At 35.9% G+C, this 58,929-nt stretch overlaps 1 protein-coding gene across 3 annotated transcripts; it reads right to left on the bottom strand.

Moving 5' to 3' along the window:
- Window positions 1–15,420: 15,420 nt before the first annotated feature.
- rnf157 (ring finger protein 157) lies at window positions 15,421–58,229 on the bottom strand. Of its 3 annotated transcripts, XM_022686568.2 has the most exons (20): window positions 57,532–58,229; window positions 54,802–54,920; window positions 48,997–49,085; window positions 47,987–48,133; window positions 45,097–45,214; window positions 41,807–41,873; window positions 41,665–41,708; window positions 40,217–40,264; window positions 40,035–40,106; window positions 38,031–38,190; window positions 36,589–36,701; window positions 34,335–34,570; window positions 34,015–34,123; window positions 32,377–32,485; window positions 31,091–31,272; window positions 29,488–29,556; window positions 29,331–29,379; window positions 25,538–25,657; window positions 23,207–23,241; window positions 21,587–21,674 (listed from the first exon to the last, which is right to left on the bottom strand). In XM_022686568.2, the coding sequence occupies exons 1-19, from the start codon at window positions 57,617–57,619 to the stop codon at window positions 23,207–23,209; spliced, it is 1,974 nt and encodes a 657-aa protein (XP_022542289.1). In that variant the 5' UTR covers window positions 57,620–58,229; the 3' UTR covers window positions 21,587–21,674. The 3 variants fall into 3 exon arrangements, with proteins under 3 accessions (XP_022542288.1, XP_022542287.1, XP_022542289.1); XM_022686567.2 differs by lacking the exon at window positions 23,207–23,241 and having other exon boundaries at window positions 15,421–21,674; window positions 29,488–29,553; window positions 57,532–58,228; XM_022686566.2 differs by lacking the exon at window positions 23,207–23,241 and having other exon boundaries at window positions 15,421–21,674; window positions 57,532–58,227.
- Between the last annotated feature and the right edge of the window lie 700 nt (window positions 58,230–58,929).

The following is a 58,929-nucleotide window of genomic DNA, read 5'->3' as shown; positions in this document are numbered from 1 at the left end:
GGAATATACACTGATCAACCATAACATTATGACCAGTTATGATCCTTGTTTCAACATACATTAACACCTCATACACCACCACCATGCTAATCAATGCTAATCACTGCAGTGCTAATAATAATAATAATAATAATAATAATAATAATCTTCTCTGTGGCGGATTTCTATCCTGTTCTAAGTAAAGTTGAAGAACAGTTGGAGCAGCACAGACCACCAAATAAACTGTATTTTCCTTGCTATAAATGATGATGAAAACCACTATATTACTATAGTTTATTGTTAAGTTTTAATGGTGTATGACCATTTTCTTCAAAACAAGCATTTAAAAAATTGCTATTAGTTCATCTCAGTAGCTAACTAGCTACCAAACTTTTCTGTTCCACCTTAAACAACAGTGCAAGAGACCGCAGAGGCTGCAACAGTTAAGGTGGAACCTAAAAATTAAATAAAAGCTATTCAAAAGGTTTTATTTTTTTATTCAGCTTCCTATCAAAGATGAATTAAGAAATGGACAATAACAATTATAATTAAATTCTGCTCCAATTGCCCCCTTTCTAAAGACGTATGAGATCAAATACACCCTAAACATTATTTTTTTATTTATTTCAATTCTTCCCATTTTATCCTAATTTTAGCTAGGCTAGGTTAACTAGGCTAACTTTTCCAATTCTTTTATAAGAGGGAGGAGTTAGACTCAAAAACAAGGGGTAGGGAACACGAGATAAATGAGATTTGGCCTAAGTTTATATACATATTTATATATATATGTATATGTATATACATATATATATATATATATATATATCCTATATAGGAGGATCAGAGGATGCAACACCACCAGCGAAGTACAATTGAGATAGGTAGGTGTTTAGATGTTTACAGTTCTGTTTACACTAGTTAAAAGAAAAAATCTAACCCGGGGTGGATTTTTCATTTCTGGACCCGGACTCTACCCACCTCTGTGTGTAAATATAGGTTTAAATAGGATCTCCGGTGGATTTGGTGTTTTACAGAGACTCTAAGACTAGGTCAGTGGCTGAACTGCACTTAGCAGGTTTAGCATTATTACACATGTTATAAAGTAGTAACATATATCATTAAAAAGATTATTGTTATAAGTGTAAAAATGTCATTATTTTAGAACGTTTCTAACTGTTGGTCGTCTCGCTGCATCCTGGTGTCGCAGTGCTGTTAGCCAATCAGAGACGATATGTTTGCATGTATTAATATTTATGAGCAAGAGCCGAAATCTAATTCCTCACTAGAAATACATCTAGTGAGGAATTAGTTAACGTTACTCAGAGTAGTTTTACAGTTATTACAGTTTTTTAAGGTAATACTTATTTTCTTATTAACTTTTTATTAGGCTACTTTGGAAAATTAAGAATATATATTTTAAAGGCATCAGTCAAGCTATATAAATGCATTCCTACATCTCCCCTTATATATTTAATATTGTAGTTTATCCCAGTGTCAAAATATGTGGATGAGATGAGGGACAAAATCCTTATTTTTATTTACAGGGATTTTTAAGTTACATTGTTATTTTCTATTTATTTAGAATTAAATAATAAATGATTCCTGTGGGAGAGATCCTGTAGAATATAAATAAAAAAAATATGCATTTTGCTGTGTGTGTACATATATATATATATATTCATGTATTATAAATATATATGTTTTGAGTGGTATATACAGTGGCGTGAAAAAGTATTTGTCCCCTTACAGATTATTTTTTATTTTGCATTTTTGTCATACTTACATTTTTCAGATGAAACAAACTTAAAAAAGTATTACCTGAGCAAATATAAAAAACACTTTTTACATGATGATTTCTTCACGACTTTTTGGAAAGCTGAGTTTATTTAAATACTAATTCTGATCCGTTCTGATCTGTTCATGACCTCAAGCTCAGGAGTACTTGGGTTCTGCAGCAGGACAATGACCCAAAACACACAAACAAATCCAAATCCACAAAATCCACAAAAAATGAAACAAAGGTTTTGGAGGGTGTAGTTAAAGTCTGATTGATTGAGATGCTGTGGATGATCTTAAACAGTTTTAGACGTCTATGCTGGAAAATCCTCCAATGTGTCTGAATTAAAACTGTAATTCCGTAAAGAAGAGTGGAACTAAATTCCTCCACAGAGATGAAAAAGACTCACTGCTAGTTTTCAGTTATCAGTAAAGCTTGACTGCAGTTGTTGCTGCTAAGGGTGACAAAACCAAGTTTTTAGTTTTAGGGGGCAATCACTTTTTCACACAGGGCTAGATTGGATTGAATTGTTTTTTTTCCTTTAATACGTAAAATTATCATTTAAAAAGTGCTTTTTATAATTACTTAGGTTATATTTGTCTTGCTATCACAAAAAAAGCAAAAACGAAATAAATATGTAGGGGCAAATACTTTTTCACACCACGGTATGTGCTACTTTAGCTGATGTAATGGATTTCTCTTTTACAGTAAAGAAGTGAGACACTGTAAGGATTGTAGGCTTCAGTTTAGTGCAGTGTCTTTGCTGTAATTATCACTGTATAATTTGCACCCTGGATAATGGGTGTAGAAATAAGGAAGGAGATGGTTTTAATGTTAGTTTTAATGTTTTATCTGCGTATACTGAAATGAGAAGGTCAGCAGTAATAGCTATATTAGCGTATCAGGTTTCTAATGGATTGTAGATAAGTGAATACAGCCACAGCTCTTCAGTAATTATATATAATGTTTTATAATGATGCTGTGATAAAGGCTAATGGCTAATGGCTAATCCATCCACTCCACACTGATCACAATGAGAAACAGAGAGGAAGAACAGAAATAGAAGAGTATGAAAGCAGTATTGATGCGTTTGGCCACTCTGCTGTAGTATCTCTGAGCTCTGGGAGCGAGGGATGGAGGATTCTCTCTGAGATCCTGTACCTGCTGAACCACCATCTGCAGAAAATGCAGATCAACCATCTCTCCAGCTCCACCCAACCCCATCCCAGCCAGAGACTCCGAGGTGGAGTTCACTCCTGAGGAGGTGCGGCTGTTACTGCCCCGCCTCCTCTTCTCATCTGAAACAAACGGAAATTTAACTTTTTTAAAGGTGTTCTTCTGCTAAAATCCTCTTTTTCTTGATGCTTCACATTAAAAAACTCTTCCTCAAACTCTTCCTCATTGTCTGCAGCAGCTAGTAAAAAAGAAACTATTCAGAAAAAAAAACAAGTCAATCAGGAAAAGCACCTTGTCTACATCATCCCATGAATCATTAGTATTCATGGCCCCACCCACCTCGGCTCGGGACCGCCCACAGGCAGAGCTGAACCGGGCAACAACGCCGTCTCGTCAGATAGGAGCTAACTAACAGTGCTAGGAACAGCATGCAGTTCATTCCTGTGTTATTTGTGCGAATAACACATCAGTGTTTATATACTTTACCCAGTAATTCAGAGCTAAGAAACAAATGGTTAGAATTAGTCTATGGAGGAATAACACCACCAGCCAAGTACAATTGAGATAGGTAGGTGTATAGATGTTTAGAACTGTTCTAGTTAAAACACTAGTTAAAAATAAAAATCCAATCAGGGTGGATTTTTACCTTCTGGAACTGGACTACCCACCGCTGTGTGTGTGTGTAACTATAGGTTTAAATAGGATCTCCGGTGGATTTGGTGTTTTACAGAGACTCTAAAACTAGATCAGTGGCTGAACTGCACTTAGCAGGGCATTATTACACATGTTGTAAAGTAACCCATAACATTGTAAAGACTCTTATTAGTGTAAAAAATTCTTTATTTTAAAATGTTGTAGTTAAAAAGTGCTGTTAGCCAATCAGAGGCGACATGTTTGCAAGTATGAATATTCATGAGCAAGAGCCGAAATCCTATCTCCACCATGTTTTACTGTAAGTATGTGGAGGAGTGAAGTCATAAATGTTGACTTTAACTAAGGCAATGGAGGCCTGCAGTTCTTTGGATGTTATTGTGGGGTCTTTTGTGACCTCTTGGATGAGTCGTCGCTGCGCTCTTGGGGTAATTTTGGTTGAACGGTCACTCCTGGGAAGGTTCACCACTGTTCCATATTTTCACCATTTGTGGACAACGATTGTGAATCAAACAAATGATTTAATTGTATATATTAAAAATTGTTAATCACACAAATCTGATTTTTTAAAACTGTTTATCACTCAAACACGTATGAATAATATGATAAAATACCATCAGATATATTTTATGAATTTTGTTTTAATTTACAGAAATGTCTAAACTCTAAAATTAAATCACTGAAATGTATGTATTGTATTATGTACAATTGTAATGTAATTGTATATAGTAATTTATTTAAATGAAATTGTATAAAATGTAAAAAGAAAATAAAATTACTAAATTACTAATTAATTAAAAATGTACTAATAGAAACTTTTTAAAATAGTGCACGCTGTAAACTATATATATATTATATATATATATTATATATATATATATATATATCAGGAAATTAGAGCTCTTATCTGAGGAGCTGTTTGTTAACTCTGATGATCTTATCCTGTACAACAGAGGAAACTCTCACTCTTCCTTTCCTGGAATGGTCCTGATGAGTGCCAGTTCCATCATAATTCCATATTGTTTTTTCTTTATATTTAGGCTTAATTTAGTATTAATATACAATGCAGAATATTTATAGTTTTGTATAATAATACAAAAAAATGTATACGTTACAATTCAGTAATGTGTAAATTGTGTAAATTGTGACAATTGCAACCTCCCCCTTTTCCTATTTAGCACAAAAATAGTTATCTTTATTCTTGTTACACTGTTATAAATATATATCTACATACCCTTTTCAGAAGTACTGGTTCCCTTCTGTGTAGTAATTGAGTTTTTCTCTCGTTCTTCTCCAGCCGAGTCCATCTCAGTCAAATACGCCACCAGGATGGTCTCCAGAAGACTCACCATCATGAAGGCGAATATGAAGATGATGTAAGTTGCTGCGAAAGTATATTTAAATGTTTTAGGTACAGTGGCATATTTATTAATATTTTTTTATTTTTTGGCTGTCACTATGACCGGGAGATCGCTGGTTCGAATCCCAGTCATGCAGCTTGCCATCAGCTGCCGGAGCCCTGAGAGAGCACAGTTGTTCTTGCTCTCTCTGGGTGGGTACAGTACAGTAGATGGCGCTCTCTCTTTCCCCTCATCACTCCTAGGGTGATGTGGATCAGCACAAGGCTGCGTCTGTGAGCTGATGTATCAGAACCGAGTTGCTGAGCTTTCCTCCGAGCGTTAGCGCTGTGATGCTACTCAAAGAGGCAAAGAGGTTCAAAAAGAGGCGGAGTCTGTTTTGGAGCATCACTAGTGATAGGGGGGATATACAGCTGAGTAGCAGCTGAATTAGCAGCACTGTGGTTGCTCAGGTATCCAGCAAAAGCTGGTATAGCCAGAACATGCTCTGAGAACAAAGCAGACCAGCCTGTTTTAGGAATTAGTATAAATATGACTTTGTAGGAATGTTAGCAGAAAGACATTAATGCAATTTTTATTTTATCTGCTTTTCAATCTAAAATAAAATTTCTTAAGCACTGTTTAAAAATAATATATATATTATTTACAGATTATACTCATCTACAGGTGCATCTCAAAAAATTAGATATCATTGAAAAGTTACTTTATTTCAGTAATTTAGTTCAAAATTGTAAAACTCATATATTATATAGATGTATTAAACACAGAGTGATCTATTTTAATCGTTTATTTCTTTTATGTTTGATTATGATTATAAAGCTTACAGCCAATGAAAAAAAAAAAAAGTGTGTCAGAAAATTAGGATATTATATAATTATATATGTTAGATAAGATGCTGATTTCATTTTCCAGCAGGCATTGGCACACTGCCCACACTGTGTAACAAAAGTACCAATTGATCTTATAATACAATATAACATTTTTCTGAGACACTGATTTTTGGGTTTTTATTGGCTGTAAGCTTCATAATCATCAACAATAAAAGAAATAAACTCTTAAAATAGATCACTCTGTGTTTAATACATCTATATAGTATATGAGTTTCACATTTTTTAACAAAATTACTGAAATAAAGTGACTTTTCAATAATATTCTCATTTTTTGAGATGCACTTGTATACTATGTGAGTTTTAATCTGGTTTTCTATCTATTATCAGGGTTGAGAAGTGTATTTATTACCTATCAGAGGACATTTGAAGGATTTAGATGGTAAAATTTCGTTCAGTATGAGCAGCAGAACAGAGATAGCCAGTAAAATGGTCACTTTAAAGCTTATTTTATCTCCTTTATTGTCAGGAATGAAGAACGAGGCGAGATCCAGCACGAGGAAGAACAGCACAGGTACGTGGAAGTTGAGGATGTGCAGCAGAGGCTTCCTTCTTATTGTTATCTGAAGAGTGAAGAGAGAGAAAACACAGGAAATGCAAAATTACATATAAAATAAATTAAGGAAATAAATTATAAATCATGCAGATAGAACCATGAAACAAAAATGATTTATTTAGAGTTGAAAACCATCTTTACAAAGTTTGGATAAACTGTTCCTGTGCACCGTGCAGATTGATTTAGGGCGTGTCAGTCAGTGTGTCTTTGCTATCGTAACATCGGGAAAAGTACACCTTGTGCTGCTCGAAACGCAAAGCAAACATCATGTACTAATTCTCTTAATTATAATCATGGGTGTGTTTAATTTTGGGCGTAATGTGAAATAAACCAATCAGAGTGTCTCTTTTTCATCATTCTCTTTAAGAGTAGATCAGGTGAGCTCTGTCTTTGGTGGATTGCTATTGTAACGGTGCAGCTACCTGGACGTGTTCAACAAACTCTTCTCAGCAGAGGAAACTGAGCTGCTGGTTGACGCTGTGAAGGAGCTCCAGCAGCTCATTTATGGGAACAGCAATGTTATTTTATTTACTATTCTGTTTATTGTTGATGTAAAAGTTGGGTTTGTGCTGCTGTGTGTTTATGTGTGTGTAATAAGTGGGGGTGTACGCACGGCTCGGCACAGCGCCTGTGTTACCGAGATAGCGATGAACGAACTTCTTTTACGTAGCAAGAACTACTCAACTAAGTAAAGAAAAAATGACTTTAGGGAAAAATGAAGGTCAGTCAATCTTCGAAAGTATCATCAAGTGCAGTCACTCCAAAAACCATCAAAAACATTATAAAGATGGAACTGGCACCCATCAGAGTTCTATAGCCTCTAAAAGCTTCTTCACAGAGTATTTTTTTGGTTGGTTTAACACTGTTTTTAAGTTACTACATGATTCACTATGTGTTCCTTCGTAATCTGATAGATCACTTCACTATTCATTTACTATGTAGTAAATTAATAATACATTATAGACTTTTGTTTGTTGCTGTACTTTATCTTAAACCGAAACCCTGAGTTTAATTCTCACCGTGTATTTAATTATATCCCAGGTTCCCGGCTCAAAAGTCATGTTCTCTCCTGTAACAGTCATGTTGAGCAGATCCCACTCGCCCTGAGTCTTCAGGATCTTTCTGGATTGCTGTGTTATTCTTGTGGAATTGGAGGAAGCAATAAGCTTAATTTCACTGTCTGTGAAAAAAGAGAAACATTACAGTGAAGTATGCTGTTATGTGACGTCTGTACTGTATTTTTTGGACTATAAGGCGCATTAAGCGACACTATTAAGTTTAGATTTCCAATATTCAGGACAGGATTAGTATCTCAGGGGGTTTTGGGTACATTTTTTAAATCTCTTTAATGGGGTTTTTTATCCTCTGTGATTTTAATCCCGTCCAGAACGATCATGTAGGTGTTTTTCTCAGACGTCCTTAGAAAATTACAGGCTGAATTATCTACTGTTTTTCTCTGAACTCCGTGCTCCTCCGGTAATTTTAGTCCCGTCCGGACGCACATCTCTGAGTTTCGTCTCCTCGCCTTTAATAAAATAGATATTTGTCCACTGCCGCGCACCGTAGTTACTGAACACTTTTGGCGCACCACGGTTTCCACGAAGAAAAAAAAAACACAACAGCGAGTGGAAATGGAGGAGCTACTGAACACCGTGATGATGTCTGGATGCAGGAGTTTTATCACTAAAGAGTAGAATTGTGAAATATATTACAAAGACCCCTGAGAAACGAACCCCGTCTGGATAGGGATTAAGGGTGAGAAATCAGATCAGAGCACTCACTCGAATGAACCATAGAGCTGATGGTCATGTGACAGTTCTGGGTGTCGAAGGGAAACTTGTAGACGTCCATACTGCAGCTGGTGATCACCGTCAGGACGTCCTCCATGATCACGTCACCATAATGAGTTATATATAAATAAGAACTGGGAGGACCGTTCTCCTTTTCTGCTCTGAAAGAGTTAAACAAGATATTCTCTTTCAGTATCAATACAAATATATATATACACAAAATATATACAGGAAATGATCATACGAATGAAATGTGCTGGCATGCATTTATAATACGATTAACAAAATTGGGGAAACAGTAAGCAGATTAGCATAATTCTGATCATATTTCGCTCATTCAAACAGCCCAAAAACAGCCAGTTTTTGGGGCGGGTCAGGCTCAGGCTCATAATGACAGTTTATGGTTAATAATCTACATGTTATAGTTTTTGATCAGGAGAATTCAACCAGAATGTTTATAAAGTGGTGCTCAAATTGACCTTTTCAAAATAAGATGAAGTTTTTGACCAAACAAGTTTATATTAACACCAAGAAATGAATGTTCTTACATGACATGTAATTATAAAGTTATTCTAAATCTAGTTCTGAATTAAATGGCAACTCAACTCTACAGTAACTGCTCAATTAAATGAATAGTGTAAACATGCAGTGAAAAATATTGGTATTTAAATTGTGTGAAACTGACACCAATAAATTCATAATTCCTGCTTTTAGAAGTATTTTCTTTTCTCAGTAGTATAGTCACTGTGAAGTGTGGAGAATAGTTTTGTATATTGTGATATACATTATATTATATATTGTGATATATTGATTATCACTGAATCACAGTTTTGAGAAATCACCATTATTATTATTGTAACGGAGAGGAGGAGGCCGGATGCAAATGCAAGTTAGTTTTATTTTCCATTTAAACAAGAAAATAAACAAAAGAGCAAAACCCTATGAAATAGTATAAAGAAAAGGTAACTAAAACAAAACACTATGAACTATGAGGATATGAGAAAAAGACCTAAACAAACAAACAAAATAACCAAACAAATAAACAAACCAAAGAAAACAAACCAGAACACTGCAGACAAAAAGGCTCAAAGGCGCAAAAACACAACTAAACAAGATTCTGACAGAGAAACAGGACTAGATCAAACAAAGCACGACCCAGAACAAGGAGCACATGGGGTATTATATACAGGCAAACATAAGGGACACCTGTGGGAGCTAACAAGGGGGCGGGGTTACAAATGAGACAAGAGGTTACAGCACTAATGGCTAGGGCAGGGCTAGGGCGGAGACAAGGACAAAAACACAACAAAAGCACATGGCTGGGACACATGACAGGAAAACAGAGGGGCAGGAGCACAATAGACCAGGAGAGGGAGACACAACGACACGGGCTAAACTGTGACAATTATTAATTCACCACAGCTGAAAGGTGTTGGAAAAATGTGAAAATGGGCCTTAAAAGTGCTTAAATTTGACCTTGTAAAAGGTGTACGAACTCTGATGTAAGAACCTGATTGTAGAATATAGCAAGTGTATTATTTTAATAACTTTTCGCACTCACAGCTCGTAGATAGAAATATCAGGTTTCCACAGCATCTCCCTCGGCAGAGAGACTTTAGTGATTCCACAAAAATCCTCTGGATTCCAGGAGATCAGTTCATTGTGCCATGTCTGAAAATCAGATATAGATCAGACATGATCAATCTAATGTTATAATCTGTTCTTATCTAAAAAAAAATGCTGAACGTAATTTATAGAAATAAGATTCTTTGGTTTATTTCCTCAGATTCTCCTAAATTTCTCTATTCTAAAACATAAAGGTGCTTTAAATTGTTTCTCATCAATCAGAAAGTGATGTTAAAGATAAGAGAAGGTCTGGATCAGAGTCTGTAGTTCTCTGTGCAGGACAGTCAGGTTCTTTCACACCAAACTCATTCAAAGCTTATTTAGGATGTCTTTGTTCACTAGTGCACTATAGTCCTGTTGAAACAGGAAGGGGCTGTACCTAAACCAAAAGAGCATGAAATTGTCCAAAATCTCTTGGTATGATGACGCATTAAGAGTTCTTCTCCCTGAAACTAAAAGGAGCAGAGCCCACAGCCTAATGATCCCCCCTCAGCCAAACTTTACTAAAAGCACCTTTATGGTAAATTGATAAAAATAAGCTAATTAGCAAGTGTCCCAATACTTCTAATATATATATATATGCATATATATACTGATTTTACTATTTATAAATCAATTTGTTTTTAAATAAAGATTCCTGTTTTATTCTATAAACTACAGACAACATTTCTCCCAAATTCCAAATAAAAATATTCTCATTTAGAGCATTTATTTACAGAAAATGGTCAAACCTTTTCAGAAGTTCATATTCATTTAGAAACTTCAATACTAACATTTTAAATGAGTTCTAAAATCAATATTTGGTGGAATAACCCTAAATATTTTGTCTTGGCATCATGTTCTCCTTCACCAGTCTTACACACTGCTTTTGGGTGACCTTATGCTTATTACACTCCTGGAGCAATTAAAAAAAAAAAAGTTCAGCTTCTTTTTGATTACATTCCATAGTTTCTTAATGGGGTTCAGGTCTGGAGATTGACCCTCAACCTATTTAAATGTCAGTTTATTATTAGTTAAGTGTTTTAATAATGGTGATAATATTTTAAACATATTTTCTATATTATAATATACACTGTTAACAGCATCTGTATAAATATATATATATATATATATATATATATTGGTGTATATATTATTTATATATATATTATATATATATAAAGTACCAGTCAAAAGTTTGAACACACCTTCTAATTCATTAGTAACTTAAAAGTGTTAAACAAACCGAAATACTCTTAGCTGTTAACTTGTACAACAGAGGAAACTCTCGCCCTTATTTTCTTGGGGCGTTCCTGATGAATGCCAGTTTCATCTATATAACATTTATAACAATCAGGCTTCCTTAGTTTAGCATTGTCGGGCAGCATTTATCTATCGATAAGCACCGCTAGCGAGGTTAGCCGCTAATCCTAATGCTGCTGCACCCAGCCTTAGTGGAAATTTGGGAATCTAAGCTTACTGTAAATAAATGGAAGTTTTGAGTAGAGAAATCTGTGTAGATTAACATCCAGGATTCGTCTAACTTTAAAAGAAAATGTTCTTTTTGTTTTTTTTTAAGAATTTAGTTTGCTTAGCCACCACTCAGCAGCGAGACCTGCTGCTAGAAATTGGAGAGTATGGTAACTCTTGATGAGGCACAGCTGATAACTTTTGAAGAATATAGAATATAAAACACATTTCATATGTTTTATTCATAGTTTGGAGAACATTTTAAAATAATTAAAAACACTGAATTAAAGGTGTGTCCAAACTTTTGACTGGTATTGTTTATTTAAACACGTAAAACACACTTACTGTTGACAGCCACAGACAAGAAACAAAGATCTGCGACTTTTCAACCTGTAAATATAGATTTAAAAAATCTATAATTAGGGAATTACTATTCATGTTTTGTTAATTTTTATTGGTAGAACAGGTCAAATTCTCACCACAGATAAGATAGCACTGAGATACACGTCCAGGTACACCTCAGTGGGCCGCGTCCAATCACGTACAGGACGAGAGTTTATGAATTTCTCACTGTTTCTGGTCAGATTTAGATAATCCAGAACATCATGTGGAGCACAGAGACTTTGAGGAAAAGCTTCATGAACTGGAAAAATCCACAATTACAACCATTACATATCTTATTATATCATACTATATTAAATGCTCATTACTATCTTACACCCCATCAACAGTTTATTTTTATGCCTTGTGCCCGCGCTGTTAAAATAGCAGCAGAGCTTCTGAATATATCTACACTGATGGGCGTGGTGTTCTGGAAATTAGGTGTGTTCAGGTACATTTCTGGCTTTAGTTTATTTCGCAACTGACTGATTAAAACCCTGACAACAGTCGACTGTCAGACGTTCATTCCCTATCTTAGACATGCAGCACAAACCCAACTTTTACATCAACAATAAACAGAATAGTAAATAAAATAACATTGCTGTTCCCGTAAATGAGCTGCTGGAGCTCCTTCACAGCGTCAACCAGCAGCTCAGTTTCCTCTGCTGAGAAGAGTTTGTTGAACACGTCCAGGTAGCTGCACCGTTACAATAGCAATCCGCCAAAGTCAGAGCTCACCTGATCTACTCTTAAAGAGAATGATGAACAAGAGACACTCTGATTGGTTTATTATTTTTAAGTTTCTCCAAAAATTAAAAACACCCATGATTAATTTAGAAAATTAGTATGAGCGTTTTGAGCTGCACAAGATGTACTTTTCCTGTTGTTACGATAGCGAAGTTACACCGACGCCCTAAATCATGCTGCGTAATGCGTAATTAACTCTGATGCACTATAAATCGCTAAAATAGTGCCCTTTTTTATTGAAAGCAGGGCTATTTCTTCTTCAGTTGAGAGGGAACAAAATGTTGTAATTGTTAGTATGAACAAGAAGTAAAAATCATACTTAAAAACACAACATTTCTGTCCTGATGAGTGCCAGTTTCATCATTATAATGTTTTTGATGCTCTTTTTTGTGACTGCACTTGAAAATGTTCTTTTTCCGATTGACTGACCTTCATTTTTCCTCAACCCCTTCCGACCCTTTGTCTTTTGCAATGGACATTATGTGTTTAAGATCTGTTTGTCCATCAGAACAGACATTTTTCAGCCAATCAAACAGCAGATTAGCTCTGCCCACTGCATTGGAAAAAAGCATTTTATACACTGAAGTAAAGCATAGCAGCATCTCAGCCAAGAAGGCAAAGTAAACATCTCAAACTCATTATGTTATGAGTTATGAGATTTTTTTTTCGACTTATATTTGTGAATAAAAAAAGTTATGAAAAAAAATTAAAAAAATTAAATACAAATTGGTTTAAATTGCTGAACAAATGATTACACTGCATTGGACATAAATATACAATTAATTACAAATATACATTATTTTTTTATTATATATAATTACAAATTTATATTATTTTACTGAATATAGTTTTTTTTGTGCATTACAGGCATAAAACAGCATTCTAATATATTTTTAATCACTGGAACAGTATTCAGGTCTGACAGGGTTAAAGTATTTCTTTTATCTTTATTTAGTTGAGTAGTTGTTTCTTCTCATAACCTGGATTCGAACATTACTGAAATATTCACTATTCACTGTATACCTGTAACTCTACCTCTTCACTACTTTACTTTAACTGATGCTCTCAAACACTTTATTAAGAGACAAGAAATTCAAGTAATTAACTCTTGATGAGTTCAGCACAGCTGTTAACTGAAAGCCTGAATTCCAGGAGACTCTACCTCATAAAACTGACTGATATAAAACATATTCTGGTTTGTTTACTAAATAATTCCATATATTATTCTTCATAGTTTGGATGAGTTTAGTACTGGACTAAAACCTTTCACTGATACTGTACATTACTGTCATAATAAACATCTGTATCATATGACCTAATATAGAAATCATAGAATAGGATTCAAGGGGTTAATTACATTTAATTCCAGAACGAGCACTAAATTAAATACTTAATTTTTTAGAGGTATTATTATATTAATCAAACACCCAGGGAAAAAACATCATCTATATCTTCTCATATTTAAAAAAAATCATTCTCCAGATCATACAAAACATTCATAAATTATAAATATAATCTCTAAAACTCACCCGGAGCTTCACTCACCTGTTAGAATCAGACAGAAACTGTAGATATGGAGCAAAACAGGCATTTCTGCAGCTTCTGATGAGCAGCTGGATCTGTGCTCTGCATCCGGATGGGAAAGAGGGATAGAGATGAAGGGAGGCGGACTGATAGAAAGAGATGACACTAATACATTTCCCCCCCCTTTGTGAAATGTACGTATGGCTTTCTAATTGGTAGATAAAACCCATTTATCCTCCACAGTGTCAAATTACGCCTACTGTTATTAGTTTATAACAGATGAGGGAAGAGGGTTCATGTTTCTGACCACCGATCACATTTATTTTCCCTTTATTTGATGAATATTTGTTATAAATGCAGAAAAAACTAAGAGATTTTTACCCTGGGTGTTAACCACAGACTTTCATATACAGATACAGCTCTGTAAAAATGAAGAGAGCACTTCAGTTTCTGAATCAGTTTCTCTGATTTTGCTATTTATAGGTTTATGTTTGAGTAAAATGAACATTGTTATTTTATTCTATAAACGATAATAATCCTGGTTTTTAATGACAGTTTTTTTAATTAATATTGGCATCATGTTCTCCTCCACCAGTCTTACACACTGCTTTTGGATAACTTTATGCTGCTTTACTCCTGGTGTAAAAATTCAAGCAGTTCAGTTTGGTGGTTTGATGGTTTGTGATCATCCATCTTCCTCTTGATTATATTCCAGAGGTTTTTAATTTAGTAAAAATATAAAACTAGTGATGCTCCAACACCAGGAGAGTTAAGAAGACTAGCACACGCCTCCTCTGATACATGTGAAGTTAGACTCCGCCTCTTTTCGAACATTTGTGCCGATTAGCATCACAGCGCTAACGCTCAGAGGAAAGCGCAGCGACTCGGTTCTGATACATCAGCTCACAGACGCAGCCTTGTGCTGATCCACATCACCCTAGGAGTGATGAGGGAGAGAGAGAGAGCGCCATCTACTGTACTGTACCCACCCAGAGAGAGAGCAAGGACAACTGTGCCTCTCAGGGCTCCGGCAGCTGATGGCAAGCTGCATGAAAAGGATTCGAACCAGCGATCTCTTGGCTCCTGTTAAATCTTTTTTTTTTGGTTATTTGCATTTTCTGTACGGTCTCAAAATGTTCTGATTTGAGGATTTATAATCTTATAATACTTGAATGTGTTTCAATGGTTAACACTAACAGTCTGAAATATCTATGTAATATACTGTACACAAATTATAAAAAATAGATATATAGTTTAGTAATCTATAGACAAGCTGTCAATCATGCACCATACACCTTAATTTAGGGAGTGTCAGTGTGTCTTTGCTATCATAACGACAGGAAAAGTACACCCTGCACAGCTCGAAATGCACAAAAGGCATGTACTAATTCTCTTTATTATAGGTGTTTAACCAGTAAAACCAAAAAAACGAATAAATGAACTCAAGACCTGCAGCTTTAAAGTAATTTAAAGTAGAGAAAAAGAACAGGAAAGGTTAAAAAATAAAGCAACAACTGCATTTTCAATTTTTTAAATAAAGAATGTTTATTGAGTTTTTTTGACATTTGTATTTTTCATCCTATAAAAGTGAAATAATGTATTGAGACTCAGTTCATGTCCTATATTGGAGCAGATCACAGTACTTCTTTCTATTGGTGCAGAATGAGTTAAACAGTGAAACAGAACAACAGAAAATCCTATAATAGTGCCTTTCAGAGCAGATCACCATTATCAGCACATGCTCCTTCTGCATTTACACGCTTTCACAGATTAACCAATGAGAGACTGATCTAAAGCATTAGATTAATAATTATAATTATTATTATCACTCTAGCTCCTCCATACAGTTTACACTCTAAATCAGCATCTCTACATCAACTGTAACTTTTGTAGAAGTGTGTATAAGTGTGTGTAAGTGTGCACCGTATTTTTTGCACTATAAGGTGCACTTAAAATCCTTTAATTTTCCCCAAAATCATCAGAGCTCCTTATAATCCGGTGCTCCTTATGTATAAATTCTACCAGTCAGGTATTAAGGAGCAGTAAAAGTTAAGTTTCTCCAGCACCAAGGCTGGAGCAGCATTAGCATTAGCCGCTAACCACGCTAAGCGCTAGCTCTTTCACTGTTCAGAGGTGAGTATTATCAACCTGTAGCCTGCTGCTAACCCCAGCTAGCACTGCAGGAGTAGCATTAGCATTATTCGTTAGCCACTAACCGCAATAAGCGCTAGCTCTTTCACTATTCAGAGGTGAGTATTTTGGACTGTAGTCTGCTGCTAACCCCAGCTAGCACTGCTGGAGCAGTATTAGCCACTAATCACGCTAAGTGCTGTTCAGACATGAGTATTATCAGCCTATAGCCTGCTGGTGACACAAGTTAGCACTGCTGGAGCAGCATTAGCATTAGCAGCTAACTGTGCCAAGCCCTAGCTCTTTCACTGTTCAGAGGTGAGTATTATCGGCCTTTAGCCTGCCGCTAACCTCGGCTAGCACTGCTGGAGCAGCATTAGCTTTAGCAGCTAACCTCGCTAAGTGCTAGCTCTTTCGATGTTCGGACATGAGTATTTTGGACTGTAGTCTCCTGCTAACTCCTCTAGCACTGCTGGAGCAGCATTAGCATTAACCATTAGCCACTAACCATACTAAGCGCTAACTCTTTCACTGTTCAGAAGTATGTGTATCGGACTAAAGTCTGCATGTTTTCCGTGTTTAAAACAAGCTACATTGGACGAACCGCTAGCTGATATCACCCTGGCTTACCGGACGACTCAGGGTTCCTCAGTGTAGTGCTGTCAGGCGGATAGCACTAGCGGTTAGCAGCTAATGCTAAAGCTGCTGCGCCAAGCCTTAGTAAAAATCTGGAAATCTAAGCTTACTGTAAATAAACAGAAGCGCTTTCTTTACTCACCCAAATAAACAGTTTTCAGGAGAAGGAAGTAAAACATGGCGATACCCCTGTTCCTTACTAGTGTCTCTTAAAATGGGTCTTATAATCTGGTTCAGCTTATAGTGCGAAAAATACGGTATAAGTGTGTATATAAGTGTGTGTATAAAAGTGTGTCTGGGCACATCAGGAGGGAGGGGGCTATTGTAAACATCTACTGTAAATGTACACAGGTTTTCTGTCTCCTGATTGGACGTCTACTGACCAGCTGGAACTATCATGCTCGTGTTACACACTTGCCACATGCACCACGTACTCGTGAACTAGGGGAAAAAAAAATTAACCAACAAACAAACAAAGAAAACTAAATTGTGCACTTGTGAAAGGTGACATTTCTTGTATAGAAACATTTATAATAATAATAATAATAATAATAATAATAATTTCACATCGTTATTCATATTTCATCGAACAAACACACGCGACAGACTAAAGTAGAGCGACGAGAACGAGAGCTACGCTAACATAAAACACAAAAATTAAAGAAACAACATTTCTTTACGAAGAAAAATGCCCACAGGCACGCCGTTTTAACCAGAGAAAATAAATAAATAGGACGGAAATAAGAATATTCCCCAGATCAGTTCAGAACAGAGATCTGGAGGAACCATGACATCACTTAGTCTATAATAATAACGTACGCAGAAAAGCGCTAACGTAAAATTAAGCGAACTAAGAAAAAAAAATCATTTCGAGATTTCTGTTAAACAGTAACGTATTAACGATAATTAATACGATAAATAATAAATAAATAACGTGGAATTTTATTTCTATACCGTCTCTATATAACCTCTGAAAACACCACAGTAAAATTCAGTGTAATCAACAGGCTGCCCACCACTTCCAGTCCAGTCAGAGAGTGGCACGTCTTAATAATCAATACTGATCAATATCTAATCAATATCCAATACGCTGCAATCAAAACCAGGCCAGATTAGTTGGCCGAGATGCCGAGTAAACACGATTGATAAGGACAGTGCAGCTTCGCCTCATGGAATGCATGAAATCTTATATATTAATGACCCGATATACCAAAAACACACGCGAGGCTCAGCCTCAGTATACCTACAGTATCCTGTACTCCTATCCCTCATTTACCACTTTTTATAAGAGCTTTTACCCCCCATGCCTTTACTAACACATCAACACATTAACTCATCAACTCATTAACTCATCAACACTGCAGAAAACTCGCAGCATTTCAGCATTTACAGAGCTGTAGGGATGCACCGAATACCTGGCAACCGAAATTATTCAACAGCCGAAATGAAACAGAAAAAGCACTTTGTGTTTGGCTGAATGAAACTAAATAATTTATACTGAATTTATACCAAACAAAAGAGCTTTTAATGATCAACAATCAAATTGTTGGTTTCTCTGATTGCATATTAAAATTGTTTTCCTTTTTTCCTTATCTTTTATAAGGGCTATATGTTACATGCAATTGTAAAAAAAGGAGCACAATTTATAAAGAAATTGCAAAATAGTTTTTTCAGTTGATAAAACCTTAAAAACAAAAAAGACGTGTTTCATTTTGTTTGATTTCATTTTGTGTGAAAAGTGTCAAAACGTACAAAAAAAAAACATTTTGGGCATTTTGCATTCTGACTTCGGACATATATTTCATTTTGTTAGGTTCAGATTAATTTATTCAATAGAGATAAAATAGAAAAAAATAAATAAAACATGTTTTAAAAAACGTGTTTACTATTTGGCTTTTGGCTAAAAGTTTAATTTTTTCAGTTTATTTATTGGACGGTGTAACGAGGGACAAAATTAACAAAAATCTGCTGTTTGGTTTCAGGCGAATGTTTCATTTTGTTTAAAGAAAAAGTGTCAAAAATGACGAATGTGGCGAAATTGATTAAAAAAACAGCAAAAAGCATGTTCAGTATTTGGTATCTGGCCTTCAAAGAAATTGTTTGTTTTGTTTGGTTTCATTTATTTTATGTAATGGTGAAAAAAGTAGTAATTTAGTTTTGAAAAACCTGTAAGAAAACATAATTTTGTAAAACGGAAAATAACGGTAAAATTAATGAAAACCTGCAATGTGAGCATTTGGTGTTCAGACTTCGGACAAATATTTAATTTTGTGTGAGGTGTCGATTAATTTATTTAATAGAGAATAAATGGCTAAATTAATTTTAAAAAAGTGTTTATAAAAATGTGATCTTTGGCGAAACAAAAAAGTGGCAAAATTGCCGGAAGTGGCAAAATTTATTAAAAAAAAAAATGCAAACAATGTGTTCAGTGTATGGGATTTTGCCTTTAAAGAAATTGTTCGTTTTGTTTGGTAAACAGTGAAAAAAGACATAATTTGTTTCATTGAGAAAAAAATTGCCAAATCTGCAATGTGGAAAAAAACGTGTTTGGTATTTGGTATTCGGCCTTTAAACAAATGTTTTATTTTCTTTAATTTGTATAATAAATTTTTTTTTTTGAATTTTTTAAAACTTTGTGAGAAAACAGTATTTGGCTTTCAAATTAATAAATGTTAATTTAGTTCGGTTTCAGCCCAAAATGTAATTTCGCTGCATCCCTACGAGTTTTTCTGTACTGTTCCTCCACCCCTCTAAACGCTGTATTTTCCTCCGGTTGTAAACGTAACACATGATTGTAATAGTTTGTGATATCGTATGGATTTGTTCGGACCTCCTTGGCAGATTGAGTTATTTTAGAGTTTTTCTGGGTCTCCACAGCCGCAGCAGGTCTGATGAGGACGTGGGTGAGGCAGGTTCGTAGCTTCAGGCTGTTGCGTGTGGTTGGTGACGTGCAGCAGGACTGATGATGGAGATACGAGGATGTGTTATTGCTCTAAAATTCATCCTGTGTGAAGTCTCACATCCTGCTTTACACAGTTTATCTTCTAGGATCTTCTTCGTTTGCAGGTTTTAAGTCTTAACATGAGAAGTGCAACATTTTTCTATTGACATTCAAACACGGAATATTCTGAATATTCTTGAGCTTCTGCAGAAATAAAAGTGAAAGTTTCGGATTCTGAGATTCTGTGCATGCAAACGTCTACTAGATTTCTATCGGAGCTCCTGAAGGATCAGTGGAATTAGAGGATTTATTGAATACTCTGAGAGTCTATAACACTAGAGAGAGTGCTATAACACTAACGGCTAACGGTTATTCTGCTTAAGAGTCTGTTTAAGAGTCTTTTGGAAGTTTTCTGTGTTTCTAACCAGCAAGTGAAAAGATTACTGCATCACACCAGTCTGGATGTAATGATGTAATGATGTTATGATGTATTTATGGTCTCGTTCAGATTATTCATGGTGGTAATAAAGGGTGTGAAGGTAAACGCAGTGATTTACACGGGTGTAAACACAATATACTGTATTTTAGCACGATGGAAAGTGGAGAGGTGGGAACAGGTCAAAAAGTGGCAACTAAACACTAAGTCACAAGTCTTTAAACTGAAGTCTAGAATAAATAAAAGCAAGTTGAAATGCGACTCAATACAGTCAAGTCTTAAAGGTCAAGTTAAGTTCCAAGTCAATCCATGCAAATCTCAAGTCAAGTGACTAGATTAAAGTCAAGTTCCAAGTCAGGTAACTAGTCTCAAGTCATGTGATTAGTCTCAAGTCACTTGGTTAGTCCCAAGTGAAGTGGCAAATCTCAAGTCAAGTGATTAGTCTCAAGTCAAGTGACTAATCCTAAGTCTAGTGACTAGTCTCAAATCATGTTCCAAGTCAAACCAGGCAAGTCTCAAATCAAGTGGCTCATGACTCTAGTCAAGTCCTTAGTCAATACAAGAGTACAGAGTCAAGTGACTAGTCTCAAGTCCAGTTCCAAGCAAATCTATTTAAGTCTTATATTAAGTGAGTAGTCTTAAGTCAAGTGACTAGTCTTAAGTTCCCATGTATAACAGGCCAGCCAATACAGGCAAGGTCAAGTCAAGAAGTGTCAAGTCAAGTTCAAAATCAATACAGCCTTAAGTAAAATCCCAAGCCTTAAACCTCAAGTACTTGTCATGTCAAAAGTTATGCTATTTCAATATTTAATTAGTAGCATTAAATTGTCACAAATGATTAATCTTTTCTTTTTTAAAATAAATTAATTTTTTCCCATTTCCTCCCAATTTGGTTATCCAATTGTCCCACCCCTTTGTGCATCCCCATCAGTGTTCATTATGGCACATTCGCTTTAATGCAAGGTGTGATGCTGCTTAATGCAGCTCGATGCATCCAGTCTGCAGCCCATTTACAGTGATGCTCAATTTCTGTGATTCAATATTATTTATACAACACCTAAAAAATTAACTTGAGTAAAAAAATACATTGTTAAGTCTTTATAAGTCTTAAAGTCCTATTCGTTGAAGGTAAAGTCAAGGTTAAGTCTATTTTTTTTTTTATTTTGTCGTCAGGTTAAGTTGAAAGTCATCAAATATGTGATTGGAGTTTGACTTGAATCCCCACCTCTGATGAAAAGGGAAAACACTAGGTGGATGTAGGTTTTCACCCTTATTTAAGCTACTTCTAAAGTTAAGAGTTGAAAACTAAAAATCAGAGTTTAAAACTATAGTTTGAGTTGACTCAGGGTACAGAGGGCGAGTTGATGCGATATTTCGGGAGTTTTAGAGCCTCGTGTTGGATCAGGATCAGGATCAGGATCAGGGTCGGGTTGTGCAGCCGGATGCAGCAGCTGGCGGTACTGGAGGGATGTGTTTTACACAGCTAGTGGTCCGCGGCGAGTTTTTGGTGTGTTTTTGGGGCTCGGCCCCCGGTTGCTGACCCCCGGCTCCTCCAGGTTGATGTTGCTGGTGGAAGCTTGGCGAGGCAGAGGCTCGATGGAACGTTGGTAGGCTTCCAGGTACAGCAGCCCTGAGAAAAACATGAGACACGAAGAGACAGAACAGATTCGTGAGACAATTCGGAAAGTAATGAGGAAAAGTTCCCAGCAAATCAAAGTGAAGCAAGGAGAGCCAGTAGATGAAAGGGAAAAATTATAAAAGAATTGTGACTATATCGCTTATTTATTTGCATCTTTTTATTTTTGACATTTCTTGGAGACCAACAGAAAAAAGTCTGGAGCCTGACTTTGTAATAATTTTATATATATATATATATATATATATATATATATTACATCAATAAACATCCCAACAGATATACCAGCAAAGCACAATACAGTGTTTTTACTACATACAGTACCAGTCAAAAATTTGGACACACCCTAAATTCAATTTTTCTTTTATTATTTTAAAATGTTCTGCATTGTAGATTAATACTAACATCGTCCAAACTCTATGTTTTATATATATATATATATATATATATATATATATATATATATATATATATATTTCTCTATATTTTTTATATTTTAGATTCTTCAGAGTATCTCCTCTTGTTTAGATGATCAGTTTTGAACATCTCTGTTGGATTTTCTCAGTCAGTTTTATGAGGTAGAGTCTCCTGGAATTCAGGCTTTCAGTTAACAGCTGTGCTGAACTCATCAAGAGTTAATTACTTCAATTTCTTGTCTCTTAATAAAGTGTTTGAGAGCATCAGTTAAAGTAAAGTAGTGAAGAGGTAGAGTTACAGGAATACAGTGAATAGTGAATATTTGATGATGAAAGTGGCACTTATCAGGACTGCTTGAGGAATGGAAGGGTGTTTCAGTGTGTCTTTGCTATCGTAACAACGGGAGAATTACACCTTGCACGGCTCAAAATGCAATACAAAAGTCATGTACCAATTCTCTTAACTAATGATGGGTGTGGTTAATTCATTTTGGGCGTAATGTGAAATAATAAACCAATCAGAGTGTCTCTTGCTCGTCATCCCCTTTAAGAGTAGATCAGGTGAGCTCTGACTTTGGCGGATTGCTATTTTAACGGTGCAGATAGCAATGAGCATCGCAACACACCTTGCACAGGGTGTTTCTGGGCTTTTAGAGTGATTGTTCTTGTTATTGGGGTCTGGATTGTTGGATTGACATATGCTTTTCTATTGCATTTAAAGAGCCACCAAACCCTAAATCATATTTTTTCCTTTACTATATCATAAAACTTTCCTTATTTTTAAAAAACGCTTTTATTGAGGTAATGTCTGCCTATCTGCGTTTCACAGTTATCAGAGATATTCCTTCTGCCACACTTCTAAACCCATACATCACCCAGTGCCCCTCCCAAACTACAAAACAGTTCCTAACTTTTGTCCATTGTTCTCCAAGACTTGACAGAGCTTAGTAGCTCAGCACTGAACACTGAGAACGCTCCTCAACTAATAAAATAGCTTTTTTTTAATCCTGAGAGAAGAAATGACTAAAGTGAAGTGTACAAAAACACAAAATGTGAAAACGTGGAAAACTCATTCTCTTTAGTGATCGGCTCCTCGCCATGAGTCCATACCTATTCCTCAATGTGAACAGGACACGAGTCCTCATCTGTCCATCATTCCACAGACATCCAGGAAGAAAGAGAGAGAGAGAGAGAGATGGAGGGTGATGGAAGGAAAGATGTAAAACAGAGACAGAAAGAGAAAAAGAGAGAGAGAAAGAGAGAAAGAAAAGAGCACATTTACAGCACAACAGGAGATTTAATAGGACATTCACAGAAAAGAAAGCTGGACTAAGAGAGAGAGGCTGAAATGGAAAGAGGGATGAAAGAATGACAAACTTGAGACTTGAGACATGCATGATGGACGACTAATAGGGTTGTTAGTAAGTGATGACAAATACTATAATAAATATATTTATTATAATAAATAACTTTTTGTGTCCTCATAATGCTTTGCTATACTTAGTGGGAACATTTCTCCTATTAAATAGTGATAAAACAGGATTTCTTCTATTAGACCTCAAAGCTGCTAGAAATAAATTATCAGAATTAATGCTAAATCTGGCCGACGAAAAAACTCATAGATTCAGATCTAGCATTCGATAAACACATATCTAATGTTACTAGAACAGCTTTTCTACACCTCCGTAATATCGCCAAGCTAAGAAATGCCCTATCACTGCATGACGCAGAAAAATTAGTACATGCCTTCATTACCTCAAGGCTAGATTATTGTAATGCGCTACTGTCTGGATGTTCCTGCAGTAACTTAAATAAACTTCAGCTAGTTCAAAATGCTGCAGCCAGGGTCCTTACTAAAACGAGAAAATTTGACCATATTAGTCCAGTACTATCAGCACTGCACTGGCTTCCAGTCAAATTCCGCATAGACTATAAAATTCTCCTGTTAACGGCTCATCACCTGAGTATTTGCGAGACCTCATCTTCTGTTATGAACCACCGCGTTTACTTAGATCTCAGGGTTCTGGTTTCTTAGTAGTTCCCAAAATTCAGAGGAGCTCTGCAGGAGGAAGAGCTTTCTCTTATAAAGCGCCTCAACTCTGGAATAATCTCCCCGAATATGTTCGGGACTTAACTCGGAACTTATTTGTTTAGTTTAGCTTTTGGAAATTTATGTTTTTGTCCCACTTTAGATAAGGCTGCAGATCAAGGGGTTTACGGACATAGGGAATTGTGGGTAAACTGAGATGCTGGTGCTGTTGTTCTCCCACCTTCTGTTGTTCCTACAACTTCAAATACTTCAAAAGACTCTTGGAAACTGGAGAAAAAAACTTCTACAGGAAGACGTCTGGCTGACCCACATGGAAACAGCAGCTTTAGCCTTTAGCTCTTTAGATTAACATGATTAAGGACTGAGTCTCAGTTTCAGATTTAGTCTGACGGAGTGAAAAACAATAACAAAGCAGCTTAGGGACACAAAATACCAATTCTTACATAATGATGCTTTAAATGAAGGTGTTCTATTCTATTAGCTGGGAATGAAATTTACTGAGGGTGTGAGTGAAAAAGTGAAAAGGTGAAAGGAGGGATGGAGGGATGGAATGCAAAGCATATAGGAGCTGGCAGACAGTCGTATCAGCTTCATCATGTGGTCATGAACCCGTTCACACACCAACAGCTCACACACACACACACATGTACAGGTGTTGGAGTATGAAAGTGAAACACCTGGTTTTAGAGCACAATAATTGATTGTGGTGACGGACAGTTCTGGTGGAAACAGGAGAGTTGAGGTGAACATTGAATTCTGCGTGATTTGATCAGCCGTGGTTTTATGTTTTTTGGATACAATCCGGGTTAGCACCCGAACATCCCTTTCAGACAGCTTCCTCTTACAGCGTCCACAGTTAATCCTGTTGGATGTGGTTGGTTCTTCTTGGTGGTATGCTGACATCTTGATGCATCACAAAGACTTGCTGTCTTGGTCACAGATGCTCAAGCAAGACGTGCACCAACAATTTGTCCTCTTTTGAACTCTGGTATGTCTCCCATAATGTTGTGTGCATTGTAATATTTAGAGCAGAACTGTGCTCTTACCCTGATAATTGAACCTTCACACTCTGCTCTTACTGGTGCAATGTGCAATTAATGAAGATTGAACACCAGGCTGCTCCAATTTAGCCATGAAACCTAAAATCCCACACTAAAATGATGACAGGTGATTCAGTTTCATTCTCCAACACCTGTGTATACACTCTCACACACACCAGTGAACGCAAATCTGCTATAAATTAAAGGAAATGAATTAATTCAGGGGGAATGTGTGCAGTTTTCAGCTCCTTTTAAACCCGGTTTAAACCCCTCGCCAATCTCTCAGCCGCCCCGTTAAACACCCGGCACACCCGGCACCAAACCCCTCCTGTCACGAAGGTCGCCACTCACCAGCGAATCGGCCGTCAGGAGCCTGTTCATTGTCCAGGCCTGTCAGACAGTGGGAGTCAGACTGCCCCTGATTGTTATTGTCAAACTCTGGACAAGGCACCTCGCTCCTCCCGCGCCCACCTGCAAGCGAGGTCAGAGGTCAAACACAGCAGCCAGGGCACAGCGCACCACAGCACAGTCTAGGTGAGGGGGGCGGGGCTGGCGGGAGGTGGGGGCGGGACTCAGGATGGATGCCATGGAGCAGCCAGGTGGGTGATGGAGGATGCAGATAGGATGCACACGTGACGTGACAGTAGTGCACACGTGACATGCACATACACAAACACACACAGACACACACATGCCTGATAGTGCTGAGTGTTAAAAACAGGGGAAGGGAAGCTTTTAGGAGGGTTAGAACACAAAACACCACAAAAACGCAGGTAATAAACACCTTATACATATATAATAAACTCATATATACATTCAGAAATAGAGCCTGACCAATCAGATTCATCACAGCAATCAAGGGCTCACAAGTGTTACCAATATTATCAATACTATCTGTATTATCAGTTACACTGTGAGTTTAATTTACTTAAATTATTTAAGACAACTGGTTGCCTTAAGATAAGAAAGTAACTTTTACTGAAAACTTAAGTTAATTAGACTTATTTTAATAGATTTTTATTATTTATCTTTGTTCTATCAATCACTTCGCATAATAATTGCTCAAGTGAACACAATAGATTTGTATTTAAATTTTAAAGTAATGTTTTTTGAAATCTTGAGCTAATTAGACTTTATAAAACTTAAATTCATTGATTTTAATTTCTTTGTTATATGAATTGCTGATAATAATAATAATTCTACTTTTAATGTTATGCGTCATATGAATGCAATAGATTTGTTTTTAGATTTTACAAATGTTTACAAATGTGGCTTTTAAAAACGTATTATTTTATGCCTGTTTTTATACTTAAAATTCATTTTTAGTAAGTTAATTTCATAGATTTTCTTTTTTTGTTATATCAATCAATCACTTTGCAGAATAATTCTATTTAAAATGTTATGCTCGGGTAAATATAATAGGTTATTATTTTTAAGTACTTTTAAAACCCTTTAGTTGTTCTTACTTTGATTGTTAGGTATAAGTTGAAAAAAATAGATTTGTATTTAGATTTTAAAGTAATGTTTACTGAAATCTTGACTTAATTTGACTTTTAAAACCCTTTAGTTATTATGCCTAAATCGTATTTAAGTAAGTTAATTTTATTATTATTTTTTTTTGTTATATCAGTCACTTTTCATAATAATTCCATTTTAAATGTTATGGCCAGATGATTACAGTAGATTTTCTATTTAGAGGTTAAAGTAATGTTTACTGAATTGGACTGTAATGTATTATGCTTGTTATTATGCCTAAATTGTAAGTTATTTGTATTGATTTGTATTTGTTTTTGTTATATCAATTGCTTTACATGAAAATCTACTTTGAATGTTAGTACCAGATGAATAAAATATATTTATAAATTATCTTTGATTTCATTTAAGTAAAATTTAAGAAAATTCTATAGTGAGGACAGTATGTATAGAATACTTAAACATATCCAATTTTACCTAAAACAGATTCATTTGTTTTTGTTCAAACTAATGTGGGTTTTATTCTGTCACATAGATTATGAAATATTTATCACAAAATCAATAAGTTTAAGTTTATTTTATCAAAAACAGCCTATTTGAATCTCCAAAATGGCTCTAGTTGTATCTATTTATATAACATTTATTATTAAATGTGATAGTTGTGTTCAGGTTTAGTTTAAATTACTGCAATAAATGTGAATACCTGGTGAGAGTCAGGTATAAATGGTCAGGTCCTATTAATAAATCCATATTAATGTATAGAAAAGTAAATTTAACTGCATGCAGTTTCCTTACACAAGTTCACTAAAACACCAAACACAAACAGAATCACTACTAACAGCAGCAGCACAAACCAGACATGCTACAACTACAACACCAGGACACCACAACATCTATTTATCCCTTATTAATATTATTATGATTAATATTATGTCCTCCATAATCTGTTCACTTCCCTATAAACTCCATATTCAACCTTTAACCCAATCAGCACACTCGCTGTAAACACATGCCCCGCCCTCGCCCACATTACCAGCCTGTACCCTGATAAAAACCATCAATAAACTGAATATCAGCTTTACACAAATAACCAGGCCACGCCCACTTCTGGGTCATTATCACAACACTGTGCCTTTTGGCCCTCAAATCTTAAAGAGTTATGATTTTTCATATTTTTGATTATTGATCAAATTTAGATTTCAGAATAAGCAGAAATCATATTTTCCAACTGAATCCCTTTTTATTTTTACTTTTTATTTCCTGTCATACGTTATCAATTTGTGGCTTTGTCACGTTGTTGATTTGTTGCTTTGATGATTTGTTGCTTCATCATTTTTTTATTTGTCACTTTGAAGATTTGTCGCTTTGTTGCTTTGATGATTTGCAGCTTTGTCAATTTGTCACTTTTTTTTGTTTGTTTATTTTTCACTTTGATGATTTATCGCTTTATTGATTTGTCGCTTTGATGATTTGCTGCTTTGTCATTTTTTATTGGTCACTTTGATGATTGTCGCTTTGTCAATTTGATGATTTGAAGCTTTGATTTGTCACTTTTTTTATTTGTTCATTTTTACTTTGATGATTTGTCGCTTTAATGATTTGTCGCTTTGATGATTTGTTGCTTTGATGATTTGTAGCTTTGTCGATTTGTCACTTTTTTATTTGTTGATTTTTCGCATTGATTTGTTACTTTGATGATTTGTAGCTTAGCAATTTGCCGCATTTTTCATTTTTTAATTTGTCGCTTTGAGGATTTGTCGCTTTGATGATTGTCGCTTTGATGATTTGAAGCTTTGTCGATTTGTCACTTTTTTATTTGTTAATTTTTCGCTTTGATGATGTCACTTTGTTACTTTTTCGATTTGTTGCTTTTAAAATTTGTCGCTTTATAACTTTGCCGATTTGTTGCTTTGATGATCTGACACTTTATCACTTCTTCAATTCTCTCACTTTTTTGTATTTGTTGCATTGTTGCTTTGCTGCTTTAAAAATGTATCGATTTGCCCCTTTGATCATTTGTCCCTTTAATGATTTGTCCCTTTTAATGATTTGTCCCTTTAATGATTTGTCCATTAGATGATTTGCCCCTTTGATGATTTGTCCCTTTAATGATTTGCCCCTTTGATGATTTGTCCCTTTGATGATTTGTCACTTTATCAATTTGTTACATTTTCACTTTTTCAATTTGTCACTTTGATGATTTGTCCCTTTGATGATTTGTCCCTTTAATGATTTGTCCATTAGATGATTTGCCCCTTTGATGATTTGTCCCTTTAATGATTTGTCCCTTTGATGATTTGTCCCTTTGATGATTTGTCACTTTATCAATTTGTTACATTTTCACTTTTTCAATTTGTCACTTTGATGATTCGTTGCTTTATGGCACATTATATTAATATTGACCCAAAATACAGCAGAACACAGAGAGACCAGCAGCTCATGCAGAAGCAGAAATCAGCACAAACCCAAACACACAGCTCTAATCACCACCTGCACTGATCAGTTACCTGAACAGGTAACACCTGAGCTTCTCTTATATGAAGAATGAGACAGTAAGAGGATGAAGCTCTCGCTCTCGCTCTCTCTCTCTCTGATTTTCCTTCATTACCCAACACCAGACATTAATGCAATCATATACATCATAACTCCCGCAGGCAGACTGCATCTTTACCCTGATCTTTAGTGGGAGAGGCGCAGTCCTCCTCGGCCACATCGTTCCCCTGTGGAGTAAAAACACATTATATTATATTACATTATATCATATTATATTGTAGATAAATTCAGAAAGTTTCAGCCCATAACTGTGTGTTTAGACTGTGTTTATGCACCTCTGAATCTTGTTCTTCAACCATGGCAGCAACAAAGTTGTGGTCATTTGACTCACTGGGCATTTCCTGCTAGATAAAAAACAGATAATATTAATTTATACATCACAAAAAACAGATCAGCATAACAAGCCTTATCTGGACAGGATTAGTTAGTTTCTTCGGGGGTTCTGGGTAATTTTCTCTTTTATGTTTGTTTTTTATCCTCTGTGATTTTATTCTCGTCCAGAACGATCATGTAGGTGTTTTTCTCAGACGTCCTCTGAGAAAATTACAGGCTGAATTATCTACTGTTTTTCTCTGAACTCCTTGCTCCTCCGGTAATTTTAGTCCCGTCCGGACGCACATCTCTGAGTTTCGTCTCCTCGCCTTTAATAAAATAGATATTTGTCCACTGCCGCGCACCGTAATTACACTTTGGGCACACCACGGTTTCCACGGAGATCCACTTAAAAAACACAACAGCGAGTGGAAATGGAGGAGCTACTGAACTCCGTGATGTCATGTGACAGAGAAAAAAAGCCTAAAAACTCACTGATCCTCCTGTTTTTACAATTACAGTCTGGATGCAGGAGTTTTATCACTAAAGTGTAGAAGTGTGAAATATTTTTATATTTTCCGTCCGGATAGGGATTAAGACACTTTATAGTGAGTGTGAGAGAGAAAGAGAGAGAGGGAGACACACACAGAGAGCATCCTGATTTATCTCTCTGTGCTCAGTAGACTTATACTTTTTCTCTGTTTCACGATGTGAAGTTCATCTTTGCATTTGTCTTTATTCTATTAATTTTACATATTAATGTCATTAATTGTTATCAAGAGTTGGCACATGTAGCAAGAGTTCAAAAGCAAGTAAGGGCTTTATTTTAGTGATCTATAGGCAGGTACTGCACTGTGCAGATTGATTTAGGGCATCAGTCAGTGTGTCTTTGCTATCTTAACTACAGGAAAAGTACACCTTGCTCAGCTCGAAACGCAAAGCAAAAAAAAAATTACTAATTCTCTTAATTAATGATGGGTGCGGTTAATTTTGGGCGTAACATGAAATAAACCAATCAGAGTGTCTCTTGCTCATTATTTGCTTTAAGAGTCAGGTGAGCTCTGACTTTGGTGGATTGCTATTGTAACGGTGCAGCTACCTGGATGTGTTCAACAAACTCTTCTCAGCAGAGGAAACTGAGCTGCTGGTTGACGCTGTGAAGGAGCTCCAGCAGCTCATTTACGGGAACAGCAATGTTATTTTATTTACTATTCTGTTTATTGTTGACTCAAATATTTAACATGTTAACGATTAACATAACATTTAAAAAGCATTATTTGGAACATTTGCATCTGCTGGTGTTGATCCACTGTGTTTTATTATCAAGTCTAAAGTCAGTGCAGTTTTGTTTTCCCACAAAATCTTACAGCACTTCATATCTTACAGCTTCCCTCTGCTGATAACAACTTTTATGGAGATGAGGATTTCATTTTCCAGCAGGACTTGGCACACTGCCCACACTGCCAAATGTACCAGTTGGTAATATATACTGTAATATAAGATGCACTAGTAGATTAATGAATGAACAGAGCTTTATTTTGTCTTAAATCCAGCTTCCCGTCTCACCTCCCCCTCCTGCTGTGAGGGTCCCCGGCTCTCAGGTGGGTGTTCGGTAGGCTCCTCCCCCTCCGCCCCGGCCAGGTAAGAGCCGGACATGGAGGAGAGAGTATCAGTGCTGATCTGAGAGTGCTGACTCTGAGACGACGCCATGGACATGACCGACTGAGCCAGACTGCTGCTCACCGGGTCTGCAGGAGAACACAGATACATTAACATACAGTTACCTGTAGAAATATATAAACCAGATACATCACTTTATCTATCTATCTGTCTGTCTGTCTGTCTGTCTGTCTGTCTGTCTGTCTGTCTGCCCACCCGTCTGTATGTCTGTCTATCTACCCACCTGTCTGCCTGCTCTGTCTGTCCACCAGACTGTCTGTCTGTTTACTCACCTGTCTGTCTGTCTGTCTGTCTGTCTGTCTACTATTTGTCTGTCTGTCTGTCTGTCTGTCTGTCTGTGTGTCTGTCTGCCCACCCGTCTGTATGTCTGTCTATCTACCCACCTGTCTGCCTGCTCTGTCTGTCCACCAGACTGTCTGTCTGTCTACTCACCTGTCTGTCTGTCCGTCTGTCTGTCAAGCTGTCTGTCTGTCTACTAACTATCTGTCTGTCTGTCTGTCTGTTTGTCTACCCACCTGTCTGTCTGTCAAGCTGTCTGTCTGTCTACTCACCTGTTTGTCTGTCTACCTACTGTCTGTCTGTCTGTCTGTCTGTCTACCCACATGTCTGTCTGTCTGTTGGTCAGTTTGTCTGTCTGTCCACCAGACTGTCTGTCTATCTACTCACCTTTCTGTATGTCCGTATGTCTGTCTGTCTACCTACTGTTTGTCTGTCTGTCTGTCTTCCCACCTGTCTGTCTGTCAACCTGTCTGTCTGTCTGTCTGTCTACTCACCTGTCTGTCTGTCTATCCACCTGTTTGTCTGTCTGTCTGTCTACTCAACTCTCTGCCTGCTCTGTCTGTCCAACTGACTGTCTGTCTGTCTGTCTACCCACCTGTCTGTCTGTCAACCTGTCTGTCTGTTGGTCAGTTTTGTCTGTCTACCCACCTGACTATCTATCTATCTGTCTGTCTGTCTGTCTCTCTGTCTGTCTACCTACCTGTCTGTTTGTCTATCCACCTACTTTGATACAGTGTACACACAGACATTATCTATTTATCTTCAGTGCTTTGAATGAAAATATATAATAACATATTTATACACAGTTATAATGGGGATGAATGAACTGATGAACTGGTTGTGTGAAGGAGCTGTAGCTGATGATCAGTGTGTGGTTCTGTGTGGTTCTGTACCTTCAGGGGAGGTGATGGTGGAGGAGAGGGGGGTTCCGGTACAGGAGGACTGATCTATCGCTCCGGATGAGGACAGGGTGAGATTATCACTCTCAGGAGTCACACCACACTGACAAAACAACAATAAAAACACATAAACTAACACCTGATACATCTTTATCATCTCCAGTACCATGTACCAGCTCTGTACCATATAAATAATACACAATCTGAAAAATAAATGTAAAATCAGTAATAAGCCTCAATATATACAGTATCCTGTAGTGTAAGGGAGTTTAGTTGGTTTCTATGATCCGGATCAGGTGATGAGTTTGTTTATTTAAAGCTTTTCTCCCTCTGTTTGGTTTGTTTTCACACGGGCACAAACCTAAACGCATCAAAATGCGCACCAATAAACCACGAAAGCACATCGTCTCCTCTGATTGGTCAGAGCTGTCTGGCACAGGAGTGAGAAAGTGAATATAGTTTAACACAGAACGCTAAATATTTGCTGCTGTGCTTTTAACCAAGTGTTTTTAATGAGTCGTGCAGTACACATAGTGCGTGCAGTGAACGCAGCACAGACTGAGCTCTCAGTGTGTAAACAGCATGGAGCAGCCGCAGCAGAGAGAGTGTTCGTTCATAGCTGTGGTAATTAGCATTATCTGGATATTATATCAGATTAAACTGTGTTTTATCAGCAATTTAGCTCAAATAAAAGCAGTATATTTGATAGCTGGGTCCGATTGAGACCAGATCACGTTCTCACCACAACGCTATTAGATTAGATTAGACTGTGGAACATGCTATAAAGCTTTATTTATGTATTCAGTTGCTAATTAGTACAATTAAAATTAAGTTTCATTTTTTTATTGGTTTTATTTGTAAATTTTGACACATTTCACCCATTTTTACCATTGTCAGAACATGCACCCATTCAGATCAGTTCCACCACCAGTATTACTTTCAGTAACAGAAATATATCTGTTTCCTTTTTTTGTTGTTTTTGCTCACCAAAAGTTATAGTTGCTGTAGTCTTTGTGTATGTAATAGAGAGATAATAGTAATATAAGCAAAATTACAGGGAAAAAAGTGGGGGGGGGGGGGGTGGAAGAGTGAAAAAAGAAATCTTTGTAAAGCAAAACAAAACAAAAGGACAGCAAAAAGGGGGAAAATACATTAAAAAAGACAAAATACATGAGATAAATAAAAAAGCATTTGTGTTGTTTGTGGATATGCATCGATAGAAAAGAAAGAAAAGAGGTAGAATAAAAGAGAGATATAAATAAATTACCATGCCCATCAGTGTAGATATAAAGGAGTGAATATGAGAACTGTTGGTGGGATGTAAGATAGCAATGAGCATCACATATTTTAGTTTTTTTTAGTTCAGTTATTTATTTGTATTTTTATTGTATTATGTAAAAGTTAGTTTTAGCTCATTTTTTTTTGTTGTATTAGTCTTATTTTCTTTTTATCTTAATTTTTTATCAATTAAACCATACCTTTTTATAATAATTTTATTATTTTCTATTTTATTCTAATTCTATTTTTATTTTTTATCTATTTTATATTTTATTTACTGCTATTTGACAATACTTAATCTAATATCTGATTTTGTATTCTTCACTGAATATAGAAAACACTGATGATTTTTACCTCCTGCTGGTCTACAGGAAGTTTCCTCCTGCAGGCCTGAACCTCGGACTCGCTGCAGGACTTCTCGTCCTCCTCTTCAGGAAGAACCGACGAATTCTGAGAGAGGGACCTGAAGGAAACCCACAGTGCAGAACGTTAATCTGTATCTATCGTATCATAGCGTATTATAGCTGTGGCTTATCTATAAAATACACATTTTAAATTCACAATATAAACGGTGCATTATCGTAACACTGTTTTTAAGTTACTACATTATTCTTCATGTGTTTCTCCAGGTGTGTGAACAGGTGAGGTGGGGAGCAGGTAAATCCGTGACTCACTTGGAGCCGCTCTTCTTCAGTTTGAGCCCCTGGCTGGAGGTGGTGGAGTGCTCTAAAGGTGAGGTGGAGTGCGCGGCGGTGTGGTGGCTCTCGGTGCCGTACGAGGGCAGGGTGCCGGAGACGTGGCCCTTGGCCAGGCCCTGCAGCGGGGGGGCCGCAGGTGAGGGGTTCAGGGGTCCGTTCAGGGCCTCCAGCAGAGACACGGCCTCGTAACCTGGAGGGATGTGCTCGGAGGTCTGTAACACAAAACAATACACACACAGTCCTGAAACTTACACATCAGAATTATACTTTCAGCTTTTTTAACCCTTAGATCCCTACAGACGGATTTCCCGTCTAAAGTCTCACCTTGTGTTCTCAGCTTAATTACTCAGGAATCCCTTCACCCATAAACATAATCCATATATGGTTAGAAAGGGCGGAGCTTACTCTTTCTAAAAATAGTGATCACATCCCAGTGCGGTAAAGCTAAATCTACAAGAAACCCATTGAGAGAAAAACACCTAAAAAAGTGAAAAATCTCCTTCCCCAACCAATATTATTTACCTTTAGTGCTTCAAACATATTTATATGATGTTTCAAACCAAATAATATCAGTAAATAAAGACTCAAAAGTGTGAAACTACCTGCTTTACTCAAACTAAAGCTAGGTATGGTGTGCGCACTACTTTATATAGTTTTTAATAATTTTACTCGCACATTTTTACTAAGTAGTTATTTTGCACTAAACTAAATTTTTATTTATTTAGACAAAAAAAAATGTAGATTTTTATTGTATATAGTTTTCTTTGTGTTTCCTGATTAAAATACTGAAAGGTATAGGCTGCTCTGAGTGTCAGGTTTTTAGTATCTACATGTATCCTAGAGGTGTGATTATTGATTATCAAGAAAAATAAAATAAATCCACCTGATGCTGTTTCTCCATGTATTTTATCAAAGTAATAATTAATAAGCCATGTAATGAACTCAAACATCAATATTCTTATTCTTTCAACTTATAAACACTCTAGTTTAACCATTTGTGAAAATATATCTTGGGCGTGAATTTATTTAGTCTGCACATTCAAATATAAGTAAAAATATATAACAATTCTGCTTCCTTTTACATTTTAAATGATGATATTTTTGAGCAGCCGTATGTCTTCTGGAGTAAAAGAGATCAGGGCATGTGTCTGTCTGATATAATTACTGTGTTATAAGACCTGAAAGAGGAACTGAAAACAAAAACGGAGAAAAAACACAACAAAACAGCCTAGAGTTCAAAGGGTTAACAAAAAACTGTAATATTAGACAAAAATAACACACTTTTTAAATCATAATATTATGTAGTAAAGGGAAAAAAATATCCAGTTACTTGGGTTTGGGATTTCTCTTAATAAATGAAATATTTTACTCAGGTAATAATAATCTTTTATTATTTGAAATTAAAATTTGTTTGATTATCTGAAAAATGTAAATATGACAAAAAAACAAAAACAAGCAACAATTTAGTTTTAAGTCAGTTAAAACTATTATGTTTATTTGTCAGAACCAGCAGTGGTGTTCCCCATTCATATTTAACGTAATGTTTAATTATTTAAAATATATCTAAAACCAAACAAATTCTAACCAGCAAAGTTAACATTTTATTACTAACTCCATTGCTAATTATTATCAATATAATCAATATTTAGTGCAAGAGGTGTTTCTTACCTCTAACAGGTGATGATTCAATTAGGATAATTCACTCGTTTTTCATAAATAAAAAATACATGTTCGAACTTTTTTAATGTTTCACTACTTTATCACTTTTAAAAGACCGACATATAAAACACAATAGTTTTACATAATATTAAAACATAACATTGAAAAATAACATTGCAAATTAGTTTTAGTTTTAGTTTAATATGTGAGATGAACCATTATCATATTATATGTTAATTACAGTAATTAAAGCAAACAGAAGTTTCATACTGAAAAAAATACTGGAAAACTTTTTTTCCTAGATCTTCAAACTTTAAAACGGATCAATTTGACCCAAAACATGAGAGGAGGCTTAAAAAAACGAATTAGTTATAAAATGGTGCATGAAAAAAGCCTATGAACCAGTTAAATTCAGCTAAACTAACAGATTTAGGAAAGTTATTCTCGTCTCTTTTAGAAAGAGGTTTTGTTGTGAGAGTGAAATGGTTTTGGTGAAATCACTGTTTAGTTGAATTCCAGCGTAAAGAAGAATAATAAAGGGCTTTTAGAGATAAAAGCAGTGTTTTCTCACCGAGTGCTCCTCCGAGTCTGATGTTTGAGAGGTGATGACGGGGTTAAAGCCGCTCTGAAGAACAGGACTCAGCTTCTTCCTCAGAGCTCGGATCTGCAGCAGAGCTCGAAACGCTGAAAAACAATCAAATAAAACAATAAAACACAATAAAAGCTTTTTTTATGTACTGCTGAGGATAAAAACACAGAGAGAGCTGACTGAGGTGATCTGGGAATGCCAACAAAACACTGCAGAGAAATTACAGCACCAACCAAAAGACTGGACAGATCTGCTTATTCAGTGTTTTTCTTTATTTAATGTTTTTTACATTGTAGACATAAAAAATGGTAAAAAGTGTTATCCCTCCACATTTATCCCCTGATCTAAAGCTGATGAACTGAGATGGTGATTTGAGGTGATTTAATTGGGAATGAGCTTGAGCTTCTTTCCCAGCATGAAAGAAAAGCAGCAGCTATTGTTCAGCACCTCCAGAAACTCCTTCCTTCAAGACTCTGAGAAAACTATTCCAGATTGAGATTAAAGCACCAAGAGTCTGCAGATCTGCTACTTATCTCGAAGAATCTACAGTATATTTTAACATATTTTGGTTTATTTAGCAAAATTATTCTTTTTGTTTAATAAATAATTCCATGTGTTCTTGTAGAGCTTTAATATAATTTATAATATTAAATTTACAATGTAAAAAAATCCTAAGAAAGAAAAAATACACTGAATGTGAGAGAAGAGGTGTGTCCAAACTTTTGACCTGTACTGTATTTACAATGTTGCCAGATACACAGTAAAACAATTAAAAACATGAGTTAACTCTTTCACTTAGTTTAGTCAAAAGTTTGCCTACATCACATGCGAAGGTGGGTGTGGTTAATTTTGGGCGTAACTTGAAATAAACCAATCAGAGCGTCTCTTGCTCATCATTCTCTTTAAGAGTAGATCAGGTGAGCTCTGACTGACTTTGGTGGATTGCTATTGTAACGGTGCAGCTACCTGGACGTGTCCAACAAACTCTTCTCAGCAGAGGAAACTGAGCTGCTGGTTGACGCTGTGAAGGAGCTCCAGCAGCTCATTTACCGGAACAGCATTGGATGATGTATGGGTTTAAGGGTAGGGCAGAAGGGAGAGCTGATTGGCTTAGCTGCAGCAGCAGTTTAAAAGGGATTTAAAATATAATATTAATTAGAAATAATAAGGATCAAAATAGTAAAAAAATAATAAATAAAAGAAATACTAAAAACAAATTGACACATAAAAATTAGCCAATGAGCTTCTCTTCGAGCCGCTAGTGAGGACCACCCAGCCCTATCATATAGCAACTATTGACTTTTAGTTGTTACCTTTACTTTACTCAATAATACTGTAAATAAGTGTTATTTATATAGAACTGTATTTATATTTCTGCAGTAGATTAGATGTTTAAACGTGATCTGCAGTAGGACTGCACTTACGCAGGCGGCAGATTGGGCAGCAGTTAGCTTGGTAGCGCAGGGTATCTGCACAGGCGTTGCACAAGCACAGGTGTCTGCAGGGGAGGATGAGTGTGTCGCGCACATCCGACAAACACACCACACACTCCGCACTGTTATCACTAATCTCATCATCAGCCACCTGCAAAACAGCACAGTTAAAAATGCTTAAAAATAACAGGTTGAACAGTTTTTTTAAAACAATATTTTTAATGCATTTTTCTAGTGCAAAAAATGTAAATTAGAATATAATTGATAAGTTACTTTATTTCAGTAATTAAGTTAAAAACTCATATATTATATACAGTAGATGTATTACACAAAGAGTGATCTAATTTAAGCTTACAGCCAATGAAAACCCAAAAATCAGTGTTTCAAAAAATTTAAATATATTATATGAGACCAATTGATTATTTTGGTACGCAGTGCGGGCAGTGTGCCAAGTCCTGCTGGAAAATGAAATCCTCATCTCCATAGCACAGAGTTTTCCTGAAAAATCTTACAGCTCATGCTTCCCTCTGCTGATAACAACTTTTATGGAGATTTGGATTTCATTTTCCAGCAGGACACTGTGAGCACACTGCCCACACTGCTTACCAAAAGTACCATAATCATCAACGATAAAAGAATTACGCGCATAAAACAGATCACTCTGTGTTTAATACATCTATATAATATATGATAGAGTTTCACATTTTCAACTGAATTACTGAAATAAAGTAATTAGAAAAGTTATTCTAATTTTTTTTAGATGCACTAGTATGTATACAGTATTTTCACCATCAAATGCAGATCAAACCAAAAGACACATCATTTCACATGATTCACATTGGAAATAAATGAAATAAATCTATAATAATAATAAAATAATAATAAAAAATAACAGCATAAAAAACTAATGTAAAATAATTTAAACAAAATAAATACAAATCATACATAATTGAATAAATAATAAATTATATAGATGCATTTAAAAGCGTACCACACTTCAAATTTCTCAATATCTTGTAGGGCTGCATGATATATCATTTAAGCATCATCATCGTGGTGTGTACCTCTGCAATAGTCACATCGCAGGACGTGCGATTTCAGTTAAGGCAATAAAATCAAACACGTCATGTTGTAATGTTTTCTGTTTTGATCCTTGACACAAGAAGTAGATACACAGTGCTGTCTCTGTGTCTGCGTGAGTGACAGGCTGCTGCTGCCTGAGAAGCGTGAGGGGGAGGGGCAGGAGTAAAACACGTGGTAACCACACGCATGGCCTCCATCCACATGGTTGGGCACGTGCTTGTAAACGTGAGCACGTGTGGAAAGCTGTGCTCCTCAGTCCAGCACAGTTTAGCAGTGCAGATATTTCCAGTTACAGCTGAATTCACACTTTTAATCCCAGAAAAACGTATTAAAACTCTTATATATCTTTTAAAAAGCCATTTAAATGCTGATTAAAGGGCTAATTACTGTTGTTTTGCTGTTTTTCTCGGGTTTTTAGTTGAGCTCAGCTCTGACTCAGCTCTTGATTGGTCCGGATGTGAGACAGTAGCGTGCGGGTGGGGGCGGGGCTAGTGATGTCATGGGCCCTGCATTGTTTAATATCACGATATATATATATATATATATATATATATCGTCCAAAAAAAAGAACTTTTGCAATGTAAAATGCTTCCAATATCATGCAGCACTAATATCTAGGTCTTAATATATTTTTTCTAATTCTCCTGCTTTTATTATGGTTATAAAAGTCAATTTTTTTCCAGTTTGACACAAGATTTCCCAATACTGAGCTATCATCCTTCTGTCCTGCACTTTTAACTCACTTAGTGAAGCTAAAAAACTTTAAAAAAAGAAAAATAAATAGTAAAAACATATTTAAGTATGGTTGAAGTGAAGGTCAGAGCAGTGCTGAGTGTTAATCCCGTCCCAGCGCTCAGTAAAACAGTGAGGTTTCCACTGATCCGTTTTAAGAGAATGAGATTAATGACTTACTTTAGATTCCTGGCTGTTGTATTTGTTTTCTATGCCATAAATCTCCTGCAGTAAATAACTAACACCGTCCACCTGTACAGAGCAGCAGGAAAACTCAAGTCACAACTCAAACACCCTACATTAATTCCATTAAATCACATTAATTCAGTTTAAAAAAGGGATTAAAAAATGATTTTTCTCACCACTTGCTTCTGCTTCAGGGGTTTTACACAGTAGCTGCCGTCCATGTGCTGTAATAAAGATAATAAAGAGAATAAAGAGAATAAAAATAATAAAGAGAAGAAAGAGGGGTTTTGAGTTGGGGTTTAATGGTACGCAAAATTCACAATTCAGTTCACAATATTTCCCTTTATTTATTCATTTATTTATCCCTACTATTAAGGAACACATAATGATTAATGTAGTAAACTTAAAAGTGTTAAACAAACCAAATTAAACTAAATTTAACTCAGTTTCTGAGGCTGGTACAACAGAGGGAACTCTTACTCTTTTTTTCCCTGAGGAGGTCCTGATGAGTGCCAGTTTCATCATAGTAACATTTTTTATGGTCTTTTTTTGCGGTGACTGCACTTGAGCATGCTTTCAAATCTTTGTTTATTTATTTAGTTATTAGTTATTTTATTTATTTTTGTAATATGAAGGAACACATTAGAATTTATATAGTAAACTTATATAGTAAGTGTTAAACAAACCAAACGAGATTTGTCTTTTTTTAAAATGAGAAACCTGACGAGTGCCAGTTCCATCATCATAACATTGTTTTTGATGGTCTTTTTTTGCGACTGCGTCTTTCAAAGCTCCTGAAATTCTTCTATTCGCATCGACTCATCTTGATTTTGTCATTTAGAGCATTTATTTACAGAAAATGAGAAATGTCTGAAATAACAAAAAAAAGAAGCAGAGCTTTCAGACCTCAAATAATGCAAAGAAAACAAGTTCATATTCATAAAGTTTTAAGAGTTCAGAAATAATCAATATTTGGTGGAATAACCCTGGTTTTTAATCACAGTTTTAATTTAATGCATCTTAGCATCATGTTCTCCTCCACCAGTCTTACACACTGCTTTTGGATAACTTTATGCTGCTTTACTCCTGGTGTAAAAATTTAAGCAGTTCAGTTTGGTGGTTTGATGGTTTGTGATCATCCATCTTCCTCTTGATTATATTCCAGAGCTTTTCAATTTGGTAAAATCAAAGAAACTCATCATTTTTAAGTGCTCTCTTATTTTTCCAGAGCTGTATAGTTGATTTAGGGTGAAGACCAGCACACGCCTCCTCTGATACATGTGAAGTCAGACTCCGCGTCTTTTTGAACTTTTTTGCCGAGTAGCATCACAGCGCTAACGCTCGGAGGAAAGCGCAGCGACTCGGTTCTGATACATCAGCTCACAGACGCAGCTTTGTGCTGATCCACATCACCCTAGGAGTGATGAGGGGAAAGAGAGAGCGCCATCTACTGTACTGTACCCACCCAGAGAGAGCAAGAACAACTGTGCTCTCTCAGGGCTCCGGCAGCTGATGGCAAGCTACGTGATGGGGATTCGAACCAGCGATCTCCCGGTCATAATGGCAATTAATGATTAATATGCATCATAAATAACTAAAAAAACTACAGAAACACATACAGTACCTTCTCAAACGTTGCGAGAAGAATATGAGAGTGTCCTAAATGATCTGTAGGAAACAAAAAACACAATAAAATAAAAAATAAAGCACAGTAAATATATGTGTGCTGATTAGGAAAATGTCTGTGTTAATAAGTTTCAGCTCACCGTCTCCTTCATCCACCACAGCCTGAACCACCATGGGGAAGATTTCTTTATCCATATCGAATAAAAGCTGAAAAATAAACAGAGTGACGTTACTATGAGTCAATATCAATATAATATAGTCTTCTGTATAAAAGCATAGTTTAAATTTCATACAAACACAAAATAATCAATATTTACTCTGAATTAAAACATTATTACACATTATATATATATATATATATACACAGTACAGGCCAAAAGTTTGGACACACCTTCTCTTATTGAGTGCGTTTTCTTTATCTTCATGACTGATATTTACATTGTAGATTCTCACTGACGCATCAGAACTATGAATGAACACATGTGGAGTTTTATGTACTTAATAAAAAATGAGCTGAACCTCCACAGTCACCGGACCTGAACCCAATCCAGATGGTTTGGGGTGAGCTGGAGCACAGAGTGAAGAAGACAAAGGAGCAACAAGTGCTAATAAACACCTCTGGGAACTCCTTCCTTCCTTCAAGACTGTTGTTGGAAAACCTTTCATTTCAGGTGGCCACCTCTTGAAGCTCATTGAGAGAATGATGCCAAGAGTGTGCAAAGCAGTAATCAGAGCAAAGGGGGGCTATTTTGAAGAAACTAGAATATAAAACATGTTTTTTTAGTTATTTCACCTTTTTTTATTAAGTACATAAAACTCCACATGTGTTCATTCATAGTTTTGATGCTTCAGTGAGAATCTACAATGTAAATAATCATGAAAATAAAGAAAACATAGTAAATGAATAGTGAAGTGATCTATCAGATTATGAAGGAACACATAAAGAATCATATAGTAACTTAAAAACAGTGTTAAACAAACCTAAATACTCTGTGAAGAAGCTTTTACACATCTCTGCTGGAATTTTTCAGTCAGTTTTATAAGATTGAGTCTCCTGGAATTCAGGCTTTCAGTTAACAGTTAACCTCTCTATAAGTATCGACTCTCTCTCTCTCTCACCGACAAAGGTTGCTAGGAACCTGGTTGTTCTGGTTGATGACCAGCTCTCCTTCACGCACCATGTGGCCTCGGTTGCTCGGTCCTGCCGCTTCGCGCTTTATAACATCAGGAAAATTAGACAGTTTCTGACGCAACAGGCCACCCAACTCCTGGTATAAGCAGTCGTCATCTCACGCCTCGACTACTGCAATGCCCTGCTAACTGGCCTCCCGGCCTGTGTAGTAAAACCACTCCAGATGATCCAGAATGCAGCAGCACGTCTGGTCTTCAACCAGCCAAAACGGGCACATGTCACCCCGCTGCTCATTGAGCTCCACTGGCTACCAGTTGATGCTCGCATCAAATTCAAAGCTCTTACAATCGCCTACAAGGTGATGACAGAACAGCTCCTTCCTACCTGCACTCGCTCCTGAAGGCTTACGCTACCTCCCGGCCGCTGCGCTCCTCCAATGAACGTCGCCTCGCTTTACCAAACAAACATTCACACAAAGCAATCCAGACTGTTCTCATACAGAGTTCCCCAATGGTGGAACAAACTACCTTCTACTACCAGATCAGGAGAATCTCTCACTATCTTTAAGAAACTCCTGAAGACTGAGCTCTTCAAAGAGCACTTACTCTCCTAACACCTCTAACTAACTACCTTCTACTACCAGATCAGGAGAATCTCTCGCTATCTTTAATAAACTCCTGAAGACAGAGCTCTTCAAAGAGCACTTACTCTCCTAACACCTCTAACTAACTACCTTCTACTACCAGATCAGGAGAATCTCTCACTATCTTTAATAAACTCCTGAAGACAGAGCTCTTCAAAGAGCACTTACTCTCCTAACACCTCTAACTAACTACCTTCTACTACCAGATCAGGAGAATCTCTCACTATCTTTAATAAACTCCTGAAGACAGAGCTCTTCAAAAAGCACTTACTCTCCTAACACCTCTAACACACTAACTACTTCTAACCCCATTTCCTTCTTCCCCTCCTTCACTTCTCTATCCCTTTATTTCCCTTTGACCTCCTTTAAGCCCTATCTAAAAATGGGTTATCTTAATTCCTATTACTTTTGTACTTCATTATTGTAAGTCGCTTTGGACAAAAGCATCTGCCAAATGAAATGTAATGTAATGTAATGTAACAGCTGTGCTGAACTCATCAAGAGTTAATTACTTGAATTTCTTGCTCAAATTCAGCAACACCCTTTATTCTCTGGGTCAGGAATAATTCCAGCAATTTAAACCTCTAGAAAATGAATATAATTCAAGATAAATAAACATGTTAGCAAAGTTCACTTGCTTATTTTTTTATGTTTATTTGATAAATGATCAATCAGTGATTCTGGCATTATTATAATAATGTTATATTAGTATTATATAAGCTTTATAGTATTGTGTTGTTAAGTCAGGGTCTAAAGTAAAGGGGCATTTTAAAGAAAGATTATAACCATACAAATATCTGTACAAATATTGAGATTTTTTTATGTTTTGTGCCAATAGAACATCCTTAATAAAACAAACACTTAAGTTGAAACATTTATTTATGTATTTTTTACCAATTTTTTTCATGCAATTAGCAAAAAAGGCAAAGAATATTAATTGCAAATATATTTTCAACCATTTTTTTTTTAGATTTAAACACTGAATGAGGTCAAATTGACTCCAAAGATAACAGGAGGGTTTATGTCAGTTTGAGAGCATCAGTTGTAAAGTAGTGAAGTGAAGTGTGTCTTTGCTATCGTAACGACAGGAAAAGTACAACTGGCACGACTCGAAACGAAATGCAAAAGTAACGTGAAATAGACCAATCAGAGCGGCTCTTGCTCATCATTCCCTTTAAGAGTCAGATGAGCTCTGTCTTTGGTGGATTGCTATTGTAACGGTGCAGCTACCTGGACGTGTTCAACAAACTCTTCTCAGCAGAGGAAACTGAGCTGCTGGTTGACGCTGTGAAGGAGCTCCAGCAGCTCATTTACGGGAACAGCAATGTTATTTTATTTACTATTCTGTTCTACTACTATTTTAATAGTGCAGGAGCAAGGCGTGAAAATAAGGCATTATTGAGACACGGCTTGCGCAGGGCGTACTTTAGGACCCAGAAACATTATAATGATAAAACTGGCACTCATCAGGACCGCCCCTGGCCAGGAAAGAAAGGAAGAGCGAGAGTTTCCTCTGTTGTACAGGATAAGTTCATCAGAGTAATGCTTCACAGAGTATTTTGGTTTGTTAAACACTTTTAAAAATTAGAAACACTGAATGAGAAGGTGTGTCCACACAAAAGATAAAATAGTATACAGCAGTATCTTGTGCGCACCTCTTCGTCTGACCACTCTGATAAGTTGACTGAATGTGAGGGCAGGCAGAACTGCTGGCAGACACCCCTCTTAAAGTGCACCGTCTCAGACTGCAGAGAGCCGTCCTGTGGCAGATATCTGTAAATAAACACCAAAAAAAACACCAAAAAACACCCGACTATTAATCAGCAGCCTGTAACACTGAATTAATTATCACAAAAACAACGTTCTGGGGGACAGCATGTACAGACTGCTCTTTCTGAGGCCGGTACACACTGTTAAATATACGATATGCAGATGTATATAGTGTAAGCAGCAGTTTATAAAAGAGATATATTAGCTAATAAAACTACATTAGTATGGCTTAAAATCCATTTAAAACGTTTATTTCTAGAAAGTCACACTATATATTGTCGCTGTCCAATGAAAAACAAGTATGTCCAAAACATCAACTTTACAGGAGAGAGATAAAATCTTCTTAACTTTCAATGAAAGTCAATAGGGGTGGGAGATATGGCCCTAAAATAAAATAACGATTTTTCATGGTATTTTCATGATAACGATACTCTTGGCGATATAACAAAACAATGAATTGAAAAAAATATATCAAGAATACACTGCTGCAACAAAAACTATACTGAAAATAAAATGTTATTATTGCATATGATATGATAAGGCACACCCCTAACTGAGATATTATGATGTGATTTTTTTATTTTTGCAAAAAACAGCAAAAAAAGTAGTACCCTGATGTGATAATTAGGCTATTTAGGATATTTCAGGGTATAATTTTGTTCACCATATTAAAAAATATCTAGAAGTCAATGTAAAAAGAGTTTCTTTCAGGTAATTTTTGAGAATTTCTATTGGTCCATTCATCAAGAAATTTTATCCACAAAAATGTAGATACTTCTTTTTCATTGGACAGAAGCGATATGGATCTTACATACTGAGTGAACGGTGAATTGAGCTGAAAAACAAGCCAATTCAAAAACCTAACCCCTTATAAACAGTAGGGGTGAGACAATATATCAATGTTTTGCAATATATTGTTGTGGTTTGATCGCATTGTATCGATACATGCCATCAAATATTAATATTTTCATTGTTTTACAGAGAATTGTCTGGCAATATACTGAGAATCACAGAATTAGAGTATTATAAAATTATCGTCATTGTTATTGTGGCAACATATCGTGATAATATCATATTGTGAGATACCCTGAGACAAAATGTACAGGCTGCTCTTTCTGAGGCCGGTACACACTGTTAAATATAAAAAAGGACATACACAGTGTTAGCAGCGGTTTATAAAAGAGATATATTAGGTAATAAAAGTAAAATAGAATGGCAAAGTGTCTTGAAATCAGCTTAAAAAAGTTTATTTTTTAAATTTGCCCTACAATGTAAAACTGTATATTATCTTGTCATGGTTAAATAATGAGTTTTGAGCTGAAAAACGAGCCAGTTCAAAAACCCACAAAACTAATCCTCTATAAACAGTAGAGGTGGGACAATATATCTATATTGCAATATATCATAGTGGTTGGATTAAGGGTGTGCCGTATCGCATCGTTGAATATGGTGAACAATATTAAACCCTGAAATATGGTACCATATCACCCACCCCTACATAAAAAAAAAAAACTGAGAAAAATTCACACTGTTCTCATTTCCCATTATATATCTACTAGAAACTATATCTGTCCAGTAACATTTATTTTACTTTAATCCTGGATATATGGAGATACTTGGAGTGTATTATTATTATTATTATTATTATTAGTAGTAGTAGTAGTATTTTGATATTCTGGATCATTCTGGACTTCTGTTACAAATCTGATAAAATTCTTATTATTTTAGGGCCATATCGCCCAGCGTTACCATGCAGTTTAAGCCGCAAAGGCGGGTCTAATAAGGTCTTATTACAACATATTTTATATCAATCAATCAATTAATCAATCAACCTTTATTTTTTACTCAGGACGAAATGAATAAAATAAATTAAATAAATTAAATGTAAAAAAAAGCCCAACTGGTTAGAAACTAAAAAAAATGATTTAGTGTTTCTGTAGTGCATTTCAGCTCAATCTAATACAAACCTAATGGACAGTTTAAAACCTTTCTGCTTAAAAGTATGTACAAAATAACGCATTTATTTGGTTTGCTATTTCTACTGCGCCTGCGCAGATCTCCATATCGAGGGGAAGCTTCCCCACCAGCACTCTGACTCTCCTTCACTCTCTAAACAAGCAGCGAGCTGATTGGCTCTTTTTGTAAAAGGGCAGGACTTTATCACCATGATTAGCATTATGAGAAATAATACTAAATAATAAGATCTCTGCTAATAATTAGCTTTTTTTTAAACAATGTTAAAACTAAGCTATAAATGCAGGTTATTTGAGCCGTAAACCTGCAATCATTCTGTAAACCAGCCAATCAGAGCAGAGCTTATTGTATTTTTCTTCCCACAATCCCTCTAAAAAAAACAAGAAAACCAGCATCTTTCATTCTGAGAAAAAATAAATAGGATGTAAATAAAATATATCCTTTTAAAGACAGATATGAGCAGTTTTTATGAGATATATGCAGTTTTTTTCCAAAGCTAAAGCAAACACTTATGATTTATACATCAAAGAACAGCTTTAAACAATCAATAATCCCATATTTTGGCACTTTTACATATAAAGAAATCTCAATTCTCTCCACATCATAGGAAGATCTGAATCCTCAGATGCTTTAGGGAAACTGAGCCCGTATTATTTTTCATCCTGAATCTGTTTGATTTAATTCTCTCTGCTGGAAACAGAGTGTTCTTTAATATCACATTAAAAGGTTTTTTTTAATGAATATTAGTGTTATTTTGGCAGCAGCAGCATTAGATTAGTGTTATATAACGCTGTGACTCACATGGGAACACCGTTGTGGAACTCCTCCACAGCCTGGTAGTAAATGGTGATGGCCACTTGTGTGTCTGCATCGAACGTAAACTCAATATTATAACAACTCCGACCTTTATCTGCCTCCTGACCGGGTAACTTCATATCCTCACTACACCTGTAAACATAAAACCAGAGATTACAAACCATAAAACACAGTTATACCACAATATATACTATATACAACTCTGGGAAAATAATCAGTTTCTCTGATTTTGCTATTTATAGGTTTATGTTTGAGTAAAATGAACATTGTTGTTTTATTCTATAAACTACAGACAACATTTCTCCCAAATTACAAATAAAAATATTCTCATTTAGAGCATTTATTTACAGAAAATGAGAAATGGATGCAGAGCTGCTTTCAGACCTCAAATAATGCAAAGAAATATAAAACAAGTTCATATTTATAAAGTTTTAAGAGATCAGAAATCAATATTTGGTGGAATAATCCTGGTTGGTTTTTAATCACAGTTTTTTTTTTCATGCATCTTGGCATCATGTTCTCCTCCACCAGTCTTACACACTGCTTTTGGATAACTTTATGCTGCTTTACTCCTGGTGCAAAAATTCAAGCAGTTCAGTTTGGTGGTTTGATGGCTTGTGATCATCCATCTTCCTTTTGATTATATTATATTATATTCCATTTACATGTATAAGTCAATTAACATGAATGAAAACACACATTTTTCATATATGTTTTATTTAATAAAAAACATTTAAGCAATAATACACTCTAGGTTAGTGCTATAACGTGTAATATTAGCACTGCTGTGTTGCAGTCGTAGATCAGATGTATTATTGTGATTATGCCACAGTTCCATTATCTCTGTTTATTTAAATATTTTTTTAAAAGTTAAAAAGAGGATAAAATAGGATCTGTTTGGTTATAATTATTATTACAGTGAAAATAGACTGTATAATAATTATTGTGACAGGTTTAACTTGGATAAATATGAAGTTTGTAGGTGTAGTTCTCACCTGACCAGGCGGAGGGTATCTTTTCGGATGTTGATTAGACTGCGGAGGGTCTTCACCGGCTCATGAGGGGGTGGAGCATTATACGGAAACTATAAAAAACAAACAAACAGCAGAATAAAACAAGTTAATCTACATTTATAGTAATAATAGTACCTAAAATTACAGCACAAATTGTTTCTTAAACTCAGATTTACAGATTTGCATATTGTGATGATGTGTCTGTGTACCAAAGTACACTATAACATCATCATCGCCTTTAGCACAGTTGAACCTGTGGGGGCGCTGTAGGTGCAAAAATGACCACAGTAAAAGTGTCTTTTAAAAGTTAAAAAGCTCTGTTTTGTGTTTGGTCTTGTCTCCGCCTTAGCCCCGCCCTGTCATCTGTAACCCCTTCTGTCTCATTTGTAACCCCGCCCCCTTGTTACTTACACAGGTGTCCCTTGTCTGTGCCTGTTCATAAATACCCCATGTGCTCCTTTGTTCTCTGCTGTGCTTTTTGTTTGTGTTAGATTCTCTGTCTGTATGTGATCTCTAGCCTCTGTAGACCCAGTCTTTTGTTTAATTTCTGTTTGTTTGATCCTCGATTCTGCATTTTTTGGTAAGTTTAGTTTCTGGTTTGTTTTCTTTAGTTCGTTTCTTTGTTTTTTTTATTTATTTTACTTATTTTGCTTGTTTGTTTTAGTCTTATGGTTAATCCTTTGTTTTATAGTGTTTGTTTCAGTAGCCTAAGTGTTTTTGTTACTTCCTATGGGTTTGTTCTTTGTTTTTTTATTTAAAATATGGGAAATAAAAGAGACCTGCATTCGCATCCTACCTCCACTGTGTTACAGTATGTTTAATTAGGACTGCTTTTAATAAAAAAATAAGTTTTAGGGTTTAGTGTGTTTTTAACATCTTTCCACATGGTTGTTTAACTACCGAGAAGCTACTCCCTGCATCAGCTAGGGTTAAATATAGTAACTTGTTCTCAACTGAAACATATTAATATTAATTAAACCAATAATTATATGCAATAATTATCCAATGCGCCAAAGGGAGGCTCTTACCTACCTAGTCAGGTATTAATTGTTCCCTTTTTATTTTATTCTCAATAGAAATCTAGGCGCCAGTAGAGTAGAGTTATTGATTAATCGCTTGATCAACATCTCTGCATATCAGATTCTCCAGATCAGGCCCAATCTGGCCTATAAAATCTCACAGAAAAGAGAAGTGTACTAAATATATCTGAAATATATCTGATTAAAAGATCATGAAGCGCTGTGTGTGTGTGGGTGTATCGTTAAAACGCTGGTGTCTGGCACAGCTCGCCTCGTCCTCTGGAAAGCCGCGCTCGCCAGGCGTGCCCACGTGCCAGCCCCCCCACCTGCCACTGTACCCGCCACCGAACCTGCCAGTCCTGCCGGCCCTCCCCCTCCCCCCCGTACAGAGCACAGCCTGAATGTGACTGTGTGTATTACCCACAGTAATCTGCTGCTGCTTAAATCCACAACATCACCAGCCGGCCCGCTTACAGACAGACAAGCTGTTAACCCACAAAAACCAGACATACACTAACGCATCTCACAAAATTACATTATCACTGAAAAATTACTTTATTTCAGTATTTCAGTTCAAAATGTGAAACTCATATATAATATATAGATGTATCAAACACGGAGTGATCTATTTTAAGCCTTTATTACTTTAAATGTTGATGATTATAAAGCTTACAACCAATGAAAAACTCTAAAAAAATCAGTGTATCAAAAAATTAGAATATTATATTACAAGACCAATTGGTACTTTTGGTACGCATTGTGGGCAGTGTGCCAAATCCTGCTGGAAAATGAAATCTCAGCATCTCCATAAAAGTTTTTCTAAGCAGAGGGAAGCATGAAGTGCTAACGTCTTACTTAAAGTCTATATTAGATTACACAGTATAAAGGGACCACTTCCAGATTCACATTATGTCAAAATGTGAGAAATGGCAATTTCTATTTAAAAATCAGTGTATTAGAAAATTAGATTATTATATAAGACCAATTTGTACTTTTGGTACGCATTGTGGGCAGTGTGACAAGTCCTGCTGGAAAATGAAATCCGCATCTCCATAAATGTTGTTCTCAGCAGAGGGAAGCATTAAGTGCTGTACATGTGTCTCTCCACTCGTCCTCCAGACTCTGCTCCCTTGATTTACTTTAAATGAAATGTAAAATGTACTGATGATCAGTGATGGTTTGGAGAGTCATGTCTGTCATCTGCTGCTGTTGATCCACTGTGTTTTATTATCAAGTCTAAAGTCAGTGCAGTTTTATTTTCCCACTAAAATCTTACAGCACTTCATATCTTACAGCTTCCCTCTGCTGATAACAACTTTTATAGGGATGAGGATTTCATTTTCCAGCAGGATTTGGCACACTGCCCATACTGTGTACCAAAAGTACAAATTGGTGATTGTTGGGATTTTATTGGCTGTAAGCCATAATAATCAACAATAAAAGAAATAAACTCTTAAAATAGATCACTCTGTGTTTAATACATGTATGTAATATATAAGCTTCACATTTTCAACTGAATTACTGAAATAAAGTCACGTTTGATTGATATTCTAATTTTTAGCTGCACCTGTAAATATAAATACCACACAAGCAACACAGTATGTATACATTTCTAATGTCTCCAGTATACGGGCCTATTTGTCCTAAAAGTAAATCACCAATGCCCTAATTTGGTATTTATGAACACTGTGTGTCATGCAAAAACATTATAACTTTATAAATGTCAACTATATAAACTAATAAAAACAGGATTTTATTCCATATTTATTCCATTTTGGAGCATTTCTTTTGGTCCAATCCACCAGGAAGTTTTGTTACAGTGTAAAAACAGTAAATCTGGAGAGCCGGTGGAAGCTCAGTGTGTGTAGCTTTACTATAATACAGTACTGAGACACTCTAATCTATTCAGATTGAGATTAACTCCAGCATTAGCAACTGATGCTCACTGATCACCCCAGCCAGTCATACTCAACATCTACACACTCTACACACTTCCTCTCCTGTGTGATGTTCAGATGTGGGTTAAACTGAGGCCTGTCTGTCCCTCACAGTAATAATACTCTACCTTCTGTGGAGCCTTCACTCCAGACACCAATACTGGGTAGGGTAGATAAATGGATGGAAGGATTCTATTGATTTATAGAATTTGGTCCTTAATTGGTCTTTAAACAACATATGAATGGATTGATGGATAGATGTATAATTGAATGGATAGATGGATGAGTGGATAGATGGATTTTTGGATGGATAGATGGATTGTAATTGGTCTTCCCACAACATACAGCTAGATAGATGGATGGATGGATTCTACTTATTTAGGATATTTGCCCACTAATTGGTCTTTCCACAACATATAGATGGAGTGGTGAATAGATGGATGGATGGATGGATGGATGAGTGAATGAATGAATGAATGTATTCTACTGATTCTTAGAATTTGGTCCTTAATTGGTTATCCTCCAACATATGTTGGATGGATGGATGGGTGGATGGATGGATTTCACTGATTCATAGAATTTGGCCTGTAATTGGTCTTCCCACATTATACAGATGGATGGATGGATAGACTGCACAGATTCATAGAAATTGGCCACAAATTGGTCTTCAATCAACATATAGATGAATGGATAGATGGATAGATGAATGAATGAATTAATTAATTAATTAATTAATTAATTAATTCTACTGATTCTTAGAATTTGGTCCTTAACTGCTTTTACTCCAACATACGTTGGCTGGATGGATGGATGGATGGATGGATGGATTGATGGATGGATTCCACTGATTTATAGGAATCGTCCTGTAATTGGTCTTCCCACAATATACAGAGGGGTGGATAGATAGATTGCACAGATTCATATATATTGGCCACAAATTGGTCTTCAAACAACATATGGATGGATGAATGTATGGGTGGATAGATGGATGAATGGATGGCAGGATTCTACTGATTTACAGAATTTGACCACTAATTAGTCTTCCCACAACATAAAGATGAATGGATGGTTAAATAGATTGATGGATGGATTCCACTGATTCATGGAATTGGATAGATTCTACTTATTAAGGGAATTTTGCCACTAAATGATGTTATGTAATAACAAAAGTTTGGGAGAAGGACCACGCCCGAACTCTACGTTCTAACTCCACCCCGTATCAATCAACCGTCCTATAAATACCTTCCCTAACTAACTATCTCTCGTGACGAAAGTTCGCAACCCACCTCCTCCCCAACAACCCCCTTTTTCTACTCTTCCACTTCTCATTAAATAAAAAGGGGGGGATATAACTGCACGCTTCTTCAAGCACGCAGTTCAGAACTCCAGCCCAAATTTCCCCGAGTTCCCTCCCCTTTTTCCTTCTTCTTTCTCTACTTCTTTAGGCGTGGTCCGCACTTAGCAAATTGGTCTTTTTACAACAAATATATGGATTGGCGGATAGATGGTTGGATGGATGGATGGATGGATGGATGGATGCATTGGTTAAAAGATGGATGGACAGATGGATGGACAGATGGATGGATGGATTCTACTGATTTATACAATTTGGTCCTTAATTGGTCTTCCCACAACATACGGTGGATAGATGGATAGCTGGATGAGTGGAAAGATGAATGGATGGGTGGATGGATTAATAAGTGGATAGATGGAAGGATGAAAGGATGGGTGGATAGATTAATGGATGGATAAATATATAGATGTATGGATGAATGGATGGGTGGATAGATGGATGGAAGGTAGGATTATACTGATTTATAGAAATCAGCCACTAATTGGTCTCTCCACAATGTATGGATGGATGGATGGATGGATGGATGTATCAATAGAAGGATGCTTGAATGGATTGATAGATTCTACCTATTCAGAGAATTTGGCCACTAATTGGTCTTCAAACTACATATGAATGGATGGATGGATGGATGGATGGATGGATGGATTCTACTGATTCATAGAATATAGTCCTTACTTGGTCTTCCCATAACATGCGGTGGATGAATGGATGGATGGTTGGATAGATGGATGGATGGATTCTACTTATTTCGAGAATTTGGCCACTAAATGGTCTTCCCACAACATATATATGGATGGATGGATGGATGAATGAATGGATGGATAGATTAGATTGATTCATTGAATTTGGTCACTAATTTGTCTTCAAACAATATATGGATGGATGGGTGAATGAATGAATGGATGGGTGGATTCTACTGATTTATAGATTTTGTCACTTATTGGTCTTCCCACGACATATGCATGGATGAATGGAGAGAGAGAGATAAATAGATGTTTGTGTAAATGTAAGTGTGGTAGAGTAAATGTTCATGTAGCATTACTGGGTTGAACTCAGCCTGTAGCAGCATCCTGCTCCCGATGGGAGAAATTAAAAAGCCTGACGGCTCTAGGAACAAAAGATCTCCTCAGTCTGTGGTTGAGCAGCTCTGTGGGATCAGTCTGAACACACTCATCTGCTGTATGATGACTGTGTGCAGTGGGTGACTATCACTCTGCATCCTTCAAATGCAGGAATTTTCCGTTCCGCATTAGAAAGTGCAGAATTTACAGGATTTTACAGAACTGCAGCAGCAGCTTCAGCAGAGAAAACACAATCTGAGCAGATCATTACAGGCAGCCAGAGCTTTTCAATGACTGATGCAGTAAAATATAACAGACGAGTCTATATTCATCAACAAGATAAAAACAGATTTACTTTTAAGTTTCACAGCAGAAGCATAATAAATTATAATGATTTTCTCATTAAAGCTTCTTACCGTTACAGGTCTGTTTCCCAGGAAGTTTAGATCTGTGTTCTCTCCGAACAGGTAACCCTCTGGATGGGTTGAGTCAAACTTCTCTCCTCCCATAATAAAATGACTGGCAAAGTAACTCCCTATATAACAGAAACACACACACATATTAATTCACTATGACATTTCAAATGTATTATACACTGTAACAAATTCCTATATTTTTTACAGTAAAATCATACATAAATACAGCTCTGGAAAAAAATAAGAGAGGACTTAAAAATGATGAGTTTCTTTGATTTTACCAAATTGAAAACCTCTGGAATATAATCAAGAGGAAGATGGATGATCACAAACCATCAAACCACCAAACTGAACTGCTTGAATTTTTACACCAGGAGTAAAGCAGCATAAAGTTATCCAAAAGCAGTGTGTAAGACTGGTGGAGGAGAACATGATGCCAAGATGCATGAAATTAAAACTGTGATTAAAAACCACCAGGGTTATTCCACCAAATATTGATTATTTCTGAACTCTTAAAACTTTATAAATATGAACTTGTTTTCTTTGCATTATTTGAGATCTGAAAGCTCTGTATCTTTTTTCTTATTTCAGACATTTCTCATTTCCTGCAAATAAATGCTCTAAATGACAATAAAATGACAATATTGTTGTTTGTAGTTTATAGAATAAAACAACAATGTTCATTTTACTCAAACATAAACCTATAAATAGCAAAATCAGAGAAATTGATTCAGAAAATAAAGTGCTCTCTTCATTTTTTCCAGAGCTGAATATAAATATAAGTAACATTTGAGAAAAATGGTGGTTAAATTTCGGATGTCTTTTCTTATGAGACTAAACACCAGGCAAAAATGTACACAATTATAGACTTTAAAATATAAATGTTTATGCATTTTCAGTAAATGTTCAATATTCACAATATTATTTTTTTTCATTTTTATAGTATCTTACACAAAAGTTGCATCTTTCTTATTGACCCCTGACTTTATCCTTTATTTGCATAATGGTTCTTTGCATACACTCACCATCAGTGTGAACTTCTGCCTACATAGGTTACTTTAATTTAATGTGGAATAAGAGCCTAAATTTATGCTAGCTGATAACTGTTTATTTACAGTGTACTTAGTTATAATTTTACAATACTTTACTGGCAATTAATGACCCCAGACATTAAAATACATGTATTATTGTAAATAATAATTTTATTATGATAATGCATTTATTTATGCCACAGCTTACTTTTATAAAAGCTGTAATACTCCATATTTTTTTACAGTAAATGATTCTTCTTATTATACAGTGATATGCTATAATCTTTGTCCACAGTGAATTCTTTTTTTATATTGTCAATATGGTAAGAAGAATTATCACAATAAAATATCAATATATTGTTTAGCACTTTATGACAATAATACTTATTATTTTTTTTTTGTATTTGCTGATATACATATGGAATAAGATGATTTAATTAGATAGTATTACCTAGTATTGTTAATACTTTTGTACTTTTGTTGTTATAGGACAGAGAGGACTGGTGGTCTGGGTAAGTAATGGGCTCTTAGTTTAATAGGCCCAGGGGGAATATGTGATTCTGCTACAACTAGCACTACTACAATAATAATAATAATAATAATAATAATAATAATAATAATAATAATAATAATAATAATAATAATAATAATCATGTTTTTATTTTGATATCTTTATATTATCATTATCATTCTTACTATTGTTATTATAGGTCAGTGAGAATGAGGACAGTGAGATCATTTATTATTTTACCATCTTTACTATCACTGATCTACAGTAAAGTGGTGTTCTGTGTAAGTGATGCGATATGTGATTCTACTACTACTATATAATAATAATAATAATAATAATAATAATAGTCAGTGTTTTTTATATTTCTATATTATCATCATAGTTATTATTACTATTCTTATTGAAGGACAGTAAGAATGAGGACAGTGACATCATTTATCATCTTATTCTTTTGTTATTCTTATGTCATTTGTTTTTTTATACTTTTTTATATTAGCATCATCATTATTACTATTATTATTATAGGACAACATTTATAATTGTATCACCTGTAAAGTAGTGGTCTGTGGTAGGCCCAAAGGTAATATATGATTCTTCTACATAATAATAATAATAATAATAATAATAATAATAATAATAGTCACATTTTTATGTTTATATTATCATCAACATTACTATTCTTATTATAGGACAGTACAAATATGATTGTTATTACTATATTATAATACTACTACAACTACTACTACTACTACTACTAATAATAATAATAATAATAATGAAGAAGAAGAAGAATTATTACTATTATTATTATTATTATTATTATTACTATTGTTAGTATTATTATTATTATTATTATTACTATTGTTAGTATTATTATTATTATTATTATTACTATTGTTAGTATTATTATTATTATTATTATTACTATTGTTAGTATTATTATTATTATTATTATTGTTATTATTGTTGTTATTATTATTACTATTGTTATTATAGGACAGTGACATCATTTATTATCATTGTATCATCTTTACCATCACTAATCTACAGTAAACTGGTGGCACTCAGTTTAATAGGCCCAGAGGGGATATGTGATTCTACTACTACTATAAACACTATATAACCCTATATAACAGTATAATAATAACGTAATAATAACAGTAACGTTATTTAAAGGGCTTTTCTCACCGGTTTTCGGAGGGTATCTGTAAACAGAGTTGGACGGTATATCGACCTCCTCCACTCCGGCATTCTGTCTGCTTGTGAGAGCTCCCATTTCCAGCTGGATTATAAATCAGATTCATTCAAATCCTGCGGTGAATAAATAAACAGCGCTGAACCGCGGCCGCTCAACCCGCTGCTGAGCGCTGCTCCCCCGGCTGCGGGTCCTGACTCTCCCCGCTGCTGCGCGCTGCTCTCCCGGCTGCGGCTCCCCGCTCTCCCCACTGTGTTCCGGTGGGGCTGTTTTTGTGTTTATATCGCAGGGCACGGGATTAGCGGTCGGTTATTCCGCCTGGTTTTGTCCCGGGTTCTCCGTTAGCCCGCGCTAGGCCATTGCTTTAGTCGACCCGCGGCGTGTGGGAGCCGCTCCGGCGGTCACGACCAGGCGCTAGATCCGGGCAGGGCGGGGGTTCAGCCCGGGCGTCCCCCGGCTCCGCGCTCGCCGGTCGGTGGCTGGTGGAGGTGCGGGTGAGGGTGAGGGTGGCGGCGGGGGGATGCTGGTGCTGCTGAGCGCTGCTGAGCGCTGATGCTGCCGGAGGAGAGCACTAATGGCCACGGTCTGACGTCAGGCATAAATCCCGGAGCCGGGCTTTGGCGCAGTAGATCCACAATCCAGCAGATCCGAACCTGACCTTCCCAAAACTAGAGCTACATCACCGCACTGCAGCACCAACACCACCTCAGCACTGAGCTGTAGAGGTGGGCGATACTGGGGAATTCTGGTATCGATCCGATACCAAGTAAATGCAGGGACAGTATTGCCGATACTGATACTGATACTTTTTAAGATTTAAGCTTTATAGATCCAAAGGATCCAAAAGACCTAGGATAGAATTTCGCCAAACATTGTACATGATAACAAAATACTTTATTCACAATCACAATCAACATTTTTGTTTAGAAACAATGGAACAGTAACAAAACACAAAGTTTGCCTTAACATTAGGAAAAATAATTTTTCACATAGGTAAGGAGAAACCACAATACAAAAATAAAATACAAATTCTCCCCTCACTAGACTTTTTTCATCTTTTTTAAAGTTCTTTCTTTCTTTTTTTTTCAAATAGAATTGTACTTAGGAAAATAAATAAAACAGAAAAAATAAGGAATTTTCTACTGTTCCGTGCAATTCTGTTTAATTCTTTATGTAAAAAAAAATCTACTCTTATGAACAGAGAGTGGATCTTGAACAAAAAAAACGTAAGTATTTTTTTTTTTTACACACGAGTATTGTTCAATATCAATACCAGCATTGGTATCGATAGTATCGATATTTGGATCGATCTGCCCACCTCTACAGCACAGTACTGCACAGCATAGCACAAAGCTGCAGGACTTTTTACTCACTTACACTTTTTATTTTTC

This window comes from Astyanax mexicanus, chromosome 15 (genome assembly GCF_023375975.1).
Source record: "Astyanax mexicanus isolate ESR-SI-001 chromosome 15, AstMex3_surface, whole genome shotgun sequence".
Classification (NCBI taxonomy): Eukaryota; Metazoa; Chordata; class Actinopteri; order Characiformes; family Acestrorhamphidae; genus Astyanax; species Astyanax mexicanus.
The sequence above is the reverse complement of the archived record's forward strand: the minus strand, read 5'-3'. Positions and strand labels throughout refer to the sequence as shown.

What these genes read in the sequence shown, in the direction of transcription:
- rnf157 (XM_022686566.2), bottom strand. Translation starts at nt 57,619, where the DNA reads ATGGGAGCTCTCACAAGCAGACAGAATGCCGGAGTGGAGGAGGTCGAT. An exon ending in ACAACAGCCAGGAATCTAAA is followed by an intron (nt 38,191 to 40,034) that starts GTAAGTCATTAA and finishes GCTGTTTTGCAG; the next exon opens with GTGGCTGATGATGAGATTAG. An exon ending in CAGACTCGGAGGAGCACTCG is followed by an intron (nt 34,571 to 36,588) that starts GTGAGAAAACAC and finishes TTTGTGTTACAG; the next exon opens with ACCTCCGAGCACATCCCTCC.